This window comes from Zosterops lateralis, assembly GCF_965231275.1.
Source record: "Zosterops lateralis genome assembly, chromosome: 21".
Lineage (NCBI taxonomy): Eukaryota > Metazoa > Chordata > Aves > Passeriformes > Zosteropidae > Zosterops > Zosterops lateralis.
In genome coordinates, this window is record NC_139781.1 from 6,259,243 (window position 1) to 6,329,743 (window position 70,501).

Below are 70,501 nucleotides of genomic sequence, written 5' to 3' on the forward strand. Positions count from 1 at the left end.
TGTTAACGTTGCCACAGGACAGGAGTTCAGGAAGGGAGAGAAGTCTTCAGTAAAAGGCACAACTAAAGAAGTACTTCCCTAGATTTTAACCACATCTTTCAGTTAGTTCCACTTATACCCCAGCCCCCAGCCTCTCAAAGCCATGCTGGTTACTCCAGAAAGTAATTTCAAGTTCCTTCTTTTCCCTTTTTCCCTTCCTCCAGCTCAAAAACAAATAAAAGAGGAGTGCTTATTTAAAAAAAACCAAAAACGAAAAAAACCAAAAACCAAAAAAAAACCCAGAATAAAACAGTTTGGTCTATAAACCGTAAGAGTTCAAGAGAGACTTAGCAGTTTACCTTACGATTGTCTGGTACATTTTCTAAGTATTCAAGTTTCAGATGGTACTTATTATATCCAAGAGCCTCAGCCAGCTCTAGTTTTGGTATTTTTCTTTCAGGCACTTTGTGGCCTGTCAGGTTGGTGTTAAATCTGTAGTTTTCCCAGTATTATGTATCACCAGCCTCTTCAAATCCATTGCCATAAACACTCCTGAAAAGCATCAGACCCACTTCAAGGGTTCCTTCAGGTTTTGTTGTCCTGCAGCCTGCAGTGCTCCTTGGCTTAAGGTATTTTCAACAAGCAACGCTTTCAAGGAAAGGCAGACAATGAGCAGGACAATGTGTCAGTAACTTCCAGGATAACAGGACTGTAACAGGCAATGAATGAGAGGCTGAGCCAGCTGGACACAAAGCTGTTGTGTTTCGGGTCACTCCAGCGTCTGAGCAGGCACTTGCTAGATGCAACAACCCTGCTGCTGTTGGATAAAGAGGCTCTGTTTACTACTGTACTGGTAAAAAACAGGTCGGGGGTTGCACAGCAGGTCAAGGTGCAGCTGCAGTGCACGACAGCAGTTCTCTAGTTAGCTAGCAAGGCTAACAGGAAGCTGTGAAATTGAAAAGCTGGTTTTAGCCTGCACTAGAAACCAAAGCATGCAACCACCACAAGTTCTCTATGTGAGAGTTTTCAGAAAAGAACACTTGTCCAGGATGCACCTTCCCCACTAAGCTAACACAGCACTGCACAGACTCTGCTCTCACCCTCACTTTGCTGTGTAGCACACTCAAGGGCGTTTCATTTCATCAACAATTAAGAGGAATTCAAGTTTGCAAGCTACACTGATCTCCTTTCCTGGGAAGAAGCTGTAGCAGAACCAAATCCTAGGTGTCTCCCAGGGCTTCACCAAGGGTCAAGCTTGGCCAAGACACAAGCCTTCCCCACCACTCTCCAAGGGCTCTGTCAGGTACAGAGTGGTAAGACAGCCAGCAGTCTCTTGGGCTCTTGCTGTAGATCCAGATCAACATGTCCTAGGGAGCTCTACTTCCCAAACAATTTAGGGTGCACATGCCAGATCATCTAACCCTGCCCACAGACAAACCCTCTCCCTCCCCCCCTCAAAATAATTGTGGCAATTAGCCATGTGTCAGTCCTGCTCTCCACAGACCTGCAGAATTGAGTCAGTGCTACTGATCAGCTCCATGCACAGGGGGGCTGGTGGAGTTGGCTGTTACAGAGATGAGCTTTCCCCCTCCAGCCTCCCAGTGTTGGGAACAGAGCCAGTAAGCCTGACTTCAGCAGGAGCTGTGGAGAACTGCACTGGAACAAGCAGAGTCTTCTACTGAACTTTACAACAAGCTGAACAACTTTTGGTTTAAAAAAAAAAAGCCATACAAGCAGCAGCTGACATCTGTTGTTATAAAGGGACATGGCTGAATAGGTAGGAAACAGATTCCCCATTATGAGTCCTCCTGATGGCCTCTGCGAGGATCATTGAGATGTCAATCACCTGGAAGGGAAAAAAGATGCATCAGCACCACTGAAAAAAAGGCATCAAGCCTGAAAGAATGGCTGGGAAGTCAGGGAGAACCTAAAGAATAAACTCATCACCCACATTTATAACACGCCAGATGCAGACAAATTACTTCTACACAGGATTACGATTTAATTACATATAAGCCTGAAGAGACCTTACAAATAGCACTACAAATATTCTAGTTGGTCTGTCAGAGTTAGTCTACTGTTGCCTTGCTTTGCTCAGAGTCCCTAGGCTCAGTCTGTTTACCACAGGACTCTCTTATTCACTTTGTGCACAGAAGTTAGGGCAGTCTAAATCAAGATGAAAAAAATCACTTCCCCTGAGCCAAGAGGTTTTACCACTGCTGCCAGCAGTCTGAGAGATGAAGCTGCTGTGCTGCAGCTCAACTCCCAGGCGTTGTGCTGGCTCCATCTGGTGGGGTCAGACAGGTACCAGGAGGAAAAGCCGAGTCTCAGCCAAATCCCAGCTCTGAATCCCCATAGCTCAAGCATTTCAATATATGTAGTCTAGTAAGAATCACCATATTCATGGTGCATTAAAGAAACCAAGTGAAACCCATATTTAATATTTTTTATCTTCTAGATAGCTTGACTCTGAAGGAGAAAAAAAAAAACCAACGAGCTGCAGAGTAAAGCCTGAGATTTGTGAAAAATCTTTTAGCTCTGTTTTCCTCAGCATCAGACATCAGTGTGTAAATGTGAGGCATTAGAACCTGGAAAACTGCTCCACTGCAATCTTTGGACACAGCTACTTACACAGAGGTTGCCAGTTTATCATTTTGCCTACACCAGCTGCAGTGTGGAGCCTGGAAACAAGGTGAAGCACCAGAAATATTTTAGATGTTGCAGGGGTATCATCCAGAAGTTAGTGCTGAAAGAATTGCAACCCAACGTCAGCTTGCAATCAGCTTATAACATATTTCCAAAAGCAGCTTAAAATTGATTGCAGCTTCAACCTTCAGCAGTTCAGCTTCCCTTTCACCAGCAGCACAGTAGTGAAAGAAGCTTCTACACTCACACCACAGTATTGGTTGAGTGTGAGTAATGCCAGAACTTCTCCAAATGCCTGTGTCCTAGATATTGGTGCTGTGAAGCCAAGGCCCATCTGGAATTATATCTGGCAAAGGATGACAGGGATAAGAAGAATGTTTTCCTTTTGTTATTGATGTATTTGGAAAAACCTAAGAATAATGTGGGCCTGTTACTAAAGAGAAGGGGGACCCTGGTGACAGAGGATGCAGAGAAGGCAGTGAGTGAGCACCTTCTATGCATCAGTCTGCTCTGACAAGCAGGAGACCAAGGTAAGGGAATGTTGGAAAGAAGATTTTCTTAAGGGAGGATTGGGTTAGAGGACATTTGGCCACGCTTGATATCCACAAGTCCGTGGGCTCTGATGGGATACATTCATGAGTACTGGCAAACAGTAGCTGGCAAACATCACAGCCAGGCACTCATGATCCACCTGGAAAGGTCCTAGAGATCAGCAGAGGTGCCTGAGGACTGGAAGAAAGTAAATACAATCCAGAATTACTGGTCAGCCAGCCTCATCAACCCCTGGACAGGTGACAGAGCACTTCATTCTGGAGGCCATCTCTCTGCACATGGATGGCAAGAACATGACCAGGAATAGTCAGCACAGATTCACCAAAGGCAAATCATGCCTGACCAACCTGATCACCTTCTATGAGGAAGTAACTACCTGGATGAGTGAGGGGGGACAGTGGATATTGTCAACTTCAGCAAGGCTTCTGACACTGTCAGGCATTAAATCCTCACAGGCAAACTCAAGAAGTGTACACTGGATGAGTGGATTGAGAACTGGCTGAACAGCAGATTCTGGGAATCATTATCAGCTTTTCATTTTCATATGGATGGCAAAGGCTGGGCATAAAGTGACATGCACAGCAAAGCTGCCAGCACCAATATCAGAAGTTCCTGTCTGCCTCTGTATCAGCACTGCACGTCTTCAGCACATCACTCCTCCAAAGGGCACACATCCAACTACTTGCCTACATGGTGGCCCCATTAAATCAGACACCTGATCTAGGTAAAACAAACCCTGAAAAAAAGATCCTTTAATGAATTATTTGAAATGAGCTGGAACAGAAGCTGCTTTCTATCAGTGTTACATGTCTGTTACCCCATAACAATAGGACCAAGAGAACCAGGCAACATTGATGGCAGTACCAACAGAACCACCAGCAGCACTAGACACTATTGTGGGGTTCTCACCCCCAACAGAACAGGTGAACAGACAAGGCTACCACCCGCCAGGAGTGACAGAAAATAAGACGCTCACCTGGATTTTAGGGCACTGCTTCATCTTGTCCTCCTGGGGTATTGTGTTTGTGACTACAACTGCCTCAAAACAGGCATTGTTGATCCGGGAAATTGCTGGCCCAGAAAAGATCCCGTGAGTTAAGATGGCATAAACTTTGGTGGCTCCAGCTGACACAAGCCTGCAAGGAGGGAGGAAAGGAGAAGCCTGAGTAATTCTCAGCAAGTATGAAGCTGACATTAGTGCAGGACACGTGGTAATCATGACAGAAGACAGCACCATGTGCTTAGGGAACAGGCTACCTTTGATTCCCCCTCTCTATTGACTTGGGGGAAAAAAAATTTACAAGTACCATGAAATCCACCACAGGCAAAGCACACACTGAAAAAACCCCATTGTTCTTAGCTCTGGAATATTTGGAACAGATCATACAAATCACCTTCTGTAATTTTTGCTTACACAAGGTAGCAGATATTTAATACTGTGTTAATACTTTAATACTGTATTTAATACAGCATGAAATACTGCACTAATATTTAATACTGTATTTAACAGTTAACCAACTTGCATATGCTGGTGTTTCTAGTGTAAAAGGCATGAATGATACCAAATTTGAAAAGCTTATTTCTAATACAAAATCAGCTGATGGACCAGACAACACTTAGCTCTACTTGGCATGGTCAGTGATGGTACATTTTTAATTCAAGGGAAAAAAAAAAAGACACTATGGTGTGTTGCTGTTATGGACATGAAAGAACCACACACTCACCAGTCAGGCTGAAGTGAGGAAAAGAAGGGCCAATTTATTATGATTTAGGGTTTAAATAGGATTTGGAATTTGGTCAAGGATTGGTAGATGAGAGGAACACCTCTCTGACCCCAATGGTCAATTCAGAAGTCTATCACAGAGAAATATGAAAACAATCTACATTGTTTTGAGAAACTCCAGTTCAAGAATGTAAACAATCATCAAAAGGCTAAAGAATCAGAACGACAGTGGTCTTCTACCTATTCCACTGTGAGAACTATAACTGGGGTTTTTTTTCCTTATTTTGTATAACACGAATAATCAAGAAACTGCATGAGCCATGTAAAACTTGCCATGCAAGCAATCTGCTTAACCCATTACACAGCGTTCAGCAAGAGCAGGCTCCTGGGTTAGGGAGGCAGCCCCACTCACTTGTCTGCAGCGTGGCAGATGGTGCCACAGGTGTCTGCCATGTCATCGACCAGGATGGCCACTCTGTCCTTGACGTCCCCCACCAGCACCATGCGATCCACCTCGTTGGCCTTCTTGCGCTCCTTGTGGATGAGGGCAAAGTCTACGTTCAGCCGGTCTGCGATGGAGGTCACTCTGAGGAGAGAGAGAGAAGTGCCCCAACAGCACTTAACTCCACACAGCAGCTTTAAACAAAGCTCTTTCAGTATCAGGCACTAAGAGGAGCTGTCACCACGTCTGCTACTGCTCCCAAGCAATTAATAGAAGGCACTCTGCCACCTTAGTTTCCCTTCGAGCAGCTAAACTGCAACCTCTGATCTAATCTCCCTCAGTGACAGCAAACAGATCTCATCTTTCATCATGACCACTGTAAACTAATTTGCATTTAAGCTGAAAACAAACCTCAAACAGCAAGGTCAGCAAACTTGAAGTGATCCAAACACTTGGAAAGTTGTCATCTTTGTAACACTACACTGGAAAGACTTAAGTTGTGCTGTGACAGGGCTTTACTGGCACTCTTGTAAGCACTCAATCATCATGCACACAGGCACTGGCACAGATTGTGGCAGGATTACACATCCGGGAAATTCAAATACACCACCTCACACTGATTTCCATTAAAGTGACTGCAGAACAACCTTACTAGAGGGACCTTAACTTATATATTGATACTGATGAATAGTAAGGAGTTTAAAAGCATTAAGTGTGGAAGGAGTAAAACACACATGCCCCAAAGACTTTCTACAGTTGAGCTAAGTAGACTCTTAGCCCCACTAGATCAGACCTATCATCCTGACTGTCCTACACAAGACTGTTAAACTAAACTGAAGTATTTGGCTTTGTGAATCTCCATAAAATACTGCACCAACTGAGACTGACACATTTCAGCATAAGAGGCTTTTGAGCAGATTTTTTCATGAGTCAGATTATATCTGGCTGGTTTGGCACTTCATATACTGTGTTATGCAACAAGCTACAGAAATAGCTGAATACAAAGGTTTTGCCCAATCCATGGACCACAGCAGAGCTACAGAAGACAAATAATGACCAGTGTCAGTGTCTCTTGGCTGTTTGTAACACATCCCTTAAAACATTCTGAGGCACATGAATCAGATCAGCACACACCAACATTTTAGTGTGACAGCCCTGGATTAAAGGATACATCTGTGTCTCCTTACTGTTCATATGCAGCCCTCAGACAGAAGAATCAAGGAACAGCCTAGTCTCTCCTAAAAAGCACCTGAGAACATTCTGAGCTGCCCACAAACTGGTATGTTTGTCTGCAGGGAGATGGGAGATTGTCAGGCTATCAAAATAGAAATGTGCTATGGCATATGCTGCTGCTTTTTGGAAAGGAACCATCTTATCTTCCTTGTTCTCAGAGAAGATGAAGAGTGGCAGCAGGCTTAAATCACAGCTACATATTCAAATTCAGGGTAATAAAGTAAGAAAATGCCTCAACAGACTAAGTTTAATTCTGCAAAGAAAGCAGCCTGAATAAAAATGTATCATTAATCATCATCAGCAAGATTGCCTTGGCATAAGAATGTAAGCTACACTATTTCCTCCTTCAAATGGCATAAAAATTGGTTTAGTCCAAGGGATGTAGCTGTTGTGCAATTCCTACCTATGCAGCTGTGATTCTAGAAGCTATTTAATCCTCCATGTAGCCCAAGAAAGCTTCTGAACATTCCCTAGGAAGAATATCTGACCACTCCCACCAGCTGTCCCAGACTGTCTGAGAGAAGGCAGACTGACAGAAGGAACATGTTTGAAAAATAGGGTCACATTGAAGTAGACACAGAAGCAGCATCTCAAGCTACCTGCCTGACAGCTCACCTCTTGGCTCCACCAGCATCTGGTGAAACAATGGTGCAGTTCTTCCACTCTGGAATATTCTCTTTGATCCATTTCAGTACAGCAGGCTCGGCATATAAATTATCAACAGGGATATCAAAAAAACCCTGCAAGGAAGACAACAGGAACAGATGCAGCTGAAAGTCCCATTCCAGAAACAGCTGTAAAAAGCCTTCTATATCATCAGGCATGTAGTCATCACCTTTCCACAGCTTTCCTTTTTACTTCCCTTGGTGTAAGGGCAGTAGTCTTTGGGATACACAGAATAGTAATGTAAGAAGTCTTCAGAGCCAGAAATAGTTCAGCAGCATAAATAACACTTTACATTTAACACCTCCACAAAATGAAACTAGTTCTGTCCTGAGGGCTGCAGAAATCCTGCAGCAAATGCACTCATTTCCAGAGCAGCTGGCTGCCTGTTTACAGTCAGTCTTTAAAGCTCATTACCCAAACTGTTCACATCTACAAAACAGGCTTGAGTAACATCTGTCTGTAAACTAATGCAGCCGGTTCTGTAACTTTACAGTGACCCTGCAGACTTCTCCAAATCTCACAGGTCACTAAAAGCCAGAAGTTAACCCTGGAGTAACAAGCAGGAGAGTGAGGGGCAGGTACTGCTGAGGAATGTTTCAAGGTCCAGAGTAACAAACCCTTCTCAACCATCATTCCTTCTGTGCTCAGCAGCACAGCAGCTACAAGAACCAGGCTGAAACCAGCCAGATGCTGAAAGCACACATGCACAAATTATCCCATTAAATCTTATCACTGCTGTTGGTGCAAGGTTAGCCCTACAGCACACACCAATCCCAGGCCCTTAAATGAAGAGGGGGACTCCCTTGGGCTCAGTTATTCCATGTTCTTTCTGAGAGCCTTCTCAGCTGTGCCTTCAGAGATTTTTTTAATCTGAGACAATATTCAATATTTCTGGGTAAATCATACTGAAATGTGCATGACTGCACTTAAAACTATTAAAACAGCCAGCCCGCCTCTTCACCAGGCAGTAGCTATCTTACCCTTTACAGCAATACAACAGACATCCTTCCCTCTGCCCCACTCCTCTCAGTTGCACTGAGTTAGTTTCTTGGTCTCGAGCACTTGCTCAAGGTGGAGAGAAACAAAATCAAATTGAGTTTGCAGCTCCTCCCCTCCCTGGCAAACATTCTTGCCAGTTTTGTTACACAGTCCAGGTCGAGACTTTATTGCCCTGTGAGATATTTTGTTCATAAGCCAACAAAGCCCATGAATGATTTTCAATTCATTACCAGCCTGGGAGAGAACCAAGGCCAGCTTGTGTGGGAGGGTGGCACTGAATGGATGCAAGTGGGATTTGCCCATCTTCCCAGAGGCAAGCTATGAGATCACTGCCCTGGTCAACTTAACCCACAAGTGCAGCTGTGTCAGGACACCTGAGGGCAGAACTAACTGCTCACTTCTCCAAGACAACACACTAAGCATCAGAATGCTCTGCTCAGATTTTAAGGACACTCCATCTCACATTCCTCCAAGGTTTAGTGAAGAATAAACAGTGTCACTGTGTGGCAACAAACCTGTATTGATCATTTACTAGTTCATCTACACAAAACCCAATACACAGTCTGATGAAGAACAATTATACTTTCATTTACAAGTTAACCTGTTACCCACCTCCCCATCCAGTCCCAAATTCCCAGGTCTTGATCACTGCAGTATCTCAAAAAAGCAGATGACTGCAAAGATTGCAAAGCAGTCAAGAGGCCCAGACTGGAACTGGTTAAGTGCTTCCCTGATTTTTGCTCCTACCTGAATCTGAGATGCATGCAGGTCCATGGTGATTATATGATCTGCACCTGCCACAGACAGCATGTTTGCAACCAACTTGGCAGAGATTGGAGCTCGACTCTGGTATAAGAAAAAAAACGACAGTATAAGACAAGTTCAACTCCTTCATCAAGATGTCAGCCTTCTGCTTCCAGGCAATGATTCACAAGCAGTTACTAAAAGGAGCACTCATTAACATTGCATCTTTTCATCAGCTAGTGATTAGACTTTAGTATATTTTCAAGAAGAACTAGATCTTTATAAAAAGATCATTTGGCAGTCCACTGTCCTCAAGTTTAACAAAATGTAGAGAGGTTGGATATTCAGAGGAGATGACAAAACTTAATTTAAATCCTCTCCAGCAGTCAGGACTTTCAAGGTGTGCATTCAACCTCCCTGCAGAAACCTTTACCACATCCCTTACCTTGTCTTTTTTGTCCTGCCGGGCGTAAGGGAAGCAGGGGATGACAGCTGTGACTCTGCTGGCTGAGGCAATCTTGCAGGCGTTTATCATGATGAGGAGCTCCATCAGATTGTCATTGATTTCCCCACAGCCACTCTGCACAATGTAGACGTCCTCCCCACGAACACTCTCACCTATTTCCACGCTGGAAACGGATGAGGAGAGAGTTTTAGCCAAATAGAAATTAAAGCACAGCCATTACCTGTGCCTGCAGAGCAACCAAGGCACTGCATTCCCAGGGGTCTGCAGGTGACAGGGCCATATCACCAAGGCTGTTGAGCAGGAACACTGCTGTTTATTTGCTCAGTGGCTATTTTACAGCGCTCACTGATCAGATTTAATGGTCCGGCCACTAAGGCTAAAAGCACTCAGCTTGTACTCTTGATCTCAACACAAGCTGAGCATGTAAACACCCCAGAGCAGGCCTTGTTCCCCTAGAATCACAAGCACAGCCACCTCTAAAAGCAGCAGTGTACAAAGGAGCAAGGACCATGGCCAGCCAGCAGACAGAGCGGGGTCAAACTGCCACCAAAGCAACACCACAGCCAATGATCAGACTGAGAGTCAGAACAGCCATGCAGTGGCTCCAGCAGAGAAGCACTCCAGCCTTCCCCTCTGGAAAGGCTTTTGGGGTTAATTTCCTCCTGGATGCAGTGCACACTAATCCCTGCTGATGAAGGGTCTGAATACAAGCCAAAGGTCCTGTTTGCCAGCAGCAAAATGCCAGCCCCAGTGCATGTATGGAGACACCAGAAAGAGTGGGAAAGAAACCACTTCACTTACAGAGCCCCTCAGGGTAGAGTTCTAATTCTAATATTTCCTTCTTTGACCTTTCTGATCCCTTCTTCAAACTTTTTCTGATAACTGTGATCTATTTATAGCCTTACTGCTCAATATCCTTCAGTGAGCTGCTGTCATCTTTACTGCCCACTGACTTACAGGATACATCCATCTCTTGAGGAGCATTTCAGTCAGTGAGAACTCTGCTGGGGAAGTGTCTGATTATCAGCAGATAGCACACAGGTGTAATCTCCAATATTTAAGATATTTATGGTACAAAAAAACCTATGAATTATTCTGTTGAAACAGTCTTACTCTTTTGGGGCAGCACCTGCTGTCAGTTTATTGGGGTAAATCTTTTTTAAGTCTTCAAGTCACATTACCTGCTGGCATAGGAACCTGCTGGCCAGCCAGCTAGATGGGTAAGAGCAGTTAATAATGAACAATGAGAACAGTGCAAGGGCTGTAAATCAAACAGAACTTTTTTTAAACTCCTCTACGACTCTTTGTACTACCTCAGAGGTTTTACAATCAATACCCATGGCAAGGGAAACATAATGTACGTCACACGTACATCCTGGATTTTCGTGGGAAAAAAAATACTGTTTCCAGAAGGAGTGGGTTGGAGCAATCAAGGTTCTCAGTATTATACTCTGGGGTATATACACGGTTAGTGTATTCTCCTAAGCAAGCTTAAGGAGCTCTGAACAACTTTAAACCTCCCTTTTAGCTTTACGTAGGATGACAGCAAGATTTTTAAAGCACAGATACATAAAAGAAGGCGAATGTCAGGTTTCAAAGCCTGAGGGAAACAGACTGCATGACTGCGAATGCACCGTGGGATGTACGGAGGTGTGAGCCTCCTCTCTTTTCTTAAATTCTATCAGTGCTTTCTAAGACTCTGAAGCTCCTCAGAGAAGTTTAAAGGTTCCAGCTACACGCTAAATACAAAGTTATCACGCCTCAAGTCATCAGAGTTTAGATTTAAGCATGAAAAAGCCTAATCAGTGTAGGTGTAACTCCGAGAGGCGCCGTCCCATCACCTCGCGGGTTTGGGGTGGAGGGGGCAAGGTGCGGGTGGCGAATTACACCGCCTTAACACTTGCCACAGCGGCCAGGTCACACAAAAGCCCCAAGCTGCAGAGCCCCACGAGGGCCCGGGTGCGGGGGAGGCTCCGGAGGCGGCGGGGGAAGCCCGTGTGGGGCCCGTGTGGGGCGGGGGCCGCTGCAGCACGGCCCGGGCCGCACATGGCTCCCGGGGCCCGGCCTCGCCCCGCACCGAGACACGGCTCTGCCCGGGGAGACGTGCGCGATGCACCCGGGGGCTGCGGGGCAGCGGGGGCTCGGCGGGAGCGCTCCGGGGATGTCTCCAAGTACGGCTCCGCCGCGGTGCAGCCCGGGCCCGACCGCGCGCCCCCGAACTACAACCCCCATCATCCCCCGCGCGGAGGCCGCGCGATACCCAGGGCCGCAGGGCCGCGCGGCCTGCCGGGAGCTGTAGTGCGGCCGCGCCCCGCCCCGCCTCACCATGTCTCCTGGTTGCTGAACTTCTTGGTGACCACCTTGCCCAGTTCCAGGCCCAGGCGGTCGGCGATCTTCTGGGACAGGTCCTGGTGCGAGCTCCCGCTGAAGATCTTGATGTTGGGCATGGCGGCGGCTGCAGCAGCAGCGCCCTTTTTATCCTCCTCGTCGTCGCTCCGCCACGCAGCGGCCGGGGCTGCCGCGGGGGGACCCGCCCGCCTCCTGCGAGGACGCGGCACGATGGGTGCAGGTCACACCAGTCGCCTCCACGCCGCCATCTTACCCCTTCCCGCCTGCCGCGCCGACCCTTTATAGCCTCTCCCCCCCGAGGACACGCCCCCGGCTTCCCATTGGCTACACCGCCTCAAGGGGCGGACTCCCGCGCGCCGGCGCGGGCGTAACGGGCGTGGCTTGGGACGCTTCCTTCTCCTTGAGGGCGAGGGAATGTGAGCGCGGCCCCCCGCGGGGGGCGGGGCCTAGGGCAGGAGGCGGTCTGCGATTGGTCGCTGTGTGCCAGCCTGGGCTACGATTGGCCAGAGCGGCGCGCGCGGCCGGCCCTGCCCCACGTGGCCGTGGCGGGCGCAACCGCCCCCCGGCAGCCATGATGGCGCCCCCCGCGCCGTGAGGGGAAGGAGCTGGGCCAGGGCCTCGCCGTCACCTCACGGCGCCGCGCCCGCGTTTCTCCGCCCGCCCCTCAGCGCCGCACCCACCGCCCGCGGGGCCCCGCGGCTCCCCGGCGCCCGTTACCTCAGCATGCCGGCGTGCCCGCGCCCGTGCGTCCGTCCCCCGCCGCCCTGCGCGGCGCTGCGCTGAGCTGAGCTGAGCTGGCGTCACCCCGCGGGCCGCGCGTGAGGCGGTACCGGGTGACACCGGGTGGCAGCGGGCCCGCGGCGGCACCGCCGTGCCCCGGGACCGCCCGGGCGGGCACCGCCGGCCTTGACCTGCAAGGGTTGTTTGGGTTTCGGATCGGGGCTGCCACCCGCGGCCGGGCTGGTTAATTCCTGAGGGGCTTTTACGTTTATAAAATTGTGATTTTGTACTAAATTCCGTACCAAATTATGTATTGATATATATACACTCATAGATGTATATATATACACTCGTATATACACTCATCTATCTTACATATAATTATATATGCAACTAGAGACTCATACCAAACTATAACCATATACTAATACCAAATCAGTCTTCTGTGCATTACCACTTTATATGTGACTGCGTTATGCACATTAATTCATCTTCAGCGAAATTAAACATTGTGCTTAAAGGGTTTTTAAACTTTAAACCTGCATCGTTAACCTTTAAACCTGGGTGTCGTTGAATCACAGAATATCTGGGTTAGGAGTGAACCACAAAGTCCCTGCACAGAACACCCCCAAGAATCCCAGCAATGTGATTTTTATAGTGGTTTATTCTCGTTCTAAATTTCTGAGCCAGTCTCTGGTTGTTTCTAAGGCAATATAGTCCTAAGACTTAATTATTTCAAATTACCATTCGCTACTTCGAAGGAAATGACACTCAAATTTGAGCTTGTATATATTATTGTAAACCCCTTCAAAATAAAAGGCCCTGTGGTTCATCACAGTAAATGCAGGAAGTCATAATTGCTGACATTTCTGTGTTTCTGCCAGACACAACAACCAGCAAGTCCAGGGTAATCATGACACCAAACCAGTGACCCTTCATTCCTTGTCTGTGCTTGTTATTTTGTTGTTTTCCCCACAAAGATTGACACACATATATAAATATACCTAAAAAAAAAAAAAAAAAAAGGACACAGGAAAAAAAAGCCACTTCTTCAAATTTTTCATGCAATTGTGTATTTCCTCCTCACGTTACCTGAATTTCTGAGAGACAATAAACTTCTGCAGTGAATTTGACATTGATTTGCTTCAAGTCCTTGGGAATTCAACTAGAAAAAATCATCCACAGTCAAGGGGGGGCTGGCCACGTTTTCTTTATTTTCTTAAAACTCTCCCGGCTCCAAATGCTGCTGCCATTATCCCCAAAGACCCATAAATTAATGACTACAAAGCCATACTTGGAGGAGGTTTTCTGTAACACTTTGTACAGTGTCATTAAATCTGGAATTCATCTGCATTAAAATAGATATCGATCCCCCTGCTTTGCTTTGATGAAACTGGAATGATAATACTGGTAATTTTTATTATTTTCTGGTGTAACTGTTGCAGTTTTGAGATGCTGTAACAGACAACAAATCCAGACAAATCCAGAGAATGGGAAAAGAGGAACACAGCCCTTTTCTTCTAATTTGTTGCCAATCACTTCTCATCTTAACAATCAAAATTAATCTTAGCAGAGAAGAAAATTTCACTGGTGATTAGCTCCTTGATGGTTCAAGTGATGGGATTTGTGGATACTTCCCAAATTTCCAGCAGACACATTCTTGCCCCAAATCCACATCACTGCAACCATTCGCTGCTGAGTCCTGGCCTTTGGTCTTGATTTTTGAAGTATTTGCTACATCTTGTTTTAAATTCCACTTTTCCTCCCCTGTTCTTGAATCCAGAATGAGAGTTTTCTGTGCCCCAAGAATTTCCTGTGCCCCAACATCCCAGGCTCCTTTCAGTTTATTTGTGAACCAGGCGCTGGGAACCTGAGGCTGAGAGAGAGCAGAGGGTATAATTAAACATGCAAATTATGCCTCTCATTGATGGGCTTCCTTACCCAGGACTTTGGAAGCAGCTTTCTTATCAGGTTCCTCCTGGCATCACAGAGATGCGATGTGGAGGAGAGAAAAATCTGAGAAAAAAAAAAATAAAATTATTAATCCTGAAACCAGGAACTGGTAACGTGTTATGTGTAAAATCAAAGATTTTTTTTTTTTTTTTTTTTTTTTTTTTTTTTTTTTTGTCTCTTTCTGAGCTGGCGGCCAGGTGTGTTTTCACACCCACCTCCTTCCCTCCGTATTTCCCTCCACCGAGCCTTTGTAGATTAGCCAGCGCTTTGTTCCCGAGGACAAAAGTCCACCTCCACTAACGACTCACAAAGCTCTTGGAACAGGATAACCTCGGGGATTTGCTTAAGGAGAAGCTCTTAATGCACCGAAGTCTAAGTTAAACAAAGCCAAAAACTCGCTCAGGAGGTTCCTCAGCTACAGCTTGTCTACATTTTTCTTTGCTATGCAGGGACGAGGAGGAGCAGCTTTGAAGAGTGGGAGGTTTATCTGGTTCTTGGGATGAAAGGAGAGACCGTGTGGTTGCATCCTTTGAAAACCAAACTCGCACTGGCTTGGCAGTCAGGTTTTCTGTCAGAGGATGCTCAGGGAGATGATCACAGATCATGAAAATAATCACAGATCGTGGAAGTGCATTGGAGTGTCTCGGCTCTTGTGTGGATGCTCTTATTCAGAATTAAAGCACCTCACTGCGGCTGGCTTCATTCTGAAAGCAAAATACAATAAATTGAATTATTTAGTTTCAGTCTAAAGGATTTTATTTAATTTTCCTGTGGTTTACAGTACGGACAAGCACAAGCCGGCCTGGACAAGCAGAAAGGACAAGCTCATAGCCTGAGGTGCTGTGTTCCATCAAGTTCTGTAAATTGTGAATTAAATTACCGTCCAACTAAGCAGAACCTGAAAACACACTAACAGCCAAAAAATCTTTTTTTTTTTTTTTTACGTACCTGCTTCTAAGGAGGTGCAATTAACCAGAAATACCTTGGTGTGTCGCAAGCTGAGAATGAATTTTCCAGGAAGTTTTAAGCAGCACATTAACAGCATCAAAATTCACGGCGATGTCAATCAAGACAAGCAGCCTTGGTCCCCCTCTTGGCACTTTCCTGCGTACAATTGCCACTCAATTACCACCAGCCACTAATCAAGGCCACATTTTCATGCAAAAATCCTGTGGCTGAGGGTTGTTATTTCTTTCTGTGACTTCACTGCCTCACAGCCGGTTCTGTTAATGAATGGCACTTGATGGAAATAACACCAGGCTCTGCCCTTTTGCCTTGGTGGCTGAAAGTAGGAGCTGGGAAAAAACAGAGGTCAAAAAAAAGTAAAGATAGAGTCAGGTTGGGAGGATGGATAGGAAAGTAGAGGCTGAGAAAAAAAAAAAAAAAAAAAAAAAGCCAAAAAGGTTAGAAGGCTGAAAAGTAGAGGCTAAAAAGGGGAGGGAGGCTGAAGGCTGATGCCAAAAAGGGGTGAGAGATTGACATGAGGGCAGAAGGAGAGGACAAGGAGAAAGTTTAGGAATGGTGCTCACCCTTAGCACTGTAAATATTACCAGAGTTACACAGGACATTGCTGGACCACCAGGGAAAAGTGCAGCATTTGTCAGGAAAAGGCAAAACTTCAGGGAAATAAATTATATTTTCAAGTCTTTACTGGAACCAATACAGACTTCGATTTTTTTTGTTGTTGTTTTTAAATCCTGACTGGTTCCCTTCGTGTTCCTGATCTTTCCACTCAGCGTTTTTACTGTGCCTTTCTAAGGAGCCCAGGTAAAAGTATGAGGAATGAGCCATCTTGCTTTAGGAAGAGGTGAATATTTATTAGATTTAGGAGTATTTCCAAGGTGCTTTTCAAAAGTGGGATTTAGTAAAGCATTTTGAAGTGTCCTGACCTAGTGCATGTCCCCAGCCCTTTCATCTTCTCACCAGCCCTTGACACGGGCAACAAACCTTAGAGGGGCAGCACTGGAATTTCTGCCACTTTGGGCACGGTGTGTTTGCTTTTTAAATAACTTTAAAATTAATAACTTTAATAACTTCCAGCTGCAGAAAACCCCCTCCATCCATTCTGTATGTGGGGGACAGGTGACAGCAAGAGGCACTATCTCAGCTGGCCTGGGAGGTTGTGCAGCAGCTGCAGTGGGATGAGGTGTCTGCTCATGTCCTGACATGGAATTACATTAAAAAAAACTTTGGAAAATTTTCCTATGGAGTGTACAGACTGTTTTTGTGTGTATTATGTTTGGGTGCTGTAAATAGGCTGAGATTGCTGTGTTCTCTGGCAGATTTCTCCCATGTCCACAGAGAGCCATAGGTGTCCTGCCCAGCCCCACTGTGACTGCCCATGTGAGGAATTTGTTAGGATGTTTCACACAGGAATCCAGACGCTGATAATTTAAATGAGGATAAAATTGAGACATTACTCACTTCCATTTGACTGTCAGCCCCCTTGGGCATGATGAAAGCAGCAGTGGGTCCCAGCTATTCAGCTCGCTCTGCTGTTGTATCTGGGGCTCCTGCAAGTCCTGTGTAGTGTTGCCAAGACCTTGGAGAGGATGGAAATCCCGACAGGAGAATTCGACTGCTCTGCCATGGGGATTAGAGTTCAAAGTGCTCTCCACCGTTGTGCCCAGTTGTTGTCTCCAGCTGACAATGACCAGCAAAGTCCACGGAGACACAAAACCTATCTTGGGACTGCTGCTTGAGGCCTGTTGATTTTCCAGCCCCTGCCTTTGACACTTTAACCCCTGACAGCCAGGTAGTGAGGTGTAACCTCAGCTGGCAAAGCAGCACCACACATCTGAACAGATAAAGCAAAATCTGCACAAGCAGGCAAAGCTAAACAGGGAAATTATCCACTGCCTCCCATGGCAGGCAGGTGTTCCAGAAGGGCAGGGCTGCACCATGTGTAACAATGACTTGGGAAGAGAAATTCAGGATGTCTTTCCTTCCTTCTCCTCCAGCTGTATGTGCTGAGGGTGATGCTGTGTGGTTTGGGATATCCCTGTGGTCAGCTGGGGTCAGCTGTCCTGGCTGTGTCCCCCCAGCTCCTTGTGCCCCCCAATGCAGAAAAATTGGTTTATCACGCAGTATTTTAACTTGCTTTGACTTCCTGGGGGCACAGTGGCTTTGAGGTGAAGAATTGTTGGTGCTAAATGAGAAGTAGGCAGTCTGCAGGGAGATAAACTAAATAGGCAATGAAACGGGAACTAAATTTCTGGGAAAAAACCCACTTTTAATCCTCCGTGCTGTGTTACTGAAATGCATTTTTTTTAAAAATAGCTGTGACTCAGAACCATTAACAAGAACGTTTTACCTGGATCATTTCCTCTGAGAGTATTTACAAGTCCCCAACAAGTGCAGGGACCTCACCTAAGAGACGAGTACAGCATCATCATCCTCCGGGGTATGTACCAGTCCAGCTGCTCTGCTCTCACAGGGACATTTGGCTGCTCCTGCATAATATCCCTGTACAAATAACAACATTCTGATGGTGTGCTTTTTGCCCTCTAGATGGTACTAAGCACCGAGTCTGAAATCACGGATTAAACTCCCTGCTGTCAGTAACATTTTCAGGCTCTGGGGGTTGTTAGAAAACCTCTTGGCTTTTCTGTGTTTTTGATCCATATCCAGCTTTATAAATAGGTGGGTTTTGTCCCATTCAGTGTCATCGTTAGTTCACCATGGGAAATGGTGTGATGCAGATTAAAATAACGAGCCTGGAGGCACAGAGAACGTGTGTGAGTCTCAAGTGCTCCTGCCTTTGCTTTAGACAACACATTCAACCCCCGTACAGAGAATGACCCAGTTCCTATAGGGTTTGTTTTTGTGTTGGATCCTTATTAGACTTGGCTTTTATAATTCCTGGAGGCTTTGGGGTGTATAGAGGGAACACACATCAATGCCTTCCTCCCTGATAAACAGAGAGCAGTTCATGGTGCCAGGCAAAAACGTGTACATCAAAACGTGTATGGATATCATCTGGAGCTAGGAAATTGTTTGCCTGGCTCAGAATCCTGCCCAGGTCTGGCATTCTGCTTTGCTGGGCTTTGCCCTGCAGACACACACCAGAGCAGTCCCACAGGGCAGCAGAGCCACCAGGACACTGATGGCAGGTCCGCACTGTCACCTCTCCTGGGCAGAAGAGCCAGGGAAAGGCTTGGGTGAAAACACAGGCAGGAGCTGGTCTGTGGGTGCTCACCTTGGCTCACCTGAAAGAGATCAGGCAGGGGTTTGTTAAATCAGCCCTTTCTCCCCAGCTTTAGGGCAGGAGGGTGTCCCAGCACAGCCACAGTGCCAGTGCTGAAGGGGTGACTGCTGCTGCCTTCCCCTTCTGGGGGAGAATTAAACCAAAACAGCCATTAAAAAAAAAAAAAAAGAAAAGTGACCTTGGAAAGTCAAACAGTTCATTTCAAACCTGTCTGTGAACCTTGCATTTCTACAGCAACAAAAATAGGTTTTGCTTACAAACACTGTCTTGTGCATCTAAGAATAGCCACATTTCCACAAAGTTCTTAAAAAAAAGACACAAATGCTAGTTTGGATATTAAGATTAATATATTTAATCTTTCTTGTTTGTAAAACAAGACATAAATTTGTGTATAGATATAACTTATATATATTTTTTTATTTATATATATACTATATACAGACAATAAAAAAATTTTCCTCTGTATTAGACTGAGAGATTTATGGAGGAATGATATAGGCATAACGGGGAGCTTTGAAGAAACTCAGAGTTTCATACTAGGTAATTCCCAGGGAAAAGGAAAACACATGTCCCTGTCAGCCTTCAGCACTGTAACAGGCCTTGCCCACCATGGACTGAAGTCCCAATTGGCTCTTCCACTGGATATTTGCTACATGGTTCTTGAAATCAGGAGGCTGTCCCCACAGCAGGATCCTCTGTGCCTTGCTGACAGCCACTGCCCCAAGTCTGGGACAGCCGTGGGCCAGGGGAGGTTATTGCACTCCAAAGATGCTCATGTTAAAAGCACATTTGTGCATTTCCATAGCTCCTATGGAAGAACAAGACATTTCAAATGTGCGTATTTATCAAAAAATAATAGAGATGGGAAGCGACTGCTCGCTGCACAGAGATCCCTGATCATGCCCAAGGGCTGGGGCGAGCTGGCTGGGTTGGACAAAGTGCCCTCAGTCCCGTGAGGCCAATGCTGTGACCTCCTGCCCAGCCAAGGGGGTGTGATGGGGACAGGCACTGGGATCCTGGTGGGAAGTGAACTGCACTGGGTGGCAGGGTGAGGGCAATGCATGTGTGACCTTGCATTTCTCTCCTTGCTCTGTTTTGGAGGGTAGGTGGCTGCAGGGAAACACCAGTTAAGGCTGTCTCATTGATCATGTCTATTACTAGACTGGGAGGAGGAGGAGGAGGGGAACCTTGGGGTGGGAAGGAACACAGCTAGGAATCATTTTACCATTCACCTAGAAGTGAAAACAAAAACTCCCAAAATAATAAAAAAAACCCAACTCCGAGTAAACAACCACCTCACAGAACTAAATAATGCTTCTTATGGTAGTCAGCCTAGTGAAGACAGAAAAAGAACCCAAACACCTTGGCAAGGAGGACAGCCCCTGCCTGGCTCCCGGCTGATCCAGGGCTCCTCTCTGATGGTCACAGTGAAAAGAAACAGGTGAAGGTTTGGGCTGAGCCTTGGAGGCATGAACCTGACCCCTGGAGAATGGTGTGGAAGTGGTCACCCCTCAGCTGCTAGTCCACCTTCTGCCTTGCAGTGGTCAAAGATCAATCAATCTGGGTTCCTGGGTTCTGGTGCAGGGTCTCTAGCATGGATTCAGCCATCCAGAAGAGGAACACAGAATTGTTTTGGTTGGAAAAGACCACTAAGATTATTGAGTCAAACCGTTCCTCCAGCATTGCCAAGCACACCACTAAACCATGTCCCCAAATGCCACAACTAAATGTCTTTTAAACACCTCCAGGGATGGTGATTCCACCACTTCCTTAGGCAGCCTGTTCCAAAACCTGACCACCATCCATAAAGAATTTTTCTGCATCCAATCTAAACCTCCCCCAGCACAACTTGAAGCCCTTTCCTCTCATCCTGTCATTTGCTACCTTGGGGAAGAGACCAATCCCCACCTGGCTGCTCCCTCCAGTGAGTTGTGCAGAGCCAGAAGGTCCCCCCTGAGCCTCCTTTTCTCCAGGCTGAGCCCCTTTCCCAGCTCCCTCAGCTGCTCCTCATCTGACTTGTGCCCCTGACCCTTCCCCAGCTCCATTCCCTTCTCTGGACACGCTCCAGCCCCTCAGTGTCTTTCTTGTTGTGAGGGGCCCAGAGCTGGACACAGGATTTGGGGAGTGGCCTCACAGTGCCCAGCCAGGGGGACATCACTGTCCTGGTCCTGCAGCCACCCCATGGCTGGGACAGCCCAGGTGCCACTGGCCTCCTGCCCACCTGGGCACACCTGGCTCATGTTCAGCTGCTGTTGCCCAGCACCCCCAGGGCCTTTCCCACCAGGCACTTTCCAGCTCCTCTGGCCCAGCCTGGAGCTGCAGGGGGTTGTTGTGACCCAAGGGCAGGACCTGGCTGACCCTCACACCGTTGGCCTCAGCCCATGGACCCAGAGCCTCTGCAGAGCCTTCCTGCCCTCCAGCACAACACTCCCACCCAAACTGGTGTCATCTGACTGAGGGTGCCCTCGAAAGATACTAAACAGGACAGGCCCCAGCACTGAGCCCTGGGGAACACCACTGGTGATGGCCCCAGCTGCATTTAACTCCATTCCCCACCACTCTCTGGGGCCCCTCCATCCATCCAGTTTCTCCAGTAGAATGCTGAAGAACACAGTGTCAAAGGCTACTAAAATCTAGGTAGACAACATCTACAGCCTTTCCTTCACCTAGAATCACCTTGTCACAGGAGACCAGGCTGGTCAAGAGGCACCTGCCTTTACCCTGTGCTGGCTGGGCCTGATCCCCTTGTCCTGCATGTGCCATGTGATGGCACTCAAGATCATCTGCTCCATGACCTTCTTGGCACCGAGGTCAGACTGGCAGGCCTGTAGTTCCTTGGATTGTCCCCACTTGCAGGCATTAAGCCTTTGCCTTTGGCACAAGCAGTGCCTGTGCTCAGGACAAGAGCACTGGGGCTAAACTGTGAGATTGGAGCCCAGTAGGGTGCCCTAGCTCTGTCCCAGGATTATGGCAACTTGCCCAGGCTAGGAGTACTTCCCAAGCCCTAGCATAGCAGGAGGAACTTGCACCCCAGAGATCCCTTCTGCTGCTAGTTACGTTGTGGTTGTGGGCCAGGAAGATCCTGGAGGCAGAAGAGTTGTTTACGTGGCAAGACACTGGTTTGGCTCCAGACTGCCCAGGTGAAGCCAGATCTCAGCTCAGCTCCTGATAAGCTCACTGGCCCACCACAAACTGTGACAAAGGTCTTTGCACGAGCGAGGCCCAGAACCCCATGGAACCAAACTGGTGTGGAGATGGGGTGCCTGTACCTCCCAAATACTGTCACCAACAAGCCAGCGTGGGAGAACAAGCAGAGAAGCTGCTTGAACCCCCTTGACCAGCTGATTGCACAAGGGCACAAATTCACCCTTCAAACCCATCACCAACACAACCATCCATCCTGCAGAGATCAGAGTATCTTGGCTCTTGCAAACCCTGGGCCTGCAGATGTGGCATCCTCACCAGACCTGTGAGATTTGAGAGCACGGCCGGGCTCACACTGCCTCGTTGGTCTTCACAGCTGGCTTTACTTATTGATCAACGTCTTTAGGGAGCGTGTGAGAGTGCTCACCACGGTGGCCACCGTGGCTGACTGGCGGGCGAGCTGCTCCACGGTCTGCTGGTGGCTCAGCATCCTGGCCGTGGACTCCTCGGCGGCCTTCAGGAGGAAGGTGTAGTTCCTCACCACCTCCTCCACCTTGCTCAGCAGCTCTTGGCGCTGGGACTCGGAGCGCACGACGTACACCAGCCTCACAAAGGTCTCGATGAGGCTGCTTAGCACCTGGAAGCTGCTCGTGATGGCCGAGAGCATGTGGCTGGGGCTCTTGTCCACGGCGGCCACCCGGCGGCAGGACGCCCGGAACTCCTTGAACTTGAGGGCCAGCTCCTGCTTGTACTCAGCCAGCTGGGAGATGTAGGGTTTGCAGTCCCGGACCTCAGGGCTCAGCACGCACTGCCTCAGGATGGTCAGGAGCTCGTTGGTGTCCAGCTGCACCTGCAGAAAGCCGTTGGGAAAGCTGTAGGTGTGGCCTCGGAGGGTGTTGATCTTTGCCAAGCTCCCCTCAAAGCTGGAGGTCCTTAAATCTATTTCCTGGGTCTGGCTCTCGTTGGGACTGCTGCAGGCTGTTGCGTCTAGGACCTGAAGAGTCCTGCTCATGACTGGGACCATCTGATTGTCCAGCTTCATTCCCGGGAGGATCTGCATGGGGATGGAATAGGACAGCTCATCCTTCTCGCTCCCATCATCTGCAACATCACATTTCCTATAGTAGAAGCAGTAGCGGATGGAGCAGCACTTCTCATCCTCCATGTCTTCATCCCGCAGCTCAGCAGGACTTGGATACATCTCCTCCTGGACAGAGAACACTGCTGAACCCTTCTGGTTCTTTTTGTCCTGTGCTATCTGGACGTAGGAGGGCTCAGCCACTCCAGAGGCTTCCTGGATTTTGCTCTTCAGAACAGGACAGAGGATGCTGGGCTCAGGCTCTTTCTGGGGGCCTTTCTGCTTGGTCGTGTAGATGTTCTGGCAGACATCAGAGGCCAAGGATGTCCTATCAGTCTTATCTATTTCACTGACACTGTAGCGACGCAAGAGCTTCCTGTAGTGGGGTGCACCCATGCACTCCCCTCGGGAGGTGCACGTGTTCAAACAGGACATGCCATTCTCTGGGTCTGACCGGTTGTCTCTGGACTCTAAGCTTGTAGATCGTATCCGTTTGCCTTTGGAAGGGCTGCTCATGCTGCTTGTCAGCCTGATGGCTTCTACCTGCTTCTGGTCATCTGCAACTTTATCCCTGCCTCGCCTCTCCAGTTCTGGGACCACCAGCTGGTTGGGGAGTGGCCTCATTCCCCTGCAAATCCGCTTGCAGTCACAGCTACGCCGTTGCTCCCTGGACATCCCTGGGACTTTTTGCACAGGACTGCTCCTCAGCTGGCAGCTGCAGCGCCCAGGGGCAGGTGGGTGCAGATACTCCTGTGGTGGGAGGTCACCTTTGCTCTTTGGCTTGAGCAGCTCTTCAAGGAATTCCAGCTCATACTGCTTCACCTTCTGCAGCTGGGCCTGCCGCTCGTCCGTCTCCTTCTTCAGCCGGGTGGGAAATGTTGCAGAGAACAGGTTCCTAAGCCTGAAGGGAGCTTTTGGGGCTTTGGGTTTAGCTGGGACATCAGCATCTTGTTGGGTTACCTCCAGGACTTTTTCTACTTTTTTGGAAGGCACAGTGCTAATCTGCAGGCTCTCGGATCTGGGCATCAGCTGGATTGGCCCTTTGGCTTCCTCACTGGTGCTCCTGAAAGTGCTACCAGGTGATGGAGAGTGCACATTGCTGCTCTCAGCTTTTAAGATTTTGGCCGAGCTTTCCTGTTGTGTTTTCTGTCCTTGGTTTGAAGGAGCTGTGTGTTTCTGCAAGACGAGGCTTGTGGCTTCCCCACCTGCCTTCTGACCTGTCTCTCCGCTCACAGCTTTTCCTGGAGCATCTCTACTCACTTTTTGCTGGTAGCTTTTAGAGGCAAAAGTCTTACTGGACATCATTTCCTCACCTGCTGAGGCGAGGTGGAAAGCTTCAGCCTGACTGCCAGGAGCTTCCTTAGGACTTGGAGAAACTTCACAGTGCTGCTGCGGAGAGAGTTGCTGCTGCTGCTGACAGTTGCATAATGTCTCTGCAGTTTGTCGACCTCCTTTAAGTGCCAAAGGCTTGCTGCTGGCTGGTGCACAGCTGCTGGTACCATTCATGTTCTGGTCTTCTTTTAAGGCTGATACCACTTGGGGAGCTGAGGCTTTTGCATTTGCCACCTGCTGCAGAGCAGCTGAAATGATGGCTGGAGTTACACTGCTTTTCTGGTCCAGGAGGAGCTTGGAGCTCAGCTGCATCTCTTTGGGCATCTTCTCTTGTAGATCCTGTGCCTGCTCCCTGCTCGGGGCTGCTGTGGCATGCAGAGACACCTCAAAGGCAGCTTTTGTGTGACCTGCACCTTTGCACTCAGAGCTCGGCACTGAAGGCCCCTTGCTCTGCTCACTAAGCTGGGGGGTCAGCCCTGGCTGGGCAGCCGAGGTGCAGCTTCTCTCCCCGTGCTGCTGCTCCTGCTTGCTCTTGCAGTTGGTAAGGCTGGGACTTTGGGTAGAGAAGGCTGGCTTCAGTGAAGGGTCCTGGCGGCTCAGGGGGTAGGGTGAGGTGAGGACAGCCTGGGCAGCACAGCTCTGGATTCGGAAAGGCAAGTCCTTCCTGGCCAAGAGGTTTTCTTTGTTGATGTGTTGAGTGAGGAAGTAGGCTGCGTTCTGATGCTGCTTCATAGCAGAGACCATCTCCGAGACATCGGTCAGCTCTGAGGAGTTGGTTTCGTGGCCAGAGTCCAGGGATGACTCAGGAGTGATGGCAGCCAGGACAATAAGACCTGAGGAGGGACACAAAGAAAACCCCACAACAACCCTCACACCACAGTGCTGTGTGGAGGAGAGGGGAACTCCTTGCTGCAGGAGGGTCCCAGGAATGCAGGGCACATTGGAGAAACTTCTGTGACTTCTCACAACTAAGAGTTAAGGCTTGTAAGGGAGATCACTTTGTCAGCATTGAGCTGGCTTGATAGCTCAATTGAGCAAGAGCTTCTGGCCCAGGAAAAGATCCTGTGAGGCCTTCCATTGTTGGTGGTAGCAGAGCTATAGGGATGTGTATGGCACAAGAAGGAAAATTGGGCAACAGGTACTCTGCCATAGTGAGTAGGGCAACCCAGGTGGGAGGAGGGACAAAAGACTGTGCTGCCAGCAGGATGGTCCCAGAGTCACCCATCTGGCAGCAGGTTTGCCTTGTGAAGGGCTCACACATTGCAAAACCTGGGTGGGAACCTGCAGAGACAGATGGCCAAAGGTCCCAGCTGAGTGGGGTCACAGTGGGGAGGAACTCATGCTCACAGCACTGGTTTGTTAGAGACTCGCCCCAGCATCGTGGCATGTGGCAGATATGGGATAACCAAGAGACTCCTTCAGCCACTGTCAGAGAGAGGAGTCCCACCTCAGCTTCTTAGAAATCTTCTGAGCAGCAACTTGGCTGCTCCTGCTACAGCCTGCTGCCACAGTTTTGTTTTTACTACAAGCTGCTTCACAGTCACTTATAGGATGGGAGGAAACTAAAGGGAAGGACGTACAGTAGGAAAGAAAGGCTATAGGGAAAAAAGGGAGTCACAGCCACTAAAATACCTGCTGTCTGCTGTGGTGGGGGATGTGGACAATCCTCTGAAGCAGCCAGGGCTTCCAGTGCCTGCAGGGTGGACACCAGGGCATCGTCCAGCTCTTGGGCGTGGTCTCGGACTGTCCGTGGCTGCACGTTGTCAATCAGAGTGACCGGGATCTCGTCGTAGAGGATGCCACAGAGGTGTCTGCCCTGCTCCTGGCTCTGGGCAGCTGCCCGGCGCTTGGGATCATCCTCGTCAGAGCTGTTGTCTCGGAATCCAGGAGGAGGAGCAGCGATGGCAGGGAGCAGGGACGTTGTCTCGTCTTCTTCCTCGTCATTCCCGGGAGGGGGGAGTGACATCAAGTCCACCATGTTGTCACGGGTGCTGCCAGGCTTGCCCCCCGTGCCCGGGGCCAGCCTGCCCTTGATCTTGGCTTGGCAGGACTCGCAGTACAGGTGGGAGGCGTCGCTGCGCAGGTGGGTGTCGATGGTGTGTGCCCTGGCCCTGCTGCCGTGCCTGTCCTGCTCAAGGCCATCCGGGTCATACTCCTTGGCCGTCCCGTTGTAGCCTTGGCCAGAGCTTTTGGAAGTGGGGTCAGATTTGGTCCTGGGACGAGTTTCCTCAAAAAAAATCAGGTTTTCATTGATATCCGTCCCGCTCTCTCTCTCCTTCCTCTGCTCTCGCATGTGCAGGTAGCAGAAGCGGACGAGCTCCGAGTCCGAAGCCCTGGTGGCAGAAGGCCCGGATGCTCCGGGGACAGTGGCAGAGCCACCCACCAGCCCATTCTCTTTCTTTCCCATGTGCCCTGCCGTGGCAGGCCGGTGGAAGTTGTGTGCGTTGATGTAATCTAAACCAAAACCACAACAGGCACGTTAGCAGCGGCACCAGGGGGAAAGGGGGACAGCATGGGGAAGCTCCTGTTCGCCCTGGAGAAGCATCTGTGTGCTCTCTGCCCTCCTGCCCTCAGCACGCTGCACTGCAGTGGGACACCCACCTTCCCTGCAGCACCAGGAATGAGGATAGAAGAAATGTCCTGTACCATAGAAGGAGTTGGAAGGGACATTTAAAGGACATCTGGTCCACCTTCAACTAGATCAGGTTGCTCAGAGCCATGTCCAATGTTCAAGGAAACCTTGAATGTTTCCAGGGATGGGAACCTGTGCTACACCTCACCACCCTCATCATAAAAACCTTCCTCCTTGTATCTAATCTGAATCTACTCTCTTTCAATTAAAAACCACTGCCCCTTGTCCTATAGCTACAAGCCTTATTAAAAAGCCTCCCTGGAGCCTAATTTTCTCAAGACTAAAACCTCCAACTCTCTCACCTAGAAGAGGTGCTCCAGCCCTCTGATTATCCTCATGGCCTCCACTGGACTCACTCCAACAGGTCCATGGGGACCCCAGAGCTGGAGGCAGCTCTGCAGGTGGGGTCTGACCAGAGTGGAGCAGAGGGGCAGAATCCCCTCCCTCCCCTGCTGCCCACAGGGCTTTTGCTGCAGCCCAGGACACACTTGGCTTTCTGGGCTGGGAGTGCACATGGCTGGGTCCTGTCCAGCCTCTCATCCTCCAGGATCCCCAAATCCTTCTCAGCAGGGCTGCTCTCCATCTGTTCATCCCCCATCCTGGACTGATACTGGAGGTTGCCCTGCCCCAGGTGCAGCACCTTGTACTTGGCCTTGATGAACCTCATGGGATTCCCCTGGGCCACTGCCTGAGCTTGTCCAGGTCCCTCTGGATGTCACTCTGTCCCTCAGGCATTTCAACTGAAGGATTCAGCTTGCTATCATCTGCAAACTTGCTGAGGGTGCGCTTAATTCACTGTGTCCTTGATGAAACAGTCCTGGTCCCACTACAGGTCCCTGAGCTTGATCCCTCTGCTGTGGGCAGAGCTGGGCAGAGCCAGAGGGGGGCTGGCCAGCACAGTTGACACTGAGACACAGATGTGGGTGCTGCATCCCTGATCCACCAGCAGTATCCAGAGGGCATCAGGAGCAGCCTAGCTGCTCCAAAGACCTCCAGCCTCAGTCTGCTACAGCTCACACGTTATATGGCAAGCAGGAATTGTTGCCATTTTTGGGAAATGTTGGCCACACCAAGCGGTGCTCATCAGGAGACAACTAAAAGTGGAGTAATATTGCCTTTTGGGGAGACATCCACTCTAGTTTGGCTGTGTTCAAGTGACAGACACTGCCCCAGCCCCTTGTCCCTCGCTGCCCATGATCCATGTGTTATCTCTATAATAACAGCTATTGGATCAGGCTGCCTATAACAGAGCCAGTTGCTCTTGCTGTTAAGCATCTCCCAGTGACAGGCTCCCCTTGTTCCCTTGTGCAGGGAAAGTGGCTGAAATACTGCTTGAATTTCTGGCCAGTGGTCCCTCCTCCCTCAGGAGGGACATGTGTCTGCATTGCAGGTTGGATTGTGCAGCTGTGCTGAGAGCCACTGCCAGGGGATGCAGGTTCTGTCTTACCAAGGATAAATTAAATCAAATAAATCCTAATTAAATTCATTAGCTCAACAAATTGGACAATTTGTCTCCCCAAACACATGTTTGTGTTATACTGTTCATCACCTGCAATGCTAAAATCCCAATAAAAAACAAAATCTCTTTCATGCCTGGCCGTGGCAGCACTCAGGAGTGACAGCTGTGTGAGGGAGCACAAAGGGGACGTGTGGGCTGTAGCAGGGTGACAAAGGCTGAGGCAGAGCCTTGCTGGCTGCCCATGCCAAGCCAAAGTCTGCTGCTGAATGGGGCCAAACCCCTAAAATCCAAAATCTGGCTGCTGCGTGCTCAGGAAGGAGAAAAACTTCCTGACAAGGAGCTGAGAGAGCAACTAAGGGCACAGAGCTGATGGTTGATGATGGCTGATGGTGAGAGTGGGGAGAAGAAGGGACAGGGAGGTGAATCACCTGTGTAGCTCCAGCATGGCACAAGGGAGGGCAAGGCTCTGGCATATGGCTCCACAGGGAAATGCAGAGAGCTGGATCTAGCTGACAACGTTCAGACAGCGTGTGCATTTCTAAAAATGTCTGCTGTTCAGCAGGAGGCTCTAATGGGCCTCAGGGAAGATGGATGTGCTCCTCTTCTAGGTAAAAGCATGGGCCAAGGCTTGATTTTACATTTAAGATTCTGGCACAGTCTGCCTGCAGCCTGGGAAGTCTGGGCTAACTTAATTCATCCCAGAGGGGCTTTCTCCTGCAAGGATGTGCTAATGATCAGCAGTCGCTGCTCCCTATGATCCTCCCAGCTCTGACAGCTCAGCCTGCAGCCCTGAGGAGACCAGAACTGTGAGCACACTGTTTCCCCAATTCACTCTAAATTCACTCCTCCTGAAGGGTGCCTGAGTGACTGAGTGCACTGGGTCTGCTCCACTCCACTGGTCACAGGGGTTTTCACTGCACCCAGGAGGACAGACCAGGCCATCCAGAGAGGGGCTGGCACAGATCCATCACTGTCCTGTCCACAATGTGACTCTCACACTCAGTCCCACCCCTGCAGACTCACACTGGTTTCTTGAGACTGTCAAGAGCAGGGCAAGATCTACAACCTTTTTTGGCAGAGGTTTGGAGCATGGCCCTGAAGCAAAATCTCAGGAAAAAATTCTGGCTAGAGTGTGGAAAAACACCACTTGCACATGCTGAGACATCCCCTGAGAGGCCAGGAACCGTGGGTGCTGCCAGCCTCCTTCCCAGCCCTTGGGTATGGGATGCTCTCCACTCCTCTGACTCCCCACAGCCACACACCCCATGTGTCCCTGTAGCCCATGTCAGGGTGGCATAAGCCAGGGAAGGACCACTCTGATGACAGTGAAACCAGTTCAGCTGCAAACACCCTCTGCTCGCAGCAAAACGTGATTAAATACATTTCCACAGGGCAACCAGGGCAGAGCACAGTGACATCTGTCAGTCAGAGGCACTGAGGAGGAAAGGAGAGGAAAGTACTTATACTTACACCAAAATCACCTTCCAGGCCTTTTCTGGATTCACTGAGGTTGCTGCAGATGCTTTCCTGATCCCTCTTGTGAGTGTGTCCTCTCACAAGCGCCAAATCCATGTTCAGGTGCCTTCCTCAAAGGCACCAAGTGCTTTCCCAAGGACCCTGTGAGCTCCCTGCACTCCTCCCACCTCCCCAAGCCAGGCCCATCTTGAGAAGGGAGTTTTGACACTGGCAGCTAAACTGAGGACTTGTCACAGCTCTCTGGAGCTGCAGTGTCACTTGGGAGGTCTGGGAGTGACCTTCCAGAGGCATCTGGGTTGGTATTTTGCCCATCTCCAGCAGCTGAACCCATGTTTTATCTTTCCCTATACAGAATATATTGGATGCGAACACCTGCATGGAACAGCAGCATGTAGTTCATGGTTGGCTCTTGTTTGAAATCACTCATTGCTCTTTCTGGAGGGTGACTCACACCTTGAAGTCCATCCTCAAGGGACAGCACTGGGACAGAAGCTCCTGCTGTGTCCAGACCAGCCTTCTGCTCCCTGAAAGGCTGGGACAGCAAGGTTTCCTTCCTGATTTAGGAAATCAGCAGAGCCCCAGGCTGGAGGCAGCAGTGCCAGAGGCAGCAGGAATGCAGTCCCCTGAGCTCACACACTCAGCTGGGTCTCTGGAGCAGGGTGCCAGCCAGGGAATGTGTGCTGCACCCCTGCAGCAGTGCACAGGCTGTTCTGTGAGGGCCCAGCTTGTGGCTGGCAGCTTTACAGGTCTTCTCCAACAGCACCTCCTGGAGCTGCTCCAGGAGCTGCCACAGCTCATGGTGAGTGTTTAGGGCCTGAGCTGATACCACAGGTCATTTTGGCTGATCCTAAATGAGGACCTGTCTCCCTGCTCCTTGCTCTCTGGTTAAAGAGGGAGCCTGCTGGTTCTCCAGGTGGATGGGAGCAGAGGGAAGGTGTCAGAGAAAGCCTTCACCTTCCTAATGCTGCAGAGCACTGAGGGAGGGAGGGGAGGGAGGCTGGGGAAGGGCTGGCACAGAAAGCAGAGGCTGAAACGTACCTGCCTTGATAATCTGAGGTGGGGGAGGCTGGCTGGGGGCCCTGGACAGGATCATCTTCTTGGAGTCCACCAGCAGACGGCAGTAGCCCGCGATGAGGCAGGCAAAGTTGGTGGCCTCAGGCCACTCCATCAGCAACACCAGCGGCTGGAAGGCAAGAGAGGCAAAGAGCATGAGGGCCCCTGACTCAGCTGATGGGGACCAGAGCTCCACAGGGGCTCTGCTGGGCCCTGCATTGGTGGAACTGGTGCTCCCAGCACTCCCAACATGAAAAACCAGCCAGGTGCACAGCCTTGCTCCAGCTCACCCAACACATGGCTGTGTGCACAGTCTGCCTGTGGCTGTGATTCCTGCTTGCTGACTCCCCCAAGGATGAGGGACCCACAACAGACCCTGTGTCTCCATGTCAGTGCTCTGTGCCCACCTGCAGGCACCTGTTCAACCATCAGGGCCTTGGGAGGAGTGCAGGGAGTTTGTGGATTCTCCAGCTGCCAGAACCCCTCTTTGACTGCAGGCACTGTGTCTCCCTCCCATAAATGAAAACACCTGCTTCCAGCAAGATGCCAAAGGGGCCAAACCCCATTACAGGTTCCCCCAGCTACCACTCTGAGACTGTGGATCTTATTTAAACCTAACCCTTTGGAAAATTAAATTTGTGCTTGGGAGCAGATGGCGCCTTCCCTTTTAGGAGAGCATTTATTTGCATGCTAAAATAGATCTTTGCTTTAAAGAGAAATCAAACTCAGACATGATCTGTGTGACACAAATAACCTCACAGCACAATCTAGCAGCAGACAGTGCAACTCCCAGTTCCCAGATTGTCCCAAGGAGAAGATTAGCTGGCCCAGGGAAGCTGTTGGGGTGGGAATCACTCTTACCCACCCAGTGAGGTCCTGTGCCCTGCTGGGACCAGGCTGGGCAGAACAGCCTGTGTCAGCACAGCTCACTTGAGAGGTCCATGCTCCCTCTGAGCCCCCAGCACTGCTCAAGACAGACCCGTGAGATGGAAAAAATTGACAAGTGCCTTCAATAGTGATGGCAAAGGCAGCTCCTGCCCTCACCTACCCCTTGCACAAAGCACCTCTACCCAAAGCACCTTTTTGCCCAGGTACAGGGGATATCTGAACTGCTGCTGTCTCAGGCTGCCTGTCCTGCCATGCTCAGCCTCTTGCACACTGAGAGCCCTCCAGGACTCAGAAGAACTCATTTACCACACTCAGGGAACACCAAGGCTGTTTTAAAAAAACACTTAAGCCTACACAGTGTGAAAAGCATTAAAGCTATTTTGGTTTTCTCGTTTTATAACCACGAGAGGTTCCTGGTACTCACTGGCCAGTTTTGTGCTCTGCTTAATATTTGCTGCTGTTAGCCATGAAGCCAATTCTGGGAAAGGAAGGCCCACCTTAGGCCAGAGTGTCATTCTCTGGAAAATAAAGTGCAACAAACTTGAGTGTGAAACCATCACCCCTGTGTGTGATCCCCAAGCCATGCCAGCCCCTGGCAGGGGCAGATTTCTCCCAGGGCCAGGGTAAAGAAGTTCTCTCTTTGGCTGCTGTGCAAGAAGATAAAGGAAAACAAATAACTTGATGTGGAAGAGAAGGAGCCTGACAAGTGAACCTCCTCTGCTGAGAGGCTCTGCCCCTGCTTGACAAGGCTCTTCCCGAATCTTGGAAAATAAACCTGAGATGACACAGATCAAAAGGGAAGTATCAAACCAGAGGGAGAGGAGTGAAGGGATTCTCAACATAGCTCAAGGGAGGCAGGCATGCAGTGGTGAGGGGGTGACACCTCTCAGCCCAGCTCCAGTCTTGACATAAGTGATGAAAGGAAACCGTGTGCTCTGTGTATGAAGCATCTTTAAAACAAGTGGCTTCTACACAGGGCTGAGCCCTCCTGGGTTTTTCAAGCCATCTGTTGAATGAGGACATATTTGTGCATTTTCCCTGCTTTGCTCTGCAGGGTTTGGAGTGTCAGCAGCAAGGGAGGGAGCAAATCCCAGTGGGAGGGAGGCAATGGCTGACAAACACCCACTGCTGGGAGATTCAACCAAGAGGCCAAGCTGGGCTGAAAATCCCCTTCCAAAAGGAAAACCAGGGCATAGTTTCCACCATGAGTGAATTCCACCAAGGCAGAATGGCACAGGGTTGTGAACCTTCACTGCCTCCCTGTCAGTGCTCACCATGCAGCCCCCAGGGCAGTTCCAGTGGGGAACAGCATCTCCCATTTCCACCTTTGCTCAGCTGCCTCTGCCTCAGGATGCTCCCACCCATCCAGAGATGGGACTGTAGGTTCTTGCTGGCAGGAGGCACCCCCTGGATCAGTCCTCTTGAAGGGCAACAGGACTGAGATACACCAACCCTGACTGGTGTTTCTCAACTACAGAGGAAACACCAGGGTGCTGTGTGCTCCCTACCAGGTCTGCAAGCAAGTCCAGCCCCCACAATGGCTTCCAGCAATAAATGCATGGCATGCTGGGGTTAACTGTGGCATTCTGCTCTGAAAAGGAGGAATCTTAAAGCTGATTAACATTACAGCTTAGAAAAGATTACTCTGATATACTGACGGGGAAGCTGCGTGAGAGTTCTTCTATTGCCAAGTGTTTAAATATTGTTATTAGGGATTAAATCACTTCAGGTGCAGCTTGGAGCCATCCCAAATTGGTATTTTCTTGTGGTTGTGTGATCTCCCCATGGCCTGGGAGCCCACAGTGCCATGGGTCCATGTCCTGCTCATGGATTATGAGCTGTTTACAAAGACACTGGCTGTGAGCAAAGCTGCTGCAGTCAGGCTGTGCATCTCCCTTGGCCTTGGTGTCTTCTCTGCTGCTCACCAACAGAGCTCTGGCACAGGATCTGAGCCTTTCCCACATGGGGCTACAAGGCTGAGTCTCTCTCTTCCACTCCACTGGGTAGTTTTGCTGAGATTGCAACAGCTCAGCTGCCTTTGAGATGTCCACCCTGCTGCCACATCCCCCTGAAAGATCTGAAAGTGATTCAAGGGGTCAAGAGGCAAAAAGGCAACATGATTGCAGCCCTGTTCCCTTGGGAAATGATCCCACAAAGAGGAGGGACCGGGGTGGCAGTGAACAGTGAATGGAGGTGTTATTTTTAGGCACTGGCAGCCTTGCTCACCCTGTTCCATTGGGCAAAGCTAACGAGGTGAGGAGACAGCCAGGCACGGGCCAGCTCAGCAAATATTGACTTTGTGAGCAGGTGCACGAAGCATTTCCAACTCAGGGTGCTGAGGGGTTTACATGGCAAATTCAGGGCAGCTTTGCTGGGAGCTGCTCTAAATAAGAACAGCTCTGAGGAACTGCAGTCTGTGCTTTGTGTTTCCTTGTGGCACCCAGGGCTTCTGGCAAATGGGATTCACCTCCTTTCCCTCAGAAACATCCTGCAGGATGAGGGGCAGTGAAGGCTCCTGTCTGAGGTCAGGACTGGTCTGGTGCCCACGGGGCTGGGGTTTATTTTGTAGCCCTTTATTTTATCCCTGTATAACTCCCTGCAGTTTTTTCAACTTGCTGCTCAATCTCAACCAAGCCCAACAAAAAGGCAGCAACCTGGAAAAGCATGAATCTTTCTAAGTTTTCTAAACCCAGTGGGGCAGAGACCTCCATGAGCAGCTGCAAGGCAGGGAGGAATGCAGCAGGGGCAAAAGCTGTGCTGTTCTTCTGAGCCCTGCTCCCTGCCCTGGCAGAAGGTGCAGAATCCTCTTTCCCAGCTGTTAATCAGGAGATGATGTTGATCACTGGTGGGGAAGAAATTATCAGCCTGGATAACCCCTGGCTGTCCTCCCACTGTGCACCTCTGGCCTGTCTCATGCCCACCAGCCCATCCTCTTCCTCATCCTCATGGGCACATTCCTGCTGCTGCAGCTCCTCAGTGGCCCCCAGGGCTCTGCTTCCTTGGGAGGGCAAAGCAGAAATGCCTGTCTGTGTTTTGTCAGGAGAGCAGCACCTTTAGGATGAAAACTCCAAGTTTTACAGAGAACCAAATTTACTGGGATAATCCTACTCTGGCTCTAAAAACTGGCCAAACATCAGATTCCCAGTGGGATGCCCAGGTAAAGGTTCATCTCTGACCTGTAATGTGCCAACATGTAAAGAAGCAAATTTTCACAAGGCTGCTCTTCCTACATCTAAATGGGTAATAGCAGCCTGAAATCATGGATGGTTTGATCTTTCGTGCATAATGGTTTCCTAGATTTCCTAGGCCTCATGAGGAAAGGACACCTTTTCATTCAAAGTTTCCTGCTTGGCAACAAGTCTCTATTCTTTACTGTGAAGTAAAACAAAATACATTTATACCAGATAGAAGAAATTACTTTTGCATTGACTTATTAATGATAAAGTGATTTTTCTATTATTCCCTGCTTTTAAGTAAGATCTCAGTGTCCTGCTGGAGGGTATTTTCTTGCTCAGACAAAGTTCTGTAGGAAATTTTCTGGCCAGGGTTATGCTAGGTGATTTTAACAGTCCTCATACTGAAATTAATTTATGACCCCATCTATTCATACTATAACCTCTAAGATTATATGCATTTCCTTTAATCTTCCCCCTTTATGGTGTACTTTGGGTCTTACCCTGCTTCCTTTAGTGCAGTGCAGCAGAAAGATGGGAGATGAATTTACATAATTTATGTTCCTTGGTTTACTTGAGGTGCACTGCCAAGTTTTTATTTAATAATACAGGCACCTGGGCCTAACGAGGCAGCAGTCAATTTTTCACTTCTACACTGACCTTTCCTTCTCTCCCCTTAAGCATTATTAACTCAACTCTATCAATACCAGGCTGCTTGTGACTAGAACCACTATTTCCTACTTCTTGATCAATAAGGGCACTGCCTTGGTTAGATGTGCAGGTCCCTCTTTCCTTAGAGGGCTGCATTTTTTGGTTGGGTTTGGGGCTTTTTTTTTTTTTTTTTTTTTTTTTAAGAACAAATCAAATTTGGCTTTGCAGGCTTGGAAATCTCCACCTCTTCACACGTTGTCTGCCTCTCCTGTTTCTGGCTGGCTCCTGTCCTGGGTGCCTGCAGGCAGTGCTCTGGGGGGTGCTGGAGCTGGCAAGTGCTTAGTTTTGCATCCCAGTGATTTGCTTTACATCCCAGTGCTTTGCTTCACATCCCATTCCTTTACTTCACATCCTATTCTCTTGCTTTACATCCCATCCTCTTGCTTCACATCCCATCTCCTTGTTCCACATCCCATTCCTTTGCTTCACATCCCATTCCTTTCCTTCAAATCCCATTCCTTTGCCTCACATCCATCCCTTTACTTCACATCCTATTCCTTTGCTTCACATCCCATCTCCTTGTTCCACATCCCATTCCTTTACTTCACATCCCATTCCTTTCCTTCAAATCCCATTCCTTTGCCTCACATCCATCCCTTTACTTCACATCCTATTCCTTTGCTTCACATCCCATTTCCTTGCTCCACATCTCATTCCTTTGCTTCACATGCCATTTCCTTGCTTCATATCCCATGCCCTTGCTCTACATCCCATGCCCTTGCTCCACATCCCATTCCCTTACTTCACATCCCATTCCCTTGCTTCGCATCCCATTCCTTTACTTCCATCCCATTCCTTTGCTCCACATCCCACTGCAAGCAGGGATCTCTGTCTGCCTTCCCACCCAGGTACGGAGCCAAAGGAAATCCGAGTCCCTCCCTCTCTCTTACACGAGGTGACAGCGTTTCAGAACGGTTTAATGCAAATAAAGGTTAATTCGGTGTAAGGAGCCAGAGCTGCGGGCCCATCATCACTCCAAAGCCTCGCTCCTCCTGCAGGAGAAATCTCAGGGGCTTCAGTCAGAGCTGAGAGGAATGTCAGCCTCGCCTGCCCTGGTGATTCTGATGAGGCTCCCCACTGTTTTCAGGCTGGAGTTTGGCAAACACACATTGGGCATTGGCCTCAGCCCCGCAGCACATCCCTGATCAGCTCAGGGGAGCACAGCCAGGCTGGGGCTGGCTCAGCAGGGAGGGCTCCGAGGGGTCCCATCCCATCACCTGTGGGAGGAAGGGGCTCCATCCCATCACCTGTGGGAGGAAGGGGCTCCATCCCAACACCTGTGGGAGGAAGGGGCTCCATCCCAACACCTGTGGGAGGAAGGGGCTCCTCAGCTCCTTTCCCCGGACAGGAGAGGGCTGAACCCCGGCTGTGCACAGTGTTCCTGTTTCCACGGCAGGCTGGGAGCACACCCTGGGACACCAACACCAGTACCCGGATTCCAGGCACAGCAGCAGCAGCCAGGGACCTTTCTGAGTTAATTTCTCCTTTGTTTTCCTCTCTCAAGTCTTGATCTCGGCTTAAGCGCCGGGCTGGCTGCAGGCCCTGCTGGGAGACCAAAGTCAATTACCCCGATGCCTTTGATGGAATTGTGCCTGGCCAGCAGCCAGAGCCTCGGGCTCCTGCCCCAGAGCCCAGCACAGGGACAGGGCACAGCCCGGGACAGCTCCTCTGCCAAGCTGCAGAGCCTTGTCCACGCTCAGGCGATCCTGCTGTCCCCCAGGTGTTCTTCTCTCATTCGCATTCAGAGTGCTTCAGCAGCCTTTGTCCCAATGTCAGGACTGTTAATAACAGCAGGGCCAGCGGTGTGCAGCTGTGTAAATCAGGACGGAGAAATGCTCCGCTGGAAAAGGCATTTCAGTAAGAACAAACCCTCGGAGCCTGGGGGAGCAGTCACCTCCCCGTGCCCCATCCAGGCTGCCAGCCTTGTCCAGGTGCCAGGCAGGAGATGCTGACATTGTCCTTGCTGGGATACTGGGAGGTAGAGAGGAGGACTTTGCAGTGCTGCACCGGGGAGGAAGGGAGATGCTGAGCCTGAAGCTCGATTCTGAGCTGGCTCAGAAGCATTGGCCACTCTCAAATGCTGCTCCCAGCAGGAGGGGGAAGCCCCTGGGAATTGCAGAGCTCCCTAACCCGGCAAGATGCACTTAATGCATAAAGATCACCTTGTGCCACTTCCCTGCCCCCAGCAAATATACAAACTCCAGAATCAGTGCCCAAACATGAGGAGGAAGAATGGAGAAGCAGCAACCCAAGCAGAAAGGAGATTTTCTCAGGTGAGAATGAGCTCTGGAACCTGCAAAATGACCACTGGCACCACTGCAGTGCAGCTGAGGATGTGTGGTCTTGCTCCCAGCCTCAGGCTGGCAACTTCCTCAGCGTTCCCAAGCAAAACTGCTCAGTCCCTCCATGACTTGAAACAAAACCTGCTCCTGTCCTCCCTGCAGCTCTCACAGACCTTGCAGGGAACAAAAATCCTTGCAAACAGCAGCAGAAGCCTGGATGTTTTTGTTCTTCTGTCCTGAGGTTGTGCAGCCCCTCTCTGAGGGGTTCAGCATTTGCTCCCCTCTTTGCCACAGTGGCAAAAAAGCTAAAGAAGGCAAAACAGAGGTACCAGCCCTGGGTTTGTATCCCAAATGGGCTGTTTTAAACAGAAATTGAAGACCAGGATGGAAAAGCTCCAAAACAAACCAATTAACTACCTAGTGAATAATTCATAAGACAAACAGTATTTCTTTTCCGCTCGAAATAAATGCAAATGGTTTATGATGTCCTCAAGCCTGTTTGTTACCTGAAATTCTCCCCCAGCTCCTTCCTGGCAGGTGAGTCTGGGCTGTGGTTGCAGGTTGCAGATAAGGATGTCTGGACTGTAGTGGCTGGTTTGGTCAGGGTGTTTACACCTCCCAGCCAAGGGCTGCTCCATGACCTGACCCTTTTTTTAAAACTCATCATTTTAACTACACTTAGAAATTCAAGATGGTCTTTCTGCACAAACCCCTAAACCATCATTGACCATCTGTGTTTCCACAGTAACTCAGCGAGCACCTCCTACAGATCCAGGCTGGGAGCTGCCCCAGCACCAGCAGCAGTGCCAGGCATCAGGGGGAGATAGCCCAGGGGGACATCCCCTCCTACACTGCAATCCGTGGAGCTCTGACAGGCTCCAGGGGTGACATGGATTTGACAGGTCCCCAGAGCAGTCAGGACACTACTTTGAGCCCTCTAATGGTTTGCAACTCATGGCAGAAACTGATTGATTTGCAACCCAGGGCTTTAGCCAGTGGCACGTTCAGTGCAATAGAATAATTGCAAAGAGCAGATTAGCACTGTGAGGTAATGATCTTTTTGCCTGCTTTTCTTAGCCTGCCTCATCCATCGCTGTCCTGCGTAGGATTAGCATATGCCTCATTTTGGAGCAGACGTGCTGGCTTTAAAACCCCAGCCCTTCGGATAATGGCTAAATGAAGACAGATAACAGCAGCCTCTGCCCTGGCACGGTGCTGTTGAGCCTGCTGAGATCCATAAATGGGGTGCTTGCTCCACTCCAGGCAGGCAAGAGGGGCTTTTGGTGGCCAGAAGCAGCTGCCTGGAACTTCTCATGGAGATAAAGGCATCGTGCATGCGGACGTGCTCGCAGCAAGTATGTGAGCTGGCTTCCTCCAGGGAGCTGGCTTTTCTCCAGCCTTTGGGGGGGCTGGATAGCAGGGTCACAGGAGAAAGTCTGCTCCTGCAGCAGCAAAGGGCTGGTGGAGGTACAGAGTGGATTTTTGCAGCCAGGAATGGCTGTGGAGAGCAGCGCTGCAGGAGCTGTGGACAAGCTGTGTGGGAATTGCCACCTAATTCAGAGCAGATGGATGCCAGCATCACCTAAGCCTCCAGAGCATCTGTCCCTCCTGTGGCCAGTCTGTACTGGGGGGAACAGTGCTCTCTTCCACACCAGGGAGAGCACAGCAGCACCCCAAGAGCTCAGTGCCAGCGCCATGGAGCTGGGTGATAATGGGGACAGCCACACTCAGAGCACTCACAGTGAGCCACGAGCAGTAACAGGGTCATGACCAGCCTATTATTAATGCATTAATATGGTGATTTTATACACACAAATCCCAGGGGCGTGGGCAGCAGGAGGAACCAGCAGGGTTACTCGTGGTGCAGGCAACATCCCCTGGTTATTCCTGCTCTCTTGAGGAGTAAATTGATGGATTCCTGCACAGCCCAGGCAGCTGGAGGGGCTGGGCAAGGAGGGTTCCACCTGCCCAGGCTGCAGCAGGGGAGCCTGAGGGCTTTGGAGGGTTAGGACAGGCACAGCAGGACAGCAAGGCTTTAACTGCACAACAACTGACCTCAGTGGGATGCAGAAGAGGGAATGTTAAAAATGTTACAGTTGACCAAATACCCACTGAATTAGGAATGCAAAAAAAAAAAGGGCTTTGTCGATGAGGCTGTGGAGGGGAGAGCTGCAGCAGAGGGGATGAGGATTAACACAGCTCTGGCAGAGGCTGCTGGGGTGTTACTGCAGGTTAGCAGAGCTGCTGGACCAGGCACAGCCGCAGCAGGAAAACAGACTTGGAGGAATTAATGAGCCAGGTGGGAGAAAGTGCTAAAATCCACCAGGACAGAAGGCAGCAGGAGAATCCTAAACAAATCCACCATGATTACATCTGTGAGACTCACACTGACACAGTGCAAAGGAAGGACTGCAGGGAGGCTTTGAGACCTTGCAGGAGAGGGAACACAGAGACAGCTGGTAAAGCAGCTCAGCTTCATCAGTCTGGGGGGAAAGAGGGATGAATGCAGGGCCAGGAAAGCTGACTCACAGCCAAAGGCTCCGAGGGCTTGTGCAGATACACCTGTGCACCAGCACCTCCCTGCCCCACAGAGTCCTGGCCCCACTGTCTCTGCCAAGCACTGCTCCTGACGAATTAACTCCAAACTCAATCCTAACTCTGTCCTGTTGAATTCAAAGTGGGAGGAGAGGAGCAGATGAGGCTTGGCATTTATCTGTGGGATCTCTGCCTCTCAGCTGTCCTTCCCCAAGAGGCAGGGAGAGCTGGCTGCAGGGAGGCAGTGACACTGAGGATGCCCTGGAGACACACACACACCTATCTGCCTTTGAGTCTGTCAGGGACATGTCCCAGCTTGTTAAAAACCTGAGCAAAAGCCAAGGGAAGACCTCCTGTGGCTGCTGCACTGGGCACCAAATAAATAAATAAATAAATAAATATCTTATTGTACTGCTGACACTTTTCCTGGAAGGTTTGGGACCCATGAGGGGTGGCAGGGCCTGAGCACAGGGATTGACTATCAGAACCAGCTCTGAACTACAACCAGCAGGAGATGGGGGATGATAACACACAGGGCTCAGGGGGCCATGCCAAGGGGTGCTCTGGGGGCTGAAGAGGAGGATAATGGCAAGATACCCAAGGGGAGGCTACTGGGCCAGGGGGACACTGTGCTCACACTCAGCCTGACACCTCCTTCCCATCATTTCCACTTTTTTCAACAATCCTGCCTGACTTGACAAGTTCCACAAGTGCTACTAATGCATGAAACCTCCCAGTCCCTTCCATGAGCTGCACCCAGCACAGGTATGGCCATGCACTGCTCCTCTCCAGCCCTGAGTAGGGGTGAGGTGCTGTCCTGCCTCCAAAGGGTCCTGCTACCTGCCCCTAGGACCCTGCTTGAACCATTAGGTGGGTGTTTGGATCATGGCCAGAGTGCCACCACCACCTGCCCTGTGGCCCTGGGTCATGGCCAGAGTGCCACCACCACCTGCCCTGTGGCCCTGGGTCATGGCCAGAAGGCCACCATGGGTCATGGCCATGCCTGCCCTGTGGCCCTGGGTCATGGCCAAAGGACACCATGGGTCATGGCCATGCCTGCCCTGTGGCCCTGAGCAGCAATCCCTGCCTGTACAGCACAAGGAGTCCAACCAGCAGGGGAGATGCTGCAAACCCTGGTGTGAAAGGGGTTCTGGAGACTTTAGGACTCCCCAGGCAGACTGTCCAGCACACAGCTGTGACATGAATCCCCTCAAAAGGCTGTCCCCAAACCCCCAACCCCATCTCCACCCCTCCCTGCCTCCACCTGTGCCTACCTTGGCATCCAGGATGCTCGTCTCCACCCGGGCCACCCCCTGGTTCTCCCTGAACAGCTGGATCTTGCTGACCTTGCTGAACTCTGACAGCACCGTGGTGAGGTTGGTCTTCAGGTCAATGACGTGGCTGATGCCGTGCCGGGGTCCCACCAGCAGGGTGGTGGCTGGCTGCTTCTCGTCCTGGTGGCACAGGGACATGGGGAGAGAGACAGACAGACAGACAGGGGTCAGCAAACACACCCCAGCCTTGCTGTAGGACATGAGAGAAAGATGAAAGGCTCTAAATGTTTCAGAAGGCAAAGAGCATAGAAAAAAGGCTTTTATTGTCTAATCCTTACTACCTTTTATAAGGTGTTCCCATACAGACTGAACATGGTTGGTGAATAGGAACGACACCTCTCTGATCCCATTGGTTAAACCAGAGAAACACCTGGAGAAAGATTGTTTTGAGAAAGGAGAGTTGTTTGCCAAGATTGTTTTGAGAAGAAGCTTTCTTGAGAAATCTTTCCTTGGGAAAAAATTAGCAGCTGCCAGCAGGCTGAAATCTCTTCAGATCCAGAAATATCAGCCCACACCCCAGTGTGGCACAGGCTGCACCTGGCCCTCTCCATGGAGCCAAGCCTCAATGCTGGCAGCTTGGGCAGGTCCAGGATGGCCCTTACAGAGCTGTAGGTAAGGCTGGTGCCAATCAACCTGCCCCCCTGAGCCCCTTTGCAGAGCTGGGAGGGGTGTGCAGGATGCCAAGGCTGTTTAAAAGTAAAGCTCTGAACTGACTGTCCACATGAAATATTCAGGCTCACTGGTATCACTACACTGAAGGAAGCGTGTTACAAATCTGTCTGATCTGACATTGCCTCTGAGAGAAGGAAGCAGAGGAGGGAGTGAATGTATTTCAGAAGAGAAGGAAGACCAAAGCCTTCCCTGGAAATCGAGATGTTTCTTGCTCTGGTCTAAAAGGATGCTTCAAGCCAAGTGTGGAGGGGAAGAGGAGCTGGGCAGAGCATTGCAGAGGATAATAAGGGAATACTTTTCACCACTTCAACACAGTTCAACACACAGGCTGGCTCAGAGGCATTGCTTTGGTGTCAGAGATTTAAAAAAAATGCTGTCTACTGCTGCCTGCAGTGTCAGGAGCAGGCTCTGACTGCTCTGCCATGGCACCAACTGATTTCCTGCAGGCAGCCCTTTGAGCTCTGAGGTGAGGGGCAGAGCAGACCAAAGGCTGACAGAGATGGGACCCAGTAGGGAAAGCACAGGAAGCCAGGGAAGTGCTGACACCACAGGTGGAGGTAAAGGGAGGGATGGCAGAGAGGGGACACCTACATGGGGACCTCTGGGTGGGAGGTGGAGTGGGGGGGATGAAGGGCTGAGCCTGGCAGTGGGGAGCCTTTGTGGGAGGCTTTCCTCCTGCTGAGGGGGTTTGGGTGAGCAGTGGAGATAAGGATGGCTGTGGCAGTGATCAGGCTGGAGCACCTGTGACAGCCCAGCCGAGAACACAGTGGCCTTGGCCACGAGTTGCCCTCCTCCAGGATGGATGGCAGGATGTGCCAGGGCACAAACACATGCCTGAAACTACTCCAACCTCACTGAGCAGGTCATGTCATCTTTCTGGCAAGGACAGAGCAGATCCTGACCCTCCAGAACTGAAATTCCGACCCACTGACAGCAGAGGCTCCAAAGGCTTTTCTGGGTGGGCTTGGAGCTCAGCAGGGCAGGGCAGGAGACTGAGGGAAGTGCTTTCTGTGAGCCCCCATCTCCCCTGGCTCCCCCCCAGCCCCAGCCAGGAGCAGGCGCACCCCAGCCCAGCCTGAATACCATACCAGTCCCACTGTGTTGAAGAGAACCCCAGCAAAGGTGGGCAGCTCGTTCAGGATCCTCAGGTACTGCAGCTTTGCCTGGGCTGTGGAGACCTGACAAAACACAGCACACAGATGATCACCATGAGCACCTGAGGGGGAAGAGATGCAGGAGGCTGGGGCAGACTTGGGGGCTCTGGAGTTGGGGTGCAAAGCAAGTTGTCAGGCACAGGCTGTGCTGGCAGAGAGTCTGAGCTGTGGGTGAGGGGGGTCCCCACTCCCCTGCCTTCTGGAAAGCTGTTGGGAGGTAACTCAGAGCAGAAGGAGCCTCAGTGCTTGATGTGTAACCCCCTGAGATGTACAACCCTCCCTGGGGAGCTGCAAAGGCTGCAGGGACCGAGGCAGTGGCTCAGCAGCTGCCTCCAGAGCTTTGCAAGCCCAGAAGCAGAGATAACAACGAACTGATGTGTGCCACTTCAGCCAAGCTTCAGCTGATCTCAGCCCTGAGCCTCACTGCGCTCCCTGCAATCCAGATCAGCTCTTGAAAGAGGATTCAGGAGAGAGAGTGTCTACCTGGCTGTCTGGGATTTATCTCCCATCCCAGGGGATTTAATAACAAGCGTCCCCAGGAAGCTGGGGACAACAGGCTGGGCTGGAGGGCAGGCTGCCCTCCCACCAGCCCTGAACAGTGGGCTGGGCTCACCTTGGTGCCGCCAGGCTGGTGCTGGTGGGCTTTGAGCTGCTGTGAGAGGGATTTCCGGAGGCTCTTCTCTTTGATGAGCTGCAGGAGTGAGGGGGGCAGGAAGGGCTCCAGGCCCCACTCCTTCCTGTGGGGAGGGAAACCTGCATGAGCTGCCAGGTCGGAGACACTGCCAGCGGGCAGAGAGGGACAGAAACTGTCCCAGAGCATCCTCTTGCCGTCAGAGGGAGCTGGAGCCTCACCAGCACGTCCTTGGTGACACAGCCAGAGCAGCAGCAGCCCCCAGCTCGGGTCCCCAAGGGTGACACAGCTACCAGCATCAGGCTGGGGAACAGCAATGCCACACTCTGCAGCAGACCCCAGCTCCCACTGACCTTCATGTAAGCTTAGGGGATGCAGCGCAAATTCCCAAATCTCTTTTGGGGTTCTCTGGGGGTGACCCCTCCTTCCTTCCTCCCTGTGCTGACTGGGCAAGGCCAGCCTGCACAGATGGGCTGGGTATGGCTTTAGGTCCCCCAGGAGCCACAGGAGGGCTAAGCCAGCGCTGCACAGCTCGGTGACAGGCTGAGATTACACAGCCACATCTCCTTGCCTTGGATGCAGGTGGAGAATCAGCCCAGGTTCCCATGGAAATGATCCTGGGCTCACAGCAAATGTCCCCAGCCCTGGCTGCTGCATGCAGGTGATGTCAGTGTGAGGGGGTCTTACACAGCCCCACGGTGGGACCAGGGGCTGGCTGTCACTGCTGCCAAGACCCTGAGCCACCACCCAGCTCAGGGGGGCTCTCAGAGCATCTCATTCCTCACACCCCAAAACGTGGCTGTGACACAGGGACACAGGGACACAGAGAAGGGACAACAAATGGACGCCTGGGGACAGGGAGGAGGACTCACTCCACGTTCTTGAGGGAGACCTTCTGGCTGGGGCGGGTGGCTGAGACAGTGATGTAGATGTGGAGGGCAGCCAGCCCCAGCAGCATCTCCGGCTTGGGGTCTGTGCCGAAGCGCTCTCTGATCACATCATTGCGGCTCTGCGGGAGGGAGGAGAGGTGTCCTCAGACAGCCACAGGGACAGGCCACTGCCACCTGAGGGCTGCCTTGGCTGCCACCACAGGGCACAGCCTTGGCAGACGTGTGGGCCATGAGCACCACCAGCTCCCAGGCCCTACCTGGATGTACAGGTACTCGAAAGCTGCAGGGTCCCGGCGCAGCAGCTCCACGGGGTCCTTGGGGAAGAAGCTCACACGGAAGAGACATCTCATGCCGTGGTAGTGTGTTCTTTGCACAACCTGTGGCAGGAGCAGAGGGGAGCACTGAGCCCAGGAACCATTGGCTGCAGGGCATGAGATGCCCTCACCTCTCTTCTGGTGTGATATTTGATTTCTCTCCTTCATGCACCACCTTTCACCCCAGCACCATCCCAGCCTTTTTTGGTGTGACAGCTTTGCCTGGTGCTGTAGGGTTTATGCCACTCAGGCTCCATGATTCCCATTTTATCCCTGCTTCTGGGCAGCACCAGCTTATTGGATCGCCCAGTCAATGAGTGATGCTCATGAGTGCTGTCTGCAGCTTCCCAGGCTGGAGCACAGAGCAGCTCCACGGTGCTGTCAGTGTGGGATGGATAAACCCCTGACTCTCTCCCTCTTTGGACACCCTTTTCACCCCTGAGCCTGCAGGACCACACCAGAGGCAAGGAGAGGCTGTGCCACCCCACAGCACAATCCCAGCCAAGCCCCACACTGAGGAAAGAAGAGGCTCTCTGTGCCCAGCCCCTCACCTTGGCCATCCCAACACCCTCCCACACCCAGCAGCTTACGTGGGCCAGCGGCTGCTTGTCCTGGAGCAGCAGGAAGCGGTGGCTCTGCTCCGGGCTGGAATACTCCAGGACCAGGGCAAAGTGCTCGATGTGTCTCAGCGACAGGCGGTCCTGCAATGTCACCATCACGTCCTGCAAATGCCACGGACAGCCTTGGGTGGGAGGCACTGGATACTTCCTGAGGGGGAGCTGGGACCTCTCTGAGATCCCACTCTTCTCTGGTAATGGGGGCTGTGCCAGGATGAGGCTCAGAGGGTCCACAGGATGGCACCCAGTGACTTTGCAGAGGGAGGTGACCAGCAGCCAGAGCCCCAGCAGTTGGGATAACACCGTGGTGGTGCTGAGGGAGATGGCCCCTGGCAGGAGCACCCAGCCTGGCTGGAGGGCAGGCTCACAGCAAGGAGAGAAGTGAGGAGAGGCAGAGAGCCAGCAAACTCCCACCCCTGCCAGCTGCAGAGCGTGCTGCCTGGGGAGGCAGACGGGCCATCCATCATGCCAGAGCAGCTCACAGCCAGCCCAGCACTGCTGTGGTGTTTGTGCATGGGAAACAGGAGAGGAAAAATGGATTGGGCAGGTGGGAGGAGAGCAGTGTCATGGTGTTGTGGGGGGGGATAGGAGGGGCTCACCTTCACAGTGGTTCGGCCATCGAACGTGAAGGATTTGATCTGCCCGTTCTCCAGGAAAACCTTCAGCACGTTGGGAATGAGCAGAAGAGCTTCTTTCTTCAACATGTCCTGGCATGTGAGGCCGGCAAAGGGGGAGGAGAGGAGGGTGGGGGGCACGGAGAGACGGAGAGAGGGTGGGGAGAGAGAGAGTGTCAGTGATGGAGTGCTCATGGCATCCTCTGCTGCTCTGGGCTTTTGTGCTAACAGGCACATTTCCCCTGAAAAACCAGCGTTCTGTTGAGCCATCAAGAAGCACAGAGCTGAGGCAATTCAGAGCTGCCTGACAGATTCAGCTCCCAGCAGCTGCAGTGGGAACAGAGCATCTTGCTCTGTCCAGCACATCCCAGGGCCCATGCCTGGCAGCCTGTCCCGTTCCCCAGCTGGTGTCCCAGAGGGGAGGAATGGCTGGGGCAGCTCAGAGCTGATCCCCCTTTCCTGACCCTTACCCCAAGCCTATCCCCCCCTCAATCCTGCACATCCCCTCTGCAGGAAGTTGGGAGAAGGCTGATTTTATTTGGTGAGAAGCATTTCAATCAGATAATTACCTAATTGATTTTGCTTAAAAATAGAATGTGCTAGAAGCGCTTTACAGGGTTGGTTTTTTTTTTCTTCTCAGTTTTGTTTTGTTGTTAATAAAACCTTTCAGCAATTAAGAGATAAAAGCACTGGGCTGGAACTCTTCATCTTCCACAGCCATTCAGCAGTGCCCTGGTCACCCTGCCCCACATACAGGCACTCCAAAACTTTTGGGATCAGGCTGGAAGCCACAGATATTCCTTAGGGTGGGCATTGGCATTGCCTGGATGCCTCCCCTGGCTGCTCAGGGGGACTCAGTTGAGACCAGGTTTCTAAGGCCAGTTTTTGGGGCTCCTTCAGAGGGACAGGGGAGGACCACAGAAAGTCCCCCCAGCAGTGACCCAACACACTGACTGTGCCCAAAGGCATCTGTCCTGTGGGGCTCCCCAGGCCAGACAGCTGCTCTCACCTGCAGAGCCCAAATCGGGGATGAGGAGCCCTGTGGCCCCCAACCACCTTGCACCCCACAGCCCTGGGGACACCTCAGGGGGCTGAAGCACAGGGGAAGGCAGGGCAGCACTTACTGGGTCTGTCTCGCCGACTGTCACCTGCTCTGAAAATCGGACTTTGGCCGGGTTGGACCGGAGCTTCGCCTTCTTGGCTGCGCTGATGAAAGCAGATTTGGGAGACTGGAAAGAGAGCACTGAGTAAATCACCTGCCTCTGCCTGCCTTGGAGCCATGGTGTGGAGAAAGGCAGACATGGGGCCTGGAGGAAACCCCTCTGGAGCCAGTGTGATGATGGGGAGTGGGCAGCAAACCATGAAATGGAGAGGGTGGAAAGCAAACCCCCTTGGCTGTGGTTACACAGCACTGCAGGCAGGGCCAGAATGATGAGCAGCAGCCCCTGAAGTCACACCAGCAGCATCGGTGTGGCAGGGGGGCTGCACTCCAGTGAGCACCTGTGCCTGGCACCCCTTGTGCAGGCTGAGCTCCAGCAGATGTCAGCCAGGTCTTGCTTGGAGGCACTGGCACCAGCTGGATGAGTGAGATGAACCCTTTGGATGTGGGTTTGCAGCCCCAGGGAGACGGCAGGACCCCGGGCATCCCTGCAGGATGTTCTGGTGGCAGTGCCTGCACACACTCCAGCACAGAGACAGTCGTGCCACAGAGCTGTGAGTGTCTGGTGGTGCCAGCACCAGCTGAGCTGCCTGTCCTGGCTGGCAGCCATCCCGGGCCAAGAGTTAAAAAGCTTTTTTGGAGTGTGGCACACGCCCCTGCTGCTGACAGAGCAGCGCTGGGTGGGGGCATCTCCTTCCCGGAGAGGAGCACAGGGGAGCTCTCACACTTCTCTCCTTCCCCAACATCAAAGGCCCGGTGAAGCACAAACGGTGCCTCTGGCAGCAGCTGCAGCATCTCCAGCCCTGCTGCAGCCTGGCCCTCCCAGCTCCCCAGGGGCTCCCGAGCCAGCAGCGACCCCTCCCTGCCACCTCTGGCACGATGGGTTACTCCATCAGACACACATGATATCCTCAGCAAACCGTGTGGCTTTGGGAATATTTTTCCTCCTTCCCTCCTGGTGACAAGGATGGGGACATGGCTGCACACCCAGTGACTCCAAAGGGCTCTGGCAGCTCTCAGAAGAGCCTTGGGTTGGTGGGACATGGGTCCAAGGAATCAGTTGAGCTGCCTGAGTGGTCTCCAGGGTCTGCAGGGACCCTGCCCTGGTCTCCAAAAGGGCTTTCCAGCCCTGTCCTGGCCCCCCTGGAGCTGGCCATGGCCCTGCCAATCTCACCTGGTGGGTGTGCAGGACCGTGAGGATGATGAAGTCCTCGGCCTTCCTGTGACAGAAAGGAGAAATGAAGATGGATGGGACCTTGTGGTGATGGACCTCAACATGTGAACTGAGAGCACGTCCCACCCTTCCCAGCCCAGCGGTGGCTGGACCTTTGTGGCTCCTTGGGGTTCTTGACAACGTGGCTGTGGACACTTCCCCACTTCTTGGCCAGCTGGGAAGGGCTGTGGCACTTGCTCCGAGGCACTCCCCCTGCTCAGGCTGAGAATTCTCCACCCCAGCAGTGACCACTGGTGATGTGAGTGTGCACTGACACCCCAAGGCTTTGGCTGGGGGCACATCGGCCTGGCACGAGCCCCTCCCCAGAGGCGATGAGGGACAAGTGTTGTCCTCACCTGACAAGCTCGATGAATCTCTCTCTGGGGGCTTCACTCACATCCTCATCGTTGATGGCCAAGATCTGATCTCCTGGCAGGAGTTTATCCTCAGAGGGGCCGCCTGCCAGGAGAGAGGGTCAGGGCCAACCCAGGCATCCCGGAGCTGCGGGGCGGAGGGGAAGCAGGAGGGTCCCAAGCACCCCCAAAGCGTTTGCCCACCTACGTAGCTGCGGAGGACACGCTGCAGGCCCACCAGAGGGGACAGCAGAGGACAACAGGAGCCCAGGGAGGGGTGTCCCAGCAGGGGGAAGCGCCGCTGTGTTTCCTGGTCGTGTCCAGGACCACCCCACACCCTCCCTACCTGCAGCCACCGAGCGCACCACAACCGGCCTCTCGCTGCCAGCCACAAAGCCGAATCCGTAGAGGGGGTGGCGCTGGACCGTCACCTGTCGGAGCGTGTCCGAAGGCAGCTGCCCACATTCCATATCATCGCCACCGCGCTCCTCCGGCATCACATGGCTGCGCTGCAAGCACAGGGACAGCTGTAGCACACTCCACCACTCCCTGTGGCCCCACTCCACCTGCAGCTCTGTCCCATGGACTGCCATTGTCCCAGGCTGCAGCCCAAAGTTTTCTTGCTTTTGCAATTTTCACAGAATCACAGAATGTGTAGGTTGGAAGAGACCTTCAAGATCATCGAGTCCAACCCAGCCCTGACACCTCACTAGGTCATGGTATCAAGTCCCACATCCAGTTTCCTTTTAAACACATCCAGGGATGGTGACTCCACCACCTCCCTGGGCAGACTATTCCAATATTTAATCACTCTTTCTGTGAAAAACTTCTTCCTAATATCCAACTTATATTTCCCTTGACACAGCTTAAGACTGTCCTCTCGTTCTGTCAGTGCTGCCTGGAGAAAGAGACCAACCCCCAGCTGTCTACAACCACCCTTCAGGAAGTTGCAGAGAGTGATAAGGGATTTTGTAGTGGAGATTCTCACACAGCTTCACGTAAACTATGTATATATTTAGAATTATGTGCTTTGTTTGTGTATTTCTCCTCTGGGAGGAGGAATGTGATTGATGGTGATGTTCACCTGAAGACTGGCAACCTGTGTAGCCAATCTTTTGCCTTCTGTAAAAAGTGTATATAAATGGAGTGAGAAATGTTAAAATAGAACTTTCCTGCCTGACTTTCTGCTGTCTGCCTCGTCCTTTGTGTGTCCAATACTGAGACACCAGTCCCTTCCTGGGACAGCCACAGCCCCGTCCTCCTGTGCAGAGCAGTGCCTGTCCCTGCCACAGCACCAGCAGCTCAGGCAAGGGGACATTCCTGGAGATGCCACACAAGGGTAAATCACACCCAGCACCTCACTGTCCCACCCCTGCCCCAGCACTGCACTGCCTTAGATGGGAGATCTATGTGGGGTCACCTACTGGTGGTGTGGCTCTGGCCATTCCCTGAGGGTCAGGGGACACAGGCCCTGGCACAGCCAGAGAGTTCTCTCTGCCATTCTGCAGAGCTTAAAGAGCAAACTCAAGGGTTGGCTTGTTCATGTTGTGTAACACAGCTCAACAGTATAACAGATAAGTGAAAACAACTTTAGCCAGTCTAAAAACTGGGATTAAGGCAGGCTCAGCTGTGCTATTACAGCCAAACCTCCACCATCAGCCTAGGGACTCCTTGGAGTGGAGACAACCAGAAGATGGGAAGATCCAGCCCAGGGCAAGGTCGTGTCAGAGCTGCCCTTGGCACCCCAGAGCAATGCCAGCCACGGCTCCAGGCTGTGAGCCTGCTTTGGGGGAGCAATCCCAGCACCACGGGATGGCCACAGAGCACAGCACAGATGGCAACACGCACAGCCCAGCCAGAAAAACAAAGTGGTGAACGTGCTGTTGTTTCTGTGCTGCTCATTGCTTGTTCCTGTCCAGACTATTTAGTCTATTTAAAAGAGATCCTTCCTGGCCGTTTGACAACACACTGATTGTCCCGTCTCTTATCAGTTTAGGATTTGATGCATCATCCATCTAATACTGTCTGTCTGCCTTTCTGACACCCCCAGCACTGCGTTTGGCACTGGCTGCAGAGCCAAGAGGGACAGCACGTGGGGCTGGAGGGGACGGGAGCTCCTGGCAGCTCCCCACCAGCACACACAGCTTGGGGCTTGAGGACATCAGTGCCACCAAAGACAGCCTTGTGCCGAGCCTGATCCCCAGGTTACCACCCAAAATCCTCTAAAGGAGGATGCCATGCCTGCCATGGGAGCCAGGAGAGCTCGCAGCACCAGGTGAGTCTGCCCAGGGTCAGGGGTACAGTGCTGGCCATGGTGAGCTGTGCTCTGTGGTGATGGGATGTCACCATTCCAGGTGACCCATTCCCTGTGCCCAGCTGGACGGGTGCTCGTGGCTTTCTCCTCCCACATGGCTGGAGAAGAAAACAGCGAGGCCTGGGGAAGTGGCGAGGAGCAGCAGGGTCTGGGCACCTCCCTGAGCACGGGGAGCGCCGCACCCATCACTGCTCCCAGCAGGAGCAGAGCCAGCTCCATCGCCAGGAGAGTGCAGCTGCAGGGAAGCACAGGCGGGACCATCTCCCCAGCGACTGTCTCTGCGCCACCTCATTAGCTGCTCTGCTACTCCCATGAGCATTTAAAAGAACAACAGTGACAACCACAACAAAAAAGAATCACGCGATTCCAACCAATTTTCTCTAACAAACGTTATCCGGGGGGCCATTGTGTGCAGCTGAAAAGGCGGCTGAATGCAGCACTGCGTCTCCACACGCCTTGGCACGGCCGGGGAGGATGCCAGAGACCGAGCTGGCTGCCACAAGGCAGCAATCACCGAGGGGACACTCCTCCTTTCATCCCAGCCCTGCTGCCCACAGCAGTGCCAGCCCCTCCCCAGCCACAAGCCCCCGCAGCAGATGAACAAGAGGAGGATGAGCAGCATCAGCGGGGCTCGGAGCACTGGGATGCCTCGGAGGATGTGGCTGAGCTCAGTGCGATGGGGAAACAGAGGCAGGGTTTGCTCACCAAGTCACAGAGCAATGGCGAGTCCCAGAGCAGAGGTGCCCAGTTGTGTCCCCCGGATTTGTCCTTCTGTGTGCAGTGAAGGTGTCGGTGTCACCCTCACTCCTGCCCAGGGGACACCACAGCCGGTGACAGCCCGCAGCGTCTCCCGCAGCCCAAATTACCATCAGAATTGGTTAGCCGGGAAATCTTTGCAGCTTTAACAGACAAAAGGGAAAGAATGCACACCTCACTTCAGCCACAACCAGCTTGCCATCCAGCGTCAAAGGGAAGAGGGGAATAAAGAGGTGGATACTGACAATAAAAAACTCTGTTACCGGCCTCTTAAGCTGCTCCTCTCCTGATAAGACTCGGATGCTGCAGAAGCATTACCAAGAAATTAAATAAAAGAGGACGAGCGTCCTCCTAAGCAGGACTTATCCACTCCTGGAGTAGCAGTAATGTGCTCAGCGGCAGGTACAACATGCCTTCCCCAGGCTGTGGCTCTGAATGTTCTTCCTGCAGCAGCTTTCCCGGTCTCCCAGCTCTCCCATGGGCTTGGGGATTAATGTGTGCTCACCCTGGACCAGAGTGAGAGGTCAGAGAAAACCAGCAGCAGCAGTGGGTAAGGTAAATCTCTGCCTAGCAGTGGTAACTGGCTGCACCCCAGGAGCCATTGCTTCTCTGGAACCTGGTATTTTTGTGTTTCTTCTTTTAATTTCTGAGCAGAGAGCTGTGCTGGGCTGCAAAGCTCATGGCCTCGCTCTTGCAGCAGGGAGCTGAGGATGTGAAACAATTCCTGGAGCTCAGCAGCTCTGGTGCCATCAGCAGCACCCAAATCCAGCCTCACCCTGGGGCCACACTGCTTGGGGAACACCTTGGGGGGCACAGACCAGCACTGACTCTGTCCCACTGCAGGGAGCAGGTGGCTGTTTGTGCCCATGTCCCCACCCTGCCTGTGTCCTTACCTGCCTGCTGCCCACCCTTAGCCCAAGAACCTGCTGTGCATCCCCTTGTGTCCTCGGGGACCACCATGGCACAATGCCACCAAGGCACAAAGTCTTTGGAAAACAGCTCAGCACAAAGTAAAAGGATTTATCAGGAGAAACCCCTCTGTGCCCAGCAGGAGCCCACCACAGATGTAGCCCTGTGGGAGCACCTGGCTCTTCAGAGCATCTTGACTGATGTGGCATGAAGATATCCCACTGCTGAGGCTGGGACACTCATCTGCTGTGCTCAGAGCTGACACTGATCTGGTCACACTCTGCCACCCAAGGTAGGAGAGACATCAGCTCGGTGCAGTCACTGCCCATCATTGTACACCCACGGCCAAGGGATGTGCCTTCAGCTCCCTGAGCACCTTCAGACCTCCCTGCCACAGCACAGGGCTGAACACAGAGCCCTCATCCCCCCCAAACAGACAAAGGCAGAACAGGAGTTACTCCAAAAGCTGACGCATACATTTTTAATTTCCTACCGCAATAAATCTCTGCTTCCTCCGAGGACTGATTTTCTGCCTTTGCTCTTAATGCTGACTGGCCATCTGCCACCAAAACAAACCAGCACCACCTGCCTGGGAGGAAGGATGGTCTCCATCTACCCAGGACACTCACACCATTTCCAACTGCCTTTACACAAGTGGCACCAGGTGAAAACACTTTGTGCAGCCCAAGAAGGGCTCACAGGATGGGGAGTGGGTATGGGAAGGTCTTGTCCCTTCTGCAGAGGGGCAGTTTGCAGGGGTGGCTGCCAGCTCTCCTCCTCCTTCTTCTGCTGCTGTGAACAACCCAAGAACAAACAGAGCCCGTGGAGTCCTGCCTCTCCTACTTGCAAAGCCATGCCTGGCTCCTCCATCTGCCAGGCTGCAGTTGGTGAACGGCTTGTGAGGCATGTGGGATCCTGAGCACGTGTGGCAGCGGCAGGGAATGCCGGGGAACGGGCCAAGAAGTGTTTTATGGGGAACATATGGCAGCTGCAGCCTCACACCCCGTGGGGCTGCCAGGGGACCAACAGCAGGGACAAAAGCAGAGCAGGCAGAGCTGGCTGTGGGATCCACCACCATCTCTGCTCCATCAGCCCTGCATCTGCACCTAGTGGGCACCTTGGAGGATGTCATTTGGCCCATGTTTAGGTGTCAGACACCCCCAGCACGGGCAGACAGATGCTGTCCTTCCAGAGCACTGAGGAGCTGCTCAGTCACACAGAACCTGGCAGCCTGGTCACGCTGCCCCTGCTTTGGCAGGGCTGAACAGCTGACTGAAGTGAGGAGAGCTGGGCTGAGGACTGCCAGCCTGGCTGGGACCAGCACTAAGGGCAGCAAAATAACCCCAGGTGAAGTTCATGGAGCCAGCCTGGAGAAGGCAGCTTGCATACAGCTCTGCCATACAGCCCACGACTTTACCTCCTGTGCTCCAGTGTTGTAATTCTCTGGGGGAATTGTTTCTCCCTCCTGACTCCCTGGAGTCCCTTACCATATAGATTGACCCTTCCTTCCTTCCCTGACCACACTGGCTGTGGTCCAGCTATCTTTTTCCTGAGCAGGGGGCTATATAATGCCTCACCCTTCCTTGTTCTCTCTCTTTCTCCCCTGGAACCTTGATGAATAAACACGTGGGACAAGGGTCCCAGGAAAGAGCCTCTTCTGATACCTTTTATCTTGTTCTTGATATAATTCCCTCCAAAACCTGCTAAAGACTGAGCTAGCAGAAGCCCCCAGAGGTGGGCAGGGGGCTATTATAACACTCCAGCTTGGATTTGCTGTCAGTATTGGGAAGCAATATTGGGAATCAGATTAAAATCAGCAGAGCTCCTCCAAGGGCTTAGCTCTGCTGCTGGCTCTGTCCTGAGCTGGCAGGCGAGCTGGGTACGCTGCTGGTACAAAGGTGGGGTGCCAGATGGCATCAGTTTGAGGGCACAGATACTCCTGGCTTTCAGAGCAGGGACAAGCAGGCAGTGAGCAGTGTCCAGCAGAGCTGCTGGAGAAGCTCATGAGCAGCCAAAGGCAGCTGTAAATAACGGAGCAGCAGCCGCAGCCTGGCTCCGGGCAGCAGCTGCAGCTTTCTGCTGCCCAGCCTGCAGCGTTTTAAATGGTCCTGGCAGCTCACCTAGAGATAAACACAGGCAGAGAGGCCCCCCAGGAGGGTTGGGGGCTAGCTGGAAATCCTAGGACCTGTTACATCCTGGGGGTGGCAGAGATGGACTTATTGCCCCCTGTCAACAGCTCAACAAGGTGCTGGCGGAAAAGAGGGGCCCAAAATTTCTTAAAGTAATGATGCCAATTACAAAAATATAGAGTATAAGTGTGGCTAGCAAAGACCCTGTGTGTCACCACAACCTCCAGCCACGCTGTCCTGGTTTAAATCCTCAGAAAAGCCTAGGGACCAGAAACACATGAAAGCCTCCACCCAGAGAGACATTATGAATTCAAGAAACATGGCTACTGACTGCTTCATCCCAATACAGAGCAAAATGCAATCAGTGCAGGTTTTTTCCACTTTCTCGAGGCCCATGTTGGGCACCAAAAAAAATATTTGTCCTGGTTTAGGGCAAATTTGGGAAGAAACCTCCAAAGGGGTCTCTCTAGAAAGCAGATTCAAGGGGCCCCTTCCCAAACTGGTTCAGGAAAAGATTTCCTTGGAGAAAGTGGAAAAAATTGTTTATTTAACAAGCAAAGTATTCCCAAGCATAAAAAAATGAATAATGTTTAACAATAAAACCTCCCTCAGTTCTGAAGAGATGGCAAATTCAGAAAGTCCTTGCTGTGGGGTGGAGCTTGGCTCACTCAGTCTGTTATCAGTCCCTCCTGCACTGGAAAATGCCATGTCCTGGGCCCTGGTGGGGCACAGGTGTGAGCTCCCAGTGTTTTTCTGAGTTTTCAGTCCAGAGCAGGGCTGATCAGTTCCAGGAAAAAGAAAAGCCACAGTCTGGGGGGCTTCTCTGCCTCAGCTAGTTAAAAACTAACTAAAAGGAAAGGAGAGCTCTCTCCTGCTGACCACTGCAGACAACACAGTCTGTGAGGGACGCAGGGGAGCAAGTGCAGCTTCTGAAAACAAACTGTGCACTTCTTTTCTTCCCCCTTTGCTCTCAGAACCAGTCGTAAAGGTGCAGAACTTAATATCCAGCATAAACAGAACAGACCTAGGGACACAAGCATCATAAAGTCACCCCTGGACAGATGCTCAGGTCACCAGGAAAAGCAGCTCCTGCACAGGGAGAGGCTGTCCTGAAACCAGCCCTGTGAGACACGGCCAGATGCAGCACTGAGAGTCTAAACTCAGCCTGTATCCCACTTCCCACAGGCAAACACACACAGACATCACCTTCCCCAGCTAAGACTTGGAATCTCCAGGCTAGAAATGAGAAGAGGGACCCTGAAAGCAGTCTGACACTGGGCAGGGAGATGGCACTGCATGAGAACCCGTGGGAGGAGGTTTGGCACATGGAAAAGGCAGCACTTTGCCACACAGACACCAATTAACCCCAGGAGCTCCCTGCCACAGGATGCTGGGGAAGCTGGAAATTCAACAGGGTTTGAAAAGCAATTTCCACCTCCTAAAGCCAGAGGCCTCCACAGTTCCCTTGCTGTAGCTTGTCAGATCCTGGGAGAATTTACAGCAAGGGTTGTGTGATCAATGTGCAGCAGGAGAGACAACCTGAGCCAACCTTTGCTGGCACAGTGCCCCTGAATGGGCTGCCCCAGGTGCACAGGAGTGTGGCAGAGGTGGGAGCCCAGCTAAATGTGCCCAAATGTGTCACTGGATGCCTTCAGGAGGCCCTCAGGTTCCAGGGCAGGCACTCAGCACCTGCAGGAGTGAAGGATGCTGAGGGTGAGATGATGACAACCTCCAGATTGCTCACTCACACAGCCTGGCTGTGCCTGCACAAATTTGGGACAGGCTGGGGTGTTGTGGAACCTGTCTAAATGCTCTCTGAAGACAGTGGGTTCCCTCATTTGTGCAAGTTTCCACCACATTACAAACACCATTCTCCTCCAAATGGTTTTACGCTGTTACAAACACCATCCTCCTCCACCAAATTGTTCAAACCAGGGGCTCCCACTCAGGTAGAAAAAATTTCTCCTCCAATCTTCCCTACGATTTTTGGCTGTTTAAGGGATTTTTGTTCTCCCCAGCTGGAGAAGAGGATCAAAGCAAAATCCTTTAGCAACAGGGCCAGGCCCAGAAGGCTCAGGCTCCTGACTCACCCAGCAGCAGGTAGAGGAGCAGGGGCTGCTGGCAAAACTGAGCAGAGCTGGAGAGCCTGGGCTGGAGAAGAGGGACTTGACACAGGCAGGGCTTTCTTTGCAGGGCTCTGACAAATCTGCCTGCAGTGAAAGATGGGTGTGAAGAGGAAAGCCTGTCTCCTCTCCAGTGCATTGAGAACATGCCCTGAGCACGGGCTGCAAAGCCACACCGTGGGGCAACTCTTTTGAGGGTATCTTTCTTTACATTTGGGGATGCCCAAGCAGCTGGGCACTAATCTAGGGCTTGGGAGAAACTGGTTTCCAGCCCCTCCTCTGCCCCTATCTGCTGTGGTGACCATGGGCATGTTCCCTTGGTCCTCTCCTCTGTGGTGCTCCGCTGGTGCCAGCAGGCAGGAGCCCCCCCCTTGCCCAGCCAGGCAAGACTCAGAGGGATTTTTGTCTTTGTGAGGACTACAGAAATACAATAAACAGACAGTCAACACTGGGATAAAAATGAGATGAACACATAAGAGGATTAATCGGAGATAAGGGGCAATAGAATAAAATTTACAGCATTTTTTCTCCATTATTTGTGTGATGCTCAGCTGCGTGATGGGGGCTTGGAGTGATACCAGTTCCTCACCACAGCCTGGCCACTCTCTGCCTGTCTGTTTCCTGCTGCAGTTTTAACTCAGGAGACCTCTGTGTTTTATTAACTTTGCTTTCTGGTGGTACTGGAGGCAAACACCCTTGGCCCCGTGGGGAGGAGGGGGAATTACACCAGCCCCAGGTGCTCCTGCACCTCTCATGCTGGCACAGGCAGCTTGAACCCAAACTGAACCTTTCCTGCAAGAACCCCCAGGTGCACCCAGCAGGTCCCCAGAGCCTCGTGTTCCTCAGGGACAGGGTCTGGCTGCTGCATGGCCCAGCAGCAGGAGAATGGCTCCCCCCACACCTGCGTGGGCACCAGGCACCCGAGGCCCACCTTGTTCCAGCAGGTTTGCAGGAGGAGAAATTTATGGCTGCATATAAAGTTCAGGGGGGAGTTAAATAAGGCAGGAGATTTACACATCCTTTACATTCCATTACCGAGCAGGCACAGCCTGCATCCCCTCCCAGGCATCGGTGAGGAAGATTCAGGGAGGCTGTCAGCCCTCCTCTCCCACTGCTGGCAAGAGAGGCTTGAAAATCCAATCAAGCCCTTTCCTCTGGGCCTTCAGGAATCCCAGGACTTTCAGCGTGGATTTACAGGGAGCAATTTCCTCAGTGGATGACTTGGGCTCCTATCTCCACCCAGCACAGCACAGAGCAGGGCGGGGAAGGGACCTGGGGGAAGGAAAGCCAGAGGAGACAGGACAGCAGGAGAGATAACACCATCCCCAGCCCAGACTGCTGCGTGACAGCCCCTGGGTGCAGAGGGAGCCTGAGCTGGACTCAAAGCTCACCCAGCAACAGCTCCAGCAACCCACAGCCCTGCCCTGCTAGCCCATCCAGGGTGAGAGCTCACCTTGACACAGAGGTGGCAAACACTGGAGCATTTCTGGCAGTACAACATTGCTGAGAGGGTCCCCCAAGCTGGGACAGAACTGCCTCACCAGCTCACCTGTGTGGCAGCAGAGACTGTCCCAACAAGCCCCCAGTGCTGTCACCAGCCTTGACAAGACCTACACAGGAATCTGCTCATGGGAGGTGACAAACACGGCCTCATAGAGTCCCCCTCCACCCCTGCATTTTCTAGGATCCCTCTCCCTGCTCCGGGGCTTAGTAAAGCTCTTGAGCTGATGCAAGATAAAGGCAGACATTAAAAAGAGAAAATGCACAGGAGCAGAGGAGCCTTTGCGTGTGACGCTTCCAGCCTGGGGCTCCTGGCCTTTATATTCCTTTATACCCCTTTATAATCTCTTCATAATCAGCTCCCAGCTCTGCTGCCTGTGCCAGGGTGCCCCTGGGGGTGCAGGGTGAGGGGGGGGACTCTGCAAACTGCAGTGTGTGCTCATGAGTGCAGTGTTTCCCAGGTATATATATATTTAGAGGCACACCTGCCCACGTGGGCTCTGTTTTCAACACGTGGGTGTACAAACGTTGCACTGAAGAAGCAGCAGCAGCCTCGGGAGGCAGCACCTGTTTGTGTACAGCCCTGTGACTCCTCACCACAAGGTGCTCACCTGGGGAAATGCTGAAGGAATAGAACCACAGAATGGCCTGGGTTGGAAGGGACATCAAAGCTCATCCAGTTCCAACCCTCTGCCATGGGCAGCAGCACCTTCCACTGGATAAGGCTGCTCAGAGTTCCATCCAACCTGGCCTTGAACACCTCCCTGGATGGGGCAGCCACAGCTGCTCTGGACAGCCTGTACCAGGGCCTCCCCACCATCACAGGGAGGAATGATTGCCGAATATCTAATCTAAATCTACTCTCAGTTTGGAAGAGACATGGGGACACAGAACTGCTCCTGGCACAGCACGACCTGCCTTGCATCCCCAAGGTCCCTGTGGGATGCACACACCACTGTCCCCCACAGGACACCTGGATCCCTGTGGGATGCACACACACACTGTCCCCCACAGGACACCTGGGTCCCCATGGGATGCACACACACACTGTCCCCCACAGGACACCTGATCCCTGTGGGATGCACACACACACTGTCCCCCACAGGACACCTGATCCCTGTGGGATGCACACACACACTGTCCCCCACAGGACACCTGTGTCCCCGTGGGATGCACACACACACTGTCCCCCACAGGACACCTGATCCCTGTGGGATGCACACACACACTGTCCCCCACAGGACACCTGTGTCCCTGTGGGATGCACACACACACTGTCCCCCACAGGACACCTGTGTCCCTGTGGGATGCACACACACACTGTCCCCCACAGGACACCTGATCCCTGTGGGATGCACACACACACTGTCCCCCACAGGACACCTGTAGGATGCACACACACATGGTCCCCCACAGGACACCTGTGTCCCTGTAGGATGCACACACACACTGTCCCCCACAGGACACCTGTGTCCCTGTGGGATGCACACACACGCTGTCTCCAGGGGAAAGCCCAAAGGGACAACTCCATGCTGGTCCCCCACTGGCACACAGCCCCCTGCTCTCCCAGGCCTCTCAGGCAGCGCCTGAAGCCACACCTACCCTGGCTGTGACAGAAGGGGCTGCCAGCACTGCCCTTTGAGGTACCAGATGGGACCAGAGCACCAGCAAGAGCAAAGTTCTCATTCCCCAGGTGCTGTGTGGGTGCCCAGGGCTCTGCTCTGCCCACACTCCTGCTCTGTGGGGCTGCAGCACTGCACTCACCACCACTTTGAAAGCACAGTTTCTAAACAATGCCAAATCATTTACAAATATTGGTGTCACAAGTCTGCCAGCTCAGGCTGGTGCTGGTAGCAGAGTGACCACTGGCCATGTCCTGTGTGCACTTCCAGGAGATGCTGCTGAAGGCACATCAGTGCTGGCTGCACACCCAGTGTCATCGTAGCAACCCTCAGCACTCCTGCTGCATAGGGATCTGACGATTTTCTGAGTTCCTGCTGTAGTAATGAGCTTAATCAGCCCATGCAAATCAGTTTCCATTTGAAACCAGCCTTATCTAATGGAACCCACTCAGTATTTGCCTCCTGGAGTTTTCACACAGATCGATCTTCCCCTGTTGCAGGTGTGGAAGGCAACTGGGGCAGGGAATGGTTTCACCTCTCCCAGCACTGGACTGCAGCTCGGAGCTCAGTGGCAATTTCTCAGCTTCATTTCTCACATCCTCATTGTTTCCAGAAACAAAGGGAATTAGGCTCTGAAAACCCCTCTCCTCTGGCAACGGATTATGTCTTTAAATCACGGCAGCCATTCAGAGGATAAAGGAATTTACACAATTTAGCCCTTGGTGTCAGCGGGTACAGCAGGAGAGCCCCTCCACCACGGCCTATTTTGAATAAGCAAATCAACCACGCACAGGGAGATTCATTTTGTAAAGTGCAAGCGGAAAAAGCAATGCCAGTTCCCATCCGTTCCTGGCTGACATTTTATTTAACAGGTTATTCATTTGCCCCGGTGTCCTCAGCAGCCACTTGTGCAACCTCTCATAACTCACTGCCAGCTCCTTTCCCAGGTGCCACCTCCTCCTCCCAGAGGTAATTAGCAATTATGAAGGTGTTACACAGTAACCCGCCCCATGCTGTTCAATGCCACAGCCCCAGTGCTGCCTCCAGGATCCCATGGACAGCACCACGTTCTCCAGAACCAAATGACACCCCAAACAGACCCCAAACCTCATCCCTCCGGCTTGATCCTTCCAGGGATGCAGAAGCCTGAATCCTCTTCAAACCTTTGGGACAGGGGCCCCCTGAATTCCTGAGAGAGGCCAGGCTGGAGCCCAAACTGACCCATCAGACTGGTCAGTGCTGCACCAGCTCTGTGGACCCTGGGCCAGGTGTTTTGGTGCTGGACCCCAAGGTGTGCACAAAGCCACCAGTGAGTGAAACCCCTGGGGACACACACAGGTCTTCCCTGAGCCCCTGCCCACACCCAGGACCCCTTGGCTGCCCATCCTACTTCTTTTCTGTTGATCTCCAGAGCCCTGCTGTGGTGCTCTGGCTGATCCACCAGGCTGCACTCGGTGTCTCAGCCCCAGCCAGGGCAGAGACAGAGAGCAGGTCTCAGAGACTGTGCTCACCATGCTCACAGACAAGGCTCAGGCAGGACAGATGTTGAGCCTAAATGAGCTTTGCCAAGAGGGAGAAGCCCTCTGGCAGAAGGTAATGTCTGGAAGGGTGTCTCAGTCCTGCAGAGAAGGGGACAGGGCTGCAAGGAGCTGCCTCTGGAAAAGAAGAATAGGGTTGGAGCAGCCAGCTGCTCTGGGAAACCACAACCAGCATGGCTCTCCTCACCAACTGCACTGCACTCCTCTCTCTTTTTTTTCTTCCTCTCTTTTTCTCCAATTTATCTTTTTGACACGTTCAATGATGCTTCTGCAGACTGAAAACAATAGAGACAGAGTTTCAGCCAAGGCAATTTCAGGGCTGAATCAAAGCAAAAATAACCTAGACACAGAGCAGCTGAGCAGAGACAGCTCAGTGAGGGGGGACAGAGCAGTGCAGGTGCCCTGTCCCTCTCTGCAGCTCCCATCCCACTGCCTGGCTGGTCCCACAGCAAGTCCCACTCAGCAGCTGTGTGTCTTGCCTGCCACCCCTTTCTGGCCCTGGTGGCATCATTTCCCTCCTCCCATGGATGCAAATCCCCACCCCAGTGCAAAGCCAACCCCGGCAGCTGCAGCTCAGTGAGTACCTGCTTGCCCAGCACTGGCTCCGTGCTTTGCATAGCAAGCACCAGTGTTTGCTGTCCTGACCTTACAGCCCTGCAGAGCCTCCAGGTAGAGATTTTAAATTTTTTCCCCCCCCTACAAGTGCTACTCTGCTGTGTGAAAGAGATGGGTGGGACAGACAGACAGACACACAATTGGGAAGAGAGGGAGGACGAGCTCATTCTGCCAAGTGAATATTGCAACTGGACTTGTAACAAGGAACAAGGCACAATCCTCAGCATGACTCAGCCTGGAAACACATGCTGCTTCCCAGTCCCACTGCCAGGACTGGAACGTCCCCACTGCTCACCCCCCAAGGAAGCAGCCCATGGCTCCCACCCCAGCACTCACCCCAAATGCATTTCAGCCAGGACAGGTAAAACCAGGTAGTTCCTGGTGCCTGGACAGGCTGATCATGCCAAAAGCAGCCAGGCAAAACAGGGGCTGATGCTGTGCAGGACAAGCTCTGCATGGCTGACACGCTGCTTGGTGTCTCTCAGACCTCCTGCAAGCAGCTGTCAGAGCCTGTCTGGTTCCAGCTCTCTGCCTCCCCAGACACACCGGTAATTCTGCTCCCCTGTGCGTGTGCCACGTTTGTTTCTCTCTCAGAGAGAAAGGGTTTCAGCACTGTGAGCCTCAATGCTTTTGAAGAGCACCAAAAGCAGCAGGCAGAGCAGAGCAGAGCAATGGGAGGTGCAGGATCACAAGCATCCCCCAGAGCTGGTCCATGGGGGCACCTTGTGCCCCAGAATCCCTGCCAGGGGACAGTGGTCCATACAGGGCACTGTTCACATCCTGGGTGAAGTCCAGCAGGCTGGGAAAGGCAGCACTGTGTCCCTTTGTTCTTGCATTTCACTTGTGAAATGCCACATCCAGCTCCAGGTTTAACTGTGGGGCTGGGCAGGAGCTGCCTCAGGAGCCTTCTATGTGCCTCACATGAGCATCCCCCAGGGGTCAGTGGCTACCCCAGTCCCAAAGAGCCTGTGCCATGCCCTTGGCTCCTCAGCCAAGGCACTGTGGCAGCCACAGCTTGCCTGGGTGGGTGTGAAACCCTTCTCTGGGGCTGGCAGACAATGCTCTGCTCATGCCAGAATCTTCTCAGGGAGGTGCTCGGCATCACCTCCTTAGACTGGGGGGATGCTAGACCTCCCCTCCTTTCTGCCTTCACCCCAGCTGGCTCCTCGTCCCTGAAGGATACACGCCAGTGCCAAGTGACATGGGCCTGATCATCTGAGGACAGGCAAATAAACCCAGAGAGCCTTTCTCCCTCCTCACACACCGGGGGAGAGCGTTCCCCTCGCCGCCTGTTTACAGCCAAGGCCGTGGAGTGGCAGCCGGAGTGACAGCTCTGGAGATGACATGTCAGTTCTGGCTGTCCCAGGAGGACGTGTCAAACTGTCACACAGCATTAGCTGCAACACATTCCTGCACAACACCCTGCAACCCACACTGCCACGGGGCTGTGGCACCCCTGCTGTGCCATAGCTCTCAGAGAGGTGTGGGAGTGCTGCCTCCTCTCCATCACCTCTCTGGGCAGTCCCCACTGGGGCTTTGGTCACCTGGTCTCTTGCACATCTCCTCCCTTGGGCTTTGCAGACTGTGACACGGTGATGGGATCAGGCTGAAACAATCACCTGGCTGCCACTCAAAAGCCCCAGGAGCTGGGGCAGGCATGGGGGGAAGGATGGAGATGGAGGTACCATGTTACAGCCCCACACTCACAGTGCAACAGCCCTGCAGGAGCTACCTGGTGGTGGCATGGAGAGCTTGGCGTGGGGCAAGACATCTCCTCATGTCCTGTGGGACACAGCCCTGCTCCCCATCACCATCCCCTCCTTTTCCACCTGCTACCAGCCCTGGCCTGTGCCCTCGAGCTGCTGGAGAGTGAAGCACAGATCTGCCACAGCACAACTACGTTGCCTTCGCCGAGAGACGCTGAAGCAAATCAATTTTGGGCAGGTTGAACCCTCTACAGGGCACTGGTAGAGCCTCAGAGAAGCCTCAGAGGAGAGGTGGCCCAGTTAGCACAGCAGCAGCAGCTCTCTCATCCACCCTGCCTGCTCACAGCCCCACATTCACATCCAGAGAGCCTCTCAGAGCCAGGACTGACACTGCTCCTCATCGGCACGGAAACTGCTGCCCCTGGTCCCCACAGCTGTCACCTTGGCACTTCTGGAGAATGATAGTTCACAGCCTCTGGTGGCAATCAGATGACTTTGTCCCGAGTCACAAGAAGCAGCAGAGGGAGCTGAACTTGGCCTCAGAGCTGGCTGTCCCTTCCTCTGCCGGCTCAGAGTGATGCTCTGAGGAGTGCCTGGCTCTGGGCAGCTGTGAGGCCGGGGTTAAGTTGCTTGGGCACCAGCTGCATTGTAAATAACACAAGAGGCAGCTGCAGTTCCTCTAAGATCTGGCCAGTGAGGTCTCTACCTTACATTCTTACACCAATAGCTCCAAAATCACCTCCCAAGGGTGTGGACAAGGAGCCACCAGCCTTCGCTGCCTCAACGTCGAGTTCCAGGCACAGCTTCCCCCATTTCCTACTTCGCTGTTCAGATTAAAATCCTTCTGTTAGCCTATAAAAAAGGTAATCAAAACGATAACAACATCAATCAAATGCTCTCAGCAGATGAGCCAGTTGGTCTTTCACTCCTCCTGGCTGCCAGCAGCTCAGTGTCATGGGTAGGCAGGAGCTGCAAGCTCCATCCTGGGGCCAGGATGGACATCCACCCATCTGGGAAACCTGGGGGCTTGCAGGGCAGGATTTCAGCTCCCACTTTGGGGTGCTCTGACACCCTCTCAGCACTCAGTTTGCTGGCAGGGAGCTGCATGGGTGCTGCAGGCTGAGCTCATGGACTCCCCCTGCTCAGCCACAAAACCAATTATCCTTGTGGCAATTAAAAGGGAGGAGAGACAAAGCCCCCTGACCAGGAGCATTTGCAAATCCTGATGCCAGTGGCAGAGGAAGGAGGAGCAGATCTCCTGGAGCCATGGCTCTGTGCCAGCCTGTGCACACACTGGGGATGGATCACCCAGCAGCATTTTGGTAATGACAGGTGGCACCACAAATCTGCAGGACAGAGATGAGATGCTCCTAAATCTCTGGTCACCTTTTTACAGCCCCATCAGTCCTGCTGCAGACAGGGTGGTTAGGGATATGTTGGAGGCTACAGGCAATACAAAGCTCAGGGTCTAGGAGCAGTTTCCAAATAATGACTGAGGCAGAGACATGGTGTAGGTGATGGAGATGTGCTTCCCACTCCCCTCAGAGCTGTGCCTGGGGGCATCACTTACACCCTGTGCAGGATGGGGAGATCAGAGACTCCTCTGCTCCTTGATGGGATCTGCAGCCAGATCACACAGGGGCTGAGAGACCCACAGGTGTCATAGGTGGCCTTTGCTCTTCATGACAAGCAGGTGATCCCTGGGAAAACAGCTGGAGCTTGGGCACCAAAGTGCCACCTCATCAGCAGAGGGGCCAGCAGGAGCTGTGCTGAGCACACCTGGCGTTCAAGCCATTCCCACGAGGTCCCTCGGTTGGACAGGAGCCAGGTGAATGAGGAGTGATGAGACATTGTCAGCTCAAACTTCCCCACGTGCCGCTGGCCGGGTGCCAGCAGGACTCCTCCTGACCACACGCCTCAGCCCTGCTCCATCGGTGCTGTGAAACCCACACGCGGCAGCATCCCTGCTGACACCTCATTTGCAGCAATACTGCCAGGGGCAGGTAAACACAGGCGAGTCGTTAGCATCAGCATCAGCATCAGCAGAGAGGATCTAACTGGGATTTTATCCTGCCCGAACAGGCAGCAAAAGGGAAGATGTTCCCTTAAAAAGATCTCCTCGGAAGAGCTGGAACAATGCAAACTTCAGCATCTCCCTCTTACAGAGCCAAGGGATGGGAGCTGAGACTGGAGCATCCAGCTTCTCTCCCACTGCCTTCCTTCCTGGAGGAACCCACAGCTCTGGAAAGGCTCCCACTCCCTGGGGAATGCTCTCTTTCCTCCCCCAGCTCAGGCCTGGTTTCCCTCTGGAACTTGAGGATTCTGACTGAGGAAAGCACCTTTTAAAAGCAGAAATAAGATTCAAAAATCAGCCTTTTACTGCTGTTACATGTCAATGGAGCACACAGTGTGCTGTGCTGGCTGTGATCATACAGATCCCCGTGTGAACCTCCACAGGTCTCTTCCCTGTGTCCCTACCCCAGGCAGCACCAGGTATCTCCTGCCTTCTCAGAAATGTCCCTCCCATCAGTTGGGTTACAGCAGGAACAGACCCAGGGCTCCTCTGCTCAAGTCCTCTGTACAGCCAGTGGAAAGAGGAGTCTCGTGAGAGTTGCTCAAAGGTGATGCTGCAGCAGCCAGAAGAATCACCAGCTGCTCCATGCACAGAATACCATTCCCATTAAAGGGGAAAAAAAAAAAAGCAAAGCACAAAACCCAACAGAGCACTCACTGAAGTGCTCCACAGCATCCTCTGCCTCACCAGAACCAAGGACCCTTGCAAATGCTCTCTGACACTGAGACCCCCAAGCCTGGGAGATGCTCCAGTGCAGCCTCCCCCCTTCCCACCACCCACCTGCTCCTGAGATGGCCTGGGGGGGCTGCAATGGGAAACCTCCACGGGGTGTGGGGAGTCCCTGAGGTAAAGTAGTGAGTGCAAAGCAGTTTGGAGCCTTCCCTACCCCAGGAAGGAATGGAGGGGGGTCTGCGGGTGTGGGGCAAACAGTGCTGGCACATCCCAGCATCTCAAACTGGATTGTCTGGGAAGAGGGCATGGACTCCATCATATCCAAACACACAGCCAGCCCCAGACCCCTCCTGTGGGGAGAAGGACCAGGAGAGGAGTCACAAGGGGTTGTTAATTGGGATTCTGCTAATGAGAAAGGGAATTAAGGGCTTCCCAGAGGCCAGCACTGGGAGCTGGATTTAGCAGCATTGTTTCCTTGGGGATTGCAAAGACAGTGTAAATTCCCAGGGGATTACACTTGAAGAGGATATCCAACTAGCAGGGAGAGAGGAGAGGCCAGCAGCATAGGAGGGATGGTAATTACAGAATCACCTGCCAGCCTTTTAGGACGATGAATGACATGAAATTTTATATAGATAAATAGAGACAATACAGCTGTGGAAAGAATCGGCGCTGGGGCAGGAGCAGCCTGTGCTATCTGGGTGATGACAGCACAGAAACAAGGCACTGAGGATGGAGCAGGCAGGAGAGAGGAGCTGGCTTTGAGCGGCAGAGCCAGCCCGGGAAGGATCCCAGCTGCAGAGAAGGAAGCAGGGATGGCTCGGTGAGCACGGAGATCAGCGCTGCAAGGAGCCTCAGCCCCTGCTTAGCAGTCAGGTCAGGCAGCACCGCCGCTGCCCGGGCGCAGGAACAGGACACGCTGTTTTCCCTCCGGCAGACAGAGAGCACAGCGATGGTTTAACCTTTGAACCACGGCCGGGCTGGTCCCTGCATCGCTGCCTGTCCCAGACCCACAGACACCCCGGGACCTGCGGACAGCACACCTGGGCTGTGCAAGAGCCAGGCACAGAGAGCAGAAGAGACGGTGTTTCCCAGCACTGGCAAAGGCTGGGAAGGCCGTGAGGAGGGCGGCAGGGATGTGAGAGCGAGCGAGGGAAATGCCCAGCTCTGAGAGCTCATCATCCCCAGTCCTGGAGGAGAGGCAGGCAGATCTCTGCAGGCTTGCCCAGGTTTGCTGCCATTCCGTCTCTTCTGCTCTCTGTGCCTGCAGACCCCCTTCCATTCCTTCCTGGGGTAGGGAAGGCTTCAAACTGCTTTGCACTCACCACTTTGCCTCAGAGACTCCCCAGACCCCCCAAACCCCGTGGAGGTTTCCCACTGCAGCCCCCCCAGGCCATCTCACGAGCAGGGTGGGTGGTGGGAAGGGGGGAGGCTGCACTGGAGCATCTCCCAGGCTTGGGGGTCTCAGTGTCAGAGAGCATTTGCAAGGGTCCTTGGTTCTGGTGAGGCAGAGGATGCTGTGGAGCACTTCAGTGAGTGCTCTGTTGGTTTTTGTGCTTTGTTCTCTGTCCCGGGGCAGGCTGCCCGGTGAGCACAGAGCTCCTGCCCGGGCAGGGAGGGGGCTCGGAGCCTGCCCGGAGCCGGGGTCGGGGTCCCGGGCTCGCTGCGAGACATCTCCTGGGCTCCTTGGAAACGCTGCCGAGTGGGAGCCGCCGCTCGGGGAGTGAGTCACTATGGCGAGGGTGGCTCGCTGGCACGCCAGGCGCTGGCTACCACTCGCCCCCCGAGAGCTGCAGTGACAGTGACAGTGACAGGGACACGGGGCACAGAGCCGGGGTGGCCCCAGGGAGCGGCGTCTCCTGCAGCTGGATGGACGGCCCCACACCTTCCACCCTGCTCCGCTGGGCTGGGAGATGCTAAAGCCGTTCCCAAAGGCTGGTTTTCCGTGCCACGGCATCGGGGAGAGAGGGAGCGGCCCTGGGAAGGAAGATCCTGCAGGGATGGAGACTCTGCCCCACTGCACTGAAGCATCTCCTCCCCCCCTGCTCTGGGACTTTGGGACTAAGGGGAAACTGAGGCACGGGGAGGAAGGGACTTGCAGCAGATCACTGATGGTTCATAAGCACAGAGGCAAAAGGTTCTGTTCTGCTCATCCTGCGGGAAGGATCCCCCAAAGCATAGGGCAGCAGCCCAGCCATCCCCCTTTGGAAAACACCTCCCTGCCTGGCCTCAAAGATAGCACAAGCTCCTCAAAACCCGATGGGATGATAAGCACCTCTTCTGAAAGGGAGCAATTACCACAAAATACTGATTATGCAAATACCTTGGTTACCAAAATGATGTTCCCTGAATTCTGAGTAGGAAAGAAAAGAGCCGTGGAGAAAATTTGTTTAGCCAAGAGCTGCATCACATCTATTTAAAGTGCTGAGAGGTGGAGAGGGACCTCCCTGGGCAAAGGGGCTTTAGGAGGCCACCACAGCCTGGTGACCATCACATCAGGGACAGAGATGGTGCCTGGCATTTCCCTTTCCTCCCAAAACACTCCAGAAACATTATTGTCGCTCCCCCTGCAAGAATGAGGAAACTGAGGCACAGAAGCAGAAGGCACTTGGCCAAGGAGCCCCAGAGTGCAGAGCAGAGGCTGAGGTGCCGCCAGGAACAGAGCAGGGTGCTCCACTGCTCCCCAGTGCCCCACACCTGCTGCACTGCGGTGGGACAGAGCTGGCTTTGTGTGGAGAGAGGTGACAACAGAGAATGGTGCTGGGGGAAAAAACTCTTCTGTAGAACACTCAGGATGGGTTGGGACAGCAGCAGCCACGAGGCTGGTTAGAGCAGGGCTCAAGGGGAACCTGTGAGTGTCAGTTCAACAGGCAGGGACTGTCCTGCCGCAGCACATCCTCGCTGGGATGGGGACACTGGACAGTTCCCCAGGCCTGGCATTGCTGGCTGGAGAGGAGCAGGGCTCAGTGTGCCCCCCTGCACTGCCCTGGCTGTGCTCTGCTGCTCTGGGCTTCCCCCAGCCTGATCCACTGCCACAATGGGTCAGTCCTGCAGCCCCAGGGCCCTGAGGGGACTGCACACTGGTGCCAGAGCCAGAGGTGAACGTGAGGCTCTCAGCCCCACTGCTGAGAGCACGACAGGCCACAAGTG

At 52.4% G+C, this 70,501-nt stretch overlaps 2 protein-coding genes across 2 annotated transcripts in view; both read right to left on the reverse strand.

Annotated features, from left to right (window-relative positions):
• Window positions 1-12,050, reverse strand: part of PRPS1 (phosphoribosyl pyrophosphate synthetase 1) — a 12,318-nt gene extending 268 nt beyond the window's left edge. Inside the window, exons 1-7 of the mRNA XM_083876567.1 lie at window positions 11,776-12,050; window positions 9,430-9,613; window positions 8,988-9,086; window positions 7,191-7,315; window positions 5,313-5,486; window positions 4,154-4,313; window positions 1-1,825 (exon numbers count right to left, since the gene is read on the reverse strand). The exon at window positions 1-1,825 is cut by the window's left edge and continues 268 nt beyond it. Coding sequence (XP_083732693.1) covers window positions 1,733-1,825; window positions 4,154-4,313; window positions 5,313-5,486; window positions 7,191-7,315; window positions 8,988-9,086; window positions 9,430-9,613; window positions 11,776-11,897 — 957 coding nt within the window. The 5' untranslated portion in view covers window positions 11,898-12,050 and the 3' untranslated portion in view covers window positions 1-1,732. The remainder of the gene's footprint in view (window positions 1,826-4,153; window positions 4,314-5,312; window positions 5,487-7,190; window positions 7,316-8,987; window positions 9,087-9,429; window positions 9,614-11,775) is intronic.
• A 10,155-nt stretch (window positions 12,051-22,205) lies between these two features.
• On the reverse strand, window positions 22,206-47,892 carry FRMPD3 (FERM and PDZ domain containing 3; the record flags this gene model as incomplete). The annotated part of the gene is made up of 11 exons (XM_083876577.1): window positions 47,793-47,892; window positions 46,654-46,761; window positions 46,028-46,159; window positions 45,381-45,500; window positions 45,106-45,242; window positions 44,216-44,339; window positions 43,537-43,626; window positions 41,717-41,896; window positions 30,839-30,983; window positions 25,866-26,687; window positions 22,206-25,066 (listed from the first exon to the last, which is right to left on the reverse strand). Exons 2-11 carry the CDS (start codon window positions 46,756-46,758, stop codon window positions 22,206-22,208), a joined length of 4,716 nt encoding a protein of 1,571 aa, XP_083732703.1. The 5' UTR covers window positions 46,759-46,761; window positions 47,793-47,892.
• Between the last annotated feature and the right edge of the window lie 22,609 nt (window positions 47,893-70,501).